This window comes from Castor canadensis, chromosome X, assembly GCF_047511655.1.
Source record: "Castor canadensis chromosome X, mCasCan1.hap1v2, whole genome shotgun sequence".
NCBI classification, from domain to species: Eukaryota; Metazoa; Chordata; class Mammalia; order Rodentia; family Castoridae; genus Castor; species Castor canadensis.
Genome location: NC_133405.1, coordinates 123,667,530 through 123,732,916, shown reverse-complemented (window position 1 = coordinate 123,732,916; position 65,387 = coordinate 123,667,530). Strand labels below are relative to the sequence as shown.

Here is a 65,387-nt window from a genome sequence, read left to right as displayed (position 1 = left end):
TATAAAGTAGTTCAATCAAATTTACCCCTGCCTTGTCATAGAAGATATTTGTTAAACTGTTTAAAGCTATGTTGGATGAAAATATATATCAACCTATTAAACTGCCTGTAGAGAAAATAGTTTCCTTACTGGAACCTGAGGAATAAGTAACAAAACCAATGTTTTCAGAGTGCAAGTATTTCTTACATGATAGCTGCTGAAGATTTTCTTAATTGCACTCCAGGAAGATGCCAATACTGGGTAAATGCAGTGCAGCTGAAATGTAAATGTAAGGACCAAGGTGATTGGTTTCTTGAAAGTTTCGAGGCATATTCTTCCCTACTTCTAGGTATACTGTGGATTATGCTCCCTCTGCCCTTAAATTAGGCACAGCTACTTGACTAGTTTGGTCTAATGAAACATGAGTAGAAATAATATTGTACATCTAGGCTATTGGCATTTCACTGCTAGTGAGTGGCAGACTCCCTAGTATGCTCTTTCTCTATCTTGGTGAACTCTAAGCCTCATCTTAAGTTTGTGGATGTTATAAAATGATAGTTTCCACTTATCTGCTACCTCCCCGCCTGCATATCCTGACAGCCCATAAGGATACATAGCAAAAACCCATGTAATTGTTGTTGCTGTTGTTTTAAGTCACAGGATGTAGGCATTTGTTTCCAAAGCACACCCTATCTCATCCTGATTGATGCAATTTAGTGTCATAAATGTATAGTATAATGACCCCAGAAGGAAACTATCAGCTTATTTTTTTAAAGTTCTTTATTCATTTATTTGTATGTGCAGACATTGTTTATATTAATGAGAAATAAATATTCCTGAATGTAATGTCAAATATTAAAAATTTGAATATTACTATTTTAATTGACAAATCAAATTATATATTTATAGTGTATAGCATGTTGTTTTAATAAATGTTCTATATAAAGTTTTAATTTTTATATTGCATGTATATTCTTTTATCTTCGAAGTTGATTATAAGATGCTGATATTCTGCTTCCAATGATATTGATTTTTAACATGCAGTTATTTTGTATTCAGGAAAAATATATATTTGGTGTCCCTCTAAAAATAATATATTAAATAAAAATGATACGAATAAAACTTTGACTTCATGTCCTTTATTTAAAATTGTTATTTGGCAGAACCTGAAATGATTTGTAAATTAAGTGACAAATTTATTCTATGGAAAGATACCTTGATCTTTTAGAATTCGGTGTTCTTTGTTGCCATTTTGCATCCTCTGTCATGTCTCTTCTGCTGCCACCAGCTGGCTTCTACTACTGCTAAATTCCAGCAACCAGCAGGATTCAATTCGGTGCTTTGTTTTGACTGCTGGGTTCCTGATGAGAACACCAACTCAGTTGAATAACTAAATTTTTAGGCTGGGAACAGAACAGCACAATCAACTCATTTTCTACACATTTGAGGTTAGCAGATAGCCACATGGTAGCTGGTACTTGTCCCAGCAAGTGGTCCAGACAAAGCTTCAGGCTAACAAAAGAGAAGCCATTTCAATTCTTATTAACACACTCCTCCCAGGGAAGAATACTGTTAAAAACTACAAACTATTTATATATGAGCAAACAAAGGTCAAATCAAACACAATAGTGTACAAATACTCTTAGATTAGAACTTCAGAAGTAAAAATTCTATGAACTTACAAAAAACATCATTTGAAAATAAAATTATTTCAATTTTGAGCATGCCATATTTGGTTTTGTGAATTTGTGAATAGCAAATGCATTTTATTTTTTGTTTCAATGCATCTTTGCCATCTTCTGTAAGGATTAAAAGATTTAAAATTCAAAATTATTTGAAATTTACAAAACTAAGTAAGTGTAAAAGAAATTTAAGTAATTCATGGTTTTTGCAAGTTTGTAGCCCTTACAGTTTAAAAGTTCTCAAAGCTTAAAACAGCACTAAGATTTTTGGGACACATGTACATAGAAAACTGTGGAGTGACAGGGTGCTTGAAGAAAAGTTTTATAATTTACACCCAACTATGTCTAAAGAAAACTTAAACCATTTATAGCAACATATTTACACATATATGTGCAAAGAGATAGAAAAGAGAGTTATTTCTTGAAGTTAGAAAGACATGTTGCTAAGTGATTAAAACTTTAGAAAATGTATGGGAGAAGGAGGCAAATTAGTAGCAATCTAACCTGTAATACAGGTTTCTGGTGTTACATTATAGTTTCACTTTGAAGGGGGTTGATGGTGCATTTATGTTTGGGATACTTGTTCTTAAGACAGTGAAACAGGTAGGGACTATGGCAATGGGACAGAAGGCTAATAAATTCTTGACCTTTAACCTGCCACCAGTTAGAAGCATGACGTCCATTTTCTTCTGCCTGCATCTTTGTACTCTCTCAAAGGCTTTGCCATAAAACCACCCATTAGTCCAAAAGGACAGAATATTTACAAACTAGGAACCCCTTATAAGTAAACCAAGCTAAAATTAATGGGGCACAAATGACAAACAAAAACAAGAGGAAATTATTATGGAAGAAAACCTAAATTATTCTTCCAGCTTCACTTAGTTAGTTGATTTGAAAAAATCACTAATTTTGAAGGTCACAGAGCCAAACAATACATCATTACTTTCCCATTAGCTGTTGATAACACCTTAACATATATGTTACAAAACAATTGTCTAGGTTACTTTACAGAAACATAAACAATGACTTTCCTAGAGTCTACCTGATATCTGATAGATAACTAAGATGGGATAAAAGGCTTGCCATCTCCATCTTCATAGCATGTCTGTCCCTTTTGTTGTCTTAACCTTTTAGTCAGATTCTATTCAGCTCTGCATGCAGACATGTTATCATTTGAGAAATGTTTTATATAAGACTATAATACAGGGTTAATTTTGCCTATTATCCATTAGAGCAGATATGAGTTTCTTCCACACCACCCTTCTGCTTTCTCAGTAGCTCAAGTACTTAAGGTCCTTCAGCCTTATTTTAAGGCCCAAACCAAACCATGAGGCCAGAATGCTTATGTAATCTAATGACATCAACAGGAGGGACTGGGCAGTTCCTGGGTTAAGTCACTGCTGGTTAGTCCATCAATTACAAGGCCAGGATGTTCAAACATACAGCCTTTGAAACCCTGCCCATGACTAATGGGCAATTACCCTACCTTATCCCACCTTAAAGAAAGAATTGATAAAAGCCTGCTGCTCCCTTTGCTCCCTTTGCTAAGGGAGCAGTCTGATCACTTCTTTGATTGGTGTTAGCTTTCTCTTGCTTGTTTATAATATGTGCCTTGATTTCATGTCTACTGTTTCTATGCCTTAAGAGACTGCCATGCAATATCAATAGTATTATGATCTTGACATTTGATGATAATTTGTTATTGTTATTGCTAATGATGCTTTTCTAGAAAAGTTGAAACAAATAACTTTCAAAGAAGAGCATTAACAGAATGCAACAAGACTGGGCATTGCAGAACCTGATGGATTCATGACCAAATTTTACCAAACCTTTAAAGAACTAACACCAATACTCCTCAAAGTTTTCCAAGAAATAGAAAGGGAAAGAACACTACCAAACTCACTCTATGAAGCCAGCATTATACTCATTCCAAAACCCAATAAAGACGAAACAGAAAAGAGAATTATAGCCCACTATCTTTAATGAATATAGATGCAAAGGTTCTCAACAAAATACTGGCAAACAGAGAGAGGGTGGGGGTGAGGGGCAGGGAGGAGAAATGACCCAAACAATGTATGCACATGTGAATAAATGAATAATAATAATAATAATAATAATATGCTTATGCCTCTCTACAGAGGATGAGTTCCCACATTAAAAAAAATACTGGCAAACAGAATTCAACAACACATCAAAAAGATCATACACCATGACCAAGTCAGTTTCATTCCAGAGATGCAAGGATGGTTCAACATAATAAATCCATAAATGTAATACAACATATAAACAGAAGCAAAGACAAAAACCACATGATCCTCTCAATAGACACAGAAAAAGCCTTTGACAAAGTCCAACACCCTTGTATGATAAAAGCTCTGAATAAACTAGGAATAGAAGGAATTTTCCTCAATATAATAAAGATTCTATATGACAAACCTAGAGCCAACATCATACTAAATGGAGAACAACTACAACTGTTCCCCTTAAAATCAGGAATGAGACAGGGCTGTCTGCTTTCTCCACTCCTATTCAATATAGTTTTGGAATTCCTAGCCAGAGCAATAAGACAGGAGCAAGAAATAAAAGGGATTAAATAGGGAAGGAAGAAGTCAAACTATTCCTATTTGCAGATGTCATGATTCTATACCTAAGAGACCCCAAAAACTCTACCAAAAAAACTATTAGAAATAATAAACTCTTTTGGCAAAGTAGCAGGATACAAAATTAACATACGGAAATCAGTGGCTTTTCTATAGATCAACAACGAACAGACTGAGAAAGAAATCAGGGAAACAATCCCATCTACAACAGCCTCAAAAACAATAAAGTACCTTGGAATAAATTCAATAACAGAAACCAAAGACCTTTTTAATGAAAACTATAAACCACCGAAGAGAGAAATCAAAGAAGACAACAGAAGATGGAAAGACCTTCCATGCTCGTGGATTGGTAGAATCAATATTGTGAAAATGGCCATACTACCAAAAGCAATCTACATGTTCAATGTAATCCCTGTCAAAATTCCAACGACATTAGAAAAAACAATTGTGAGATACATATGAAAACACAAAAGACCCCAAATAGCCAAAGCAATTCTGAGCAAAAAATCCAATGCTGGAGGCATCACAATACCCGACTTCAAACTATACTACAGATCCATAACAATAAAAACAGCATGGTATTGGCACGAAAACAGACAGGCAGACCAATGGATCAGAATAGAAGATCCAGACATAAACCCATGCATCTATAGTCAACTGATCTTCAACAAAAGAGCCCAAAACACACGGTGGAAAAAAGACAGCCTCTTCAACAAATGCTGCTGGGAAAACTGGATATCCACGTGTAGAAGACTGAAACTAGATCCCTGTCTTTCACCCTGTTCCAAAATCAACTCAAAGTAGATAAAAGACCTTAATATAAGGCTTGAAACAACTCCAGAAAGCAGTAGGAAATATACTAGAACAGACAGGCATAGGGAATGACTTCCTAAACAGAACTCAAAAGGCTCAGCATCTAAGAGAAACAATGAAGAACTGGGACTGCATCAAACTAAAGAGCTTCTGCACAGCAAAGGAAACAGTCACCAGATTCAAGAGACAGCCCACAAAATGGGAGAAAATCTTTGCCAGCTACTCATCTGATAAGGGACTAATATCCAGAATCTACAGGGAACTCAAAAAATGCAGCCCCCAAAAAATCAACACTCCCATGAAGAAATGGGCACATGAATTAAACAGGGAATTCTCAAAGGAAGAGGTACAAATAGCCAGTAAATACATTAAGAAGTGTTCAACTTCTCTGGTTATAAAAGAGATGCAAGTCAAAACAACACTTAGATTTCATCTCACCCCAGTTGGAATGGCCATAATCAAGGGCAATAACAACAAATGCTGGCGAGAATATGGCAAAACAGGAACCTTATACACTACTGGTGGGAATGCAAATTAGTACAACTACTATGGAAAGCAGTATGGAGATTCATCAAAAAACTAGAGATAAATCTGCTATTTGATCCAGTGATATCTCTCCTGGACATCTACCCAAAGGAACATAAGACAAGATACAGTAGAGACACCTGTACACCGATGTTCACTGCAGCACTATTCACAATAGCCAAGCTTTGGAAACAACCCAGGTGCCCTACAACTGATGAATGATCAAGAAATTGTGGTATATATACACAATGGAGTATTAGTCAGTCATAATGAATAACAACGTGGTTTGAAGGTAAATGGATGCAATTGGAGGACATCACGTTAAGTGACGTTAGCCAGGATCAGAAACACAAAAGCTGCATATTTTCTCTCACACATGGAAGACAGACACAAAGATAAACATATACACAAAACAAGCATGATCATATACAAACTCAGATGTAGAACATGGTTGTAACAGTAGAACTACTCTATGGAATTTAGGGAAAGTAACAGAGAATGATAGAGCATCAGTAATATCGCATAACATAAGATGTGAAGGTAGAGGATATAAGGATGTGTATTGAAAACTGTTGAAAAATGGGGAAGTGGGAGGCAAAAGGGTAAGGGAGAGTAATGGAAGGGGTTGAACAGACCAAAGTAAAGCACACCCACAGTGGGCATACATTGAGACACCCTTTTGAACATCAACTTAAATATTAATAACGAAAACCAGGACTGTAAAATAGGTACAGTGTGGGGGGGTGTGCTAGTGGGAGGGGGAGGGTGAAGGAAGGAGATTAAGATGATGGTATGTAGTGGATGGACTTCATACACCTATATAAAACAGAACTAAGAAACCTCTTGCAGTTGCTTTAAGTGGGGCAGGGAGGGGAGAGATGATGGGGGCAATGCAAATAATGTACAATACAAGTCTAATCGGAATTGTCACTATGCATTCCCCCACCCCCGTGTAATAAATATATCCTAACAAAAAATTTTTTAAAAAGACTGTGCACTGTAGCTCAGTGGTAGAGCACTTTCCTTGCTAGCTTGCTCCAGGTCCTGGGTCACGGCACTGTAAACAAAAAACGAAAAAAAAATTAAAAAGCAGGAAAACACTCAATAAATATATATATATTTTTCTTCCCATTAGATTATCTAGTTCCGTGGTTCTCAACCTTACCTGCACAGTGCAGTGACCTGGGGCTTTAAAAGTACATATGCATTGGGTCCCACTGAGCTGATTTAATTGGTCTAGGCTACAGAATGAGCATTGGGACTTTGAAAGCCTGTTGTTATCCTAATGTGTGACCAAAGATGAGAACCATTGCTCTAGTTCAATGTACATTCAGGTATAGGTCAACATAAAAATAGGTGCAAAAGTTCAGAGTTGCAATTTTTAACAAGTAGTACCAATCTCAAATTTTATAATGAAAGACATTGGGGAAAAAATTTAATCAACACGCACAAATCCCAAAGATACGTGAGGTGAAATAAGCCAGACATAAATGACATGGGAATCTTATGCAAATATTTCTATTTATACAAGTTAAAGAAAGAAGAACGGGACCGCGGCGGGGTTAGGGTGGGAGGAGCGGGGCTGGGGAGGGGAGCGGCAAGGGAGAAGAAAATTCCTGAGATGAAAATGTTCATTTTGATTAGGGTACACGGACATATTCGTTATCAAAACTCATCGAAATAGAAAATTGAGAACTGTATTATGATTTCCATGTATATAAACTATACTTCAGTAAAAATAAACGTCATTAACTTAAAAGGGATAGCTACGATAAGTACTTCAGATGACCCCAAATCCTTGTTAAATTAAAAGGAACAGTAAACCCCATATCAGAACCAGTCAGAAGGGAGAGCAGACAGCAGGGAGGGCCAAAGCCCAGGGAATCACTAGATGGTTTGCAGACAAAGCAAAACAGCACCTGCACGCCGGCACTCGAGCGTTACAAAAAATAAGCCCCTACACCATTTTCCGGTACTCGCAAGTCCACCCGGGTGTCCTCACCGGAAGGGTCCGGAGAGAAACGTCCGCCCCAGAGCAAAGGAACCGGTGGCAACTTGGTTCCTGCGCGGATGCTGGGGCTGTAAAGCGCCGCGCGGTCGGCTTTTTGCGTATCGCAGGGAGGAGGACGCCGGGGCTCGCCTTCTCTCCGCTGCCGCGATGATTCCTGTTTCGCTGCTGGTGGTGGTGGTGGGTGGTTGGACTGCCGTCTACCTGACCGACTTAGTGCTGAAGGTGAGGGCCTCGGGCCTAAGGCCCAAGCCGACGGTGCCCATGGCCGGAGCGCAAGGTCCTATGTCGCCCGAGGCCTTTTCTCTTCCTTTGCCAAGCGCCGCCGGGGCTGGACGCCGCACTGCCGGTTCCCACGTGCGGCCTTCCGCGTGGCGCATCTGCACCCGTGGAGTAAATAAAGCCGGGCTGGCTGCGGGAGGGGTGTGGCGGCCCGCGCGGCTGCCGCATTGCGGGCGATGTTACCCGAAGCCTTTGGAACGTGCCCGGGAGGTGCCGGTGATGGGCTCCTGAGACAGTGTATCAGGAAGGAAAGAAAGTAAGACGTCCGCTTAGGACTTGTTTCAAGATTACGACACTCTAGAGACTCTGGTATTGGAATGAATCAAAATCAAGTCGTGATTTAAACCACTGGTCTCAAACTCGAAAGTGGGTACGATTATGTGGGGTTCTGGTTAGAATGTAGATTTTTGTTCAGCAGATCTGGAGCGAAGCCTAAGATTCTGTATTTCTAACCATTTCCCAACTGCTGCCGATGCAGCTGATCCACAGACGTCATTCTCTGAAGTAAAGGATTTAGACTACTCGAATTCTGATTTGCACCCTGCGCTCCTTTCTTCACACTAGCCACACAAACCCTGGGTGCACAGTCCAGTTATTTGGGAAAGGTAGCAAGAAATGAGGAACAGTTGTCTGACCACATGCTTTAAGCAACCTTTTGGAATGGAATATTAAGAGGGGTGGGGGTAACAAGATGTGAGGAATAAGACCATATGTTCTCAATTCTTAATAAAAAATCCATTTATGAATAGTAAAACCTTAATGTTACGAATACTGTTTTAAATACAATGCTCTAGTGTTGTGTATCTTATCTATAATAATGAAATGAAACAGTAATGTGATTCTTTGTATTTAAACTTGCAAAGAACAAGATGGTGTACAATGTAATCCTCAAGAGGCCTGGGCTCCCCCACTTGCTAGCCTTTGTGACCTTGGGCAAATTACTACGTGTGCCTTGGCTTCTCATCTTTAAATAGGGATAATAATAGGAAGGGTCTCCTGAGATTATGAAGAGGATTATACAAGAGCATCTACATAAACCCTGAGGTTTGAGGACCAACATTTTCATGATTTGAGAGCTTGTCAGAAAGAGAATCTCAGGCTGCACCACTGACCTACAGAATCAGCATCTGCACCTTAATGAGATTCCCAAGTGATTCCTCTGCACATTTGTGTTTGAGAAGCACTTCTGTAAAGAACTTGGCACAAGGCTTAGTATGTCATAAGCAGTACAGGCCACAGTGATTTCATTGTTTATGTGAAAACATCCAAAATAAAAAAAACTCATCAAACCTGTACAGTTAGTCCCTAGTCAAGGGTGTGAGGTGATCACAAAGACACTTTAATTTCAGTGGCAGCACCAAGCTCCCTGTGAGAGTACTAATCCCTGAGCCAAAACACTAACACTTACACAGAGTTTCTGCCTGGGCAATGGAGATACCTTGACTTTTAGGAGCCTGTACCTCTAGCTTCTCACTTGCAGCTTAGTCTGCTGTTCCATCCTTGGTTTTCTAGCATTTCCACCATACACATCTGCAGGAGGGGTGTGTCACTCAGTCCTTTTCAAGTTCTGTAAAACAAGCAGGTTTTAAAAGATGGAGAGCAGAGACCAGTACAGATCCAAAAGCAAACAGATACCAGAGTTCAGCCTCAGGTCATTTTTTATGACGATACTAGGACTCAAATAGCCTTCTAGGAAAAACAAGTTTCGCACATAGGTGGACATGAATTGTAACAATACTTACAGTGTTTACTGTAACTGTCAGGTACATAACACTGCCTTATGTTATCCACAGACCTACATTAGCCAAGGACTTCCCTAAAGATAAAAACTCTTGCTGTGGCTGTGTTTAAGCAGCTATCCCCACAACTGCTGGGGAACTTGAGATATTATCAACACCAAGACGGCTTTATGTAAGTTTTGTACTTTTACGTGATCAAAGTTGACCTAACATAAGACTTGTTCACAAGAAGACAAAGCACTGATTCAAACTTCTGCTGAATTGGTTGGAGGGAGGGTCTTTAAAATGATAACACAAGACCCTTTTTCTTTCTGTGCCAACCAGATAATCTGTGCTATCCTGTATGGTAGTTATTAGCTAAATGGGGCTAATAAGCATTTGAAATAGAGCTAGTCTGAATAGACGTGCTGTAACACTGACACCAGATTTCAAAGAATTAAAACAAAAGTCTCTTAAATGGGGGGGGAGGGCTATACTTGGGTTTGCACTTAGGGTTTTGAGCTTGTTAGACAGGCACTCTATCCTATTTTAGACTTCAGACCTTCACTAGGATGATAGGTACACATCACTGCGCCCAGCTTTTGGTTGAGATGGGGTCTCACGAATTCTTTGCCCAGGCTGATCTCGAACCACAATCCTCCCAATCTCAGCCTCCCAAATAGCTAGTATTACAAGTGTGAGCCACTGTGCCCTATTAAGTATCGATTTTTTTTGGTGGCACTGGGGTTTGAACTCAGGACCTCACACTTGCTAAGCAGGAGCTCTATCACTTGAGCCACTCCACCAGCGTCAAGTATCTCAATTTTTTAATATTGATTACATGTTGAAATTATATTTTGGAAATTTGGGGTTAAAATATATGTAAACGAATGTTTGTGTTTCCTTTTTAAAATTTGGTTACTAACCAATTTAAAATTACATACGTGGCTTGCATTTGTGACTCATGTATTTCTATTGGACAACATGGTTCTAAGCAGAGGTCAGAAAGCTTTTTGTATAGTGCCAGAACAGTTGAGTATTTTAGACTTTATGGCCCATACAGGGTCTCTATTTCATATTCTTGTTTTTGTGCCTTTTGTTATAATCCCTTAAAAATGAAAAAAAAAACTATTGTTAGCTCACAAACAGCACAAACACAGGCTATAGTCCAGATTTGGCCTATAGGCTGTGGTTTACCAATCACTAACCCTAGCAGCCCAGCTAGTCTAGAGAACTTTAATACTTTGAAGAATGAAGGTGAAGCTTTAATTAAGAGTATAAACATTTGACCTTTGACCAATCAGCATTTGATTTCTTACAGAAAATACTTCTTAGCCAGGTGCCTGTGGCTCTTGCTGGTAATCCTAGCTACCCAGGAGGCAGAGAACAGGAGGATCGGAGTTTGAAGCAAATAGTTTGTGTGACCCTATCTCAAAAAAAAAAATCACAAAAAAGGGCTGGTGGAGTGGCTTGAGGTTTAGGCCCTGAGTTCAAACCCCATACTGCCCCCGCCCCCCAAAAAAAGAAGAAGAAAATGCTTCTTTTCTGTTTTCTTAGGTGTTATAAATTGTTCAAGTTTGAGTTATGTGAAACTTCTCTCTCTTTTAGTCGTCTGTCTATTTTAAGCATTCTTATGAAGACTGGCTGGAAAACAATGGATTGAGCATCTCCCCTTTTCACATAAGATGGCAAACTGCAGTCTTCAATCGTGCCTTTTACAGTTGGGGACGGCGGAAAGCAAGGATGCTTTACCAATGGTACTCTTCATTTTCCCTTTTTGACTTAAATTAGACATTGTAATCATCGGAGATAGCTTGTTAAATTAACCATTTCCATCATGTTTTGATATACTAAGTTCTTAAATATTGACACTAGAAAAGCTTTTTGGTTTTCTCATACAGCTTTTTGGTTTTTTATATCATTATGCTTTTCTTAGATTAAAAATCAAATGACTTAAGGTGTTTTATTTGTTTGGGGTTTACTATGATCTCTGGGATACCCAGCTACAGGTTCTGTAGTTGAGAGAATGTGGGGATGGTGGATTTCGTGGTCTAAATTCCTTCTTTGTTAAAAATATAGCTCCAAGCCAGATGCCAGTGGCTCACACCTATAATCCTAGATAGTCAGGAGGCAGAGATCAGGAGGATCATGGTTTGAGCCAGCCTCAGGCAAATAGTTTGTGAGACCCCCATTTCCAAAATATCCAACACAAAAAAGGGCTAGTGGAGTGGCTGAAGTGATAGAACAACTGCCTAGCAAGTGTGAGGCCCTAAGTTCAAACCCTAGTATTGAAAAAAGAAATGTACCCCCAAGCCAGGCATGATTGTTCATGCCTATAATTCCAGCACTAGAAGAGATGAGGCAGAGAGACTGTGAATTTGAGGACAGTCTGGGCTCCATAGTGAGAGTCAGTCTCTTTCTCTCTCTCTCTCTCTCTCTCTGTTTCTCTGTGTGTGTGTGTGTGTGTGTGTGTGTGTGTGTAAGTGTGTAAACAAAGCATCAAAGAGCAGAAAATGCAATAGGCAATCAAGGCATATAAAGTAAAAAAAGGAAATAATAAAGAACAGAAATCAGCAAAGTAAAAAGTATATAGTAATGAAAATCAACAAAGCCAAAAGTTGGTTCATTGAAAAGATTTAAAAAGAAAAAAAACATAGTAACTAAAAATCAGAATTGAAAAGAGGACATTATTACAGGTTCAATAGAGATTTTTTTTTCATTTTTCTTTTATTATTCATATGTGCATACAAGGCTTGGTTCATTTCTCCCCCCTGCCCCCACCCCCTCCCTTACCACCCACTCCGCCCCCTCCCGCTCCCACAACCACTGTGTTGGCGTTTATATATGCTTTTAGGTCTTTCAGGGTATGTTTGATGAAATTGGGTGCGTTGACATTGGGTGCGTACAGATTGATGATTATTATTTCCTTTTGGTCTATTTCCCCTTTTATTAGTATGGAATGTCCTTCTTTATCTCGTTTGATCAATGTAGGTTTGACGTCTACTTTGTCAGAGATAAGTATTGCTACTCCTGCTTGTTTTCGGGGGCCATTGGCTTGGTAAATCTTCTTCCAGCCTTTCATCCTAAGCATATGCTTATTTCTGTCGGTGAGATGAGTCTCCTGTAAGCAACAAATTGTTGGATCTTCTTTTTTAATCCATTTTGTCAAATGGTGTCTTTTGATGGGTGAATTAAGTCCATTAACATTAAGCGTTAGTACTGATAGGTATGTGGTGATTCCTGCCATTTAGTTGTCTTAGTTGTTTGAAGGTTTGATTGTGTGTACCTAACTTGATGTTACTCTCTATTGTCTTGCTTTTTCTTATCCTGTGGTTTGGTGCTGCCTGCCTTTTCATGGTTAAGTTGGGTGTCACTTTCTGTGTGCAGGATCCCTTGCAGAATCTTTTGTAATGGTGGCTTTGTGGTCACATATTGTTTTAGTTTCTGCTTATCGTGGAAGACTTTTATTGCTCCATCTATTTTGAATGATAGCTTTGCTGGGTAGAGTATCCTGGGGTTGAAGTTATTTTCATTCAGTGCCCGGAAGATCTCACCCCATGCTCTTCTTGCTTTTAATGTTTCTGTTGAGAAGTCTGCTGTGATTTTGATGGGTTTACCTTTGTATGTTACTTGTTTTTTCTCTCTTACAGCCTTCAATATTCTTTCCTTAGTTTCTGAACTTGTTGTTTTAATGATGATATGTCGTGGAGTAGTTCTATTTTGATCTGGTCTGTTTGGTGTCCTGGAGGCCTCTTGCATTTGTATGGGAATATCTTTCTCTAGATTTGGGAAATTTTCCGTTATTATTTTATTGAATATATTACGTATTCCCTTCACTTGCACCTCTTCTCCTTCTTCGATGCCCATGATTCTCAAGTTTGGTCTTTTGATGGAGTCAGTGAGTTCTTGCATTTTCTTTTCACAGGTCTTGAGTTGTTTAATTAATAGTTCTTCGGTTTTTCCTTTAATTACCATTTCATCTTCAAGTTCTGAGATTCTGTCTTCTGTTTGTTCTATTCTGCTGGATTGGCCTTTCGTTTTGTTTTGCAGTTCTGTTTCGTTCTTTTTTCTGAGGTTTTCCATATCCTGGCAGTTTTCTTCTTTATTTTTGTCTGTTTTTGTCCTGAGTTCATTTATCCATTTATTCATTGTGTTCTCTCTTTCACTTTGGTGTTTATACAGTGCTTCTATGGTTTCCTTTATTTCTTCTTTTGCTTTTTCAAATTCTCTATTTTTATTGTCTTGGAGTTTCTTGAGTGTCTCCTGTACATTTTGGTTGACCCTGTCCAGTATCATCTCTATAAAATTCTCATTGAGTACTTTTAGTATGTCTTCTTTTAAATTATTCTTGTGGGCTTCATTGGGTCCTTTGGAATAGTTTATCTTCATTTTGTTGGAGTCTGGATCTGAGTTTCTGCTCTCTTCATTCCCCTCTGGTTCCTGTACTAATTTTTTGCTGTGGGGAAACTGGTTTCCCTGTTTTTTCTGTCTTCCCGTCATTGTCCTTGGTGTTGTTACTGTCCCTGTACTGTGTGCAATTAAGTATTTTCTAGCTTGTAATAATAACAATGGTAATATTTAGAATGGAAGAGTGAGCTGAGATGGAAAGCAAGAAGTTAAAGAAAAGGGGAAAACAAATATACAGACAAGAGGGAGAAAGCAGAACAAGGTATCAGACAAGAGAGTTTCAAAGGTATAAACAGGGAGTGTTAGTGTACTAATCGACAGTAAGCTGAACAGACATTAGAGAGACAGAGAGGATTGAAAATCAAAGATAAAAAAATAAAAAATAAGTAAATGAAAGTAATATCTATATATAAAAATGAATTAAAATAAAATGGAAAATAGAAAATTAAAAAACAAAAAACAAAAAACTTCCAAGTTTATATGCAATGAAGTTTCAGTCTTAATAATTTGGATGTCCATCTCAATCTCCAGTCCTGGAGTTGGTGCCTCAGATGTTGTTCTGTAGTTGTCTCATCAAAGGGGATGCATAAAGTAGAACAAAACTACACACTCACACACACACACACACACACACACACACACACACACACACACACAAAAGCCCCACCAAGTGTCCCCAGTTCAAATGCAATACAGTTTCAGTAAGTTTTTCGGCTTGCAGGTGTAATTCGGTTGTTCTCTCATCAAAGGTAGGGAGAAAAAGAAAAAAAAAGCATCTGAAGGCAGTTCTGAGAGTGGTATCTGCAACTGTGGCTTGCCTGCCTGCTGCTCTCAGCCTGTAGCTGGCGGTGTTATTTATGCAGATCTCTGGGGTGAGCTAGCACTCACCTGGTCCCACAGGCTTTGTTTGCTCAGAGTTCTCCTGTGCGGGGGGCCTCTGCTACAGGCTTTCCCCTTTCCAAGCACTGGGAAAGGTGACACTGCCCCGCGTTGTCAGGCCTGCGTGTTTATTTACAGTTCATGTGGGAGGTGGGTCTTCCCCCCTCTCCTCTGAAGTTTTCTTCCCACTGCCACTTTCAGAAGCTTTCCTGCTCCTGCTTACTGGGCGGTGCTGCTGCTCCTGCTGGCCGCCATGTTTGTTTACAGTTCACGTGGGAAGTGGGTCTTCCCTCCTCTCACAAGCTTCCCTGCTCCTGGTTGCTGGGCAAGCGCCCAGCTCCTGCCAGAGCCTCTCTGGCCCGCCCAGCTTGTTTATTTACAGTCCCAGGAAGGATTCCCTTCCCCCAATCTTCAGCGCACAGGGGGCCCCATCCTCTTTCCGGCGTGTCTTAACTGTTCTTATTGCTTATTACTCAGTTTCTCTTTTTTTTTTCCCGGGTGGAGGTCAGTCTGTCCAGGGGGCTATGCTGCTCTGGCCCAGGCTTGTCTGTGGGGCTACCACGGTACCGCTAAGCTCACCTGGTCCGCGTCTTCCCAAGCCATATGGGCGCTGGCCACTGGCGGCCCCGGGGGCCCTCCTCGTTTCTCTGTTTAACGTGGAGTGGAGATTCTCTGCACCAGCTGGAGATGTGGAGGGGTCAAAGTTATGCCTTTTCTTGGTGATTATGCCTGCAAAGTGTGTCTCCAGCGTCTCTCCAAGATTTCACTATAGGAGGGTCGCTTTCTGCTTCCTACCTCTAGCCACCATCTTGGAATTCTCAATGGAGATTTAAAATAATGAGACTACTAGGAAAAATTCTATAACCATAAGTAGACAATTTAAATAAAATGTACAAGTTCCTTAAAAACACAACTTATTAAAAAGTTAGAATATGTAGCAGATTATTCCCAACTATAGAAGAGTAATTCTTCTATTTTTCTTGTTCTTTTTGGTGGTACTGAAGATTGAATTTAGGGCCTTATGCTTGTCAGGCAAGTTCTCTGCCACATGAACCATGCCCAGTCCTTTTGCTTTTAGTTTGTTTTTCAGAGAGGGTCTCACACTTTTGCCCCATACTCTGTTTGTTTTCGTGATAGGGTCTTGCTAACTCTTTGTCTTGGCTGGCCTTGAGTCATGTTCCTCCTGATCTCTGCCACCCCATGTAGCTGGGGTTACAGGTATGTACTACCACATTCAGCCTACAGAAAAGCAATTCTAATTATTAAAACAACTGAAGAAAGAAACTGCTATTAAATTTTACCATGTTAATATTTAAACTCATTCACACAATATAGCTAAAATAGGATGCAGATCGTACAACAGATAGATAAAAATGAATGTCTACAATGTCAAGAGCTTTCCTAACTGTATTAGAATAGGATGTTCTAGTAAGTGTTCTATAAATGAGAAAATACATGAGAAGAAACACACTTTTTAGTTGGGAATGATATTCAGCTTCTTTGGGTACCAAAGAATTATAATTTATTAGAACTGCTTAAAGAAACATGTCATGTTTCAGTCAAATATTTAATATTCAGATAGGAAAAAGAAACTTTTGGCCATTAAAGCTATGAAGTATATCTGGTCAATAAATTATTAGTCCAGTCATTATAAAGAATTACACATTTACAGGATTTTTTTCCTTTTGACAGGTTCAATTTTGGAATGGTGTTTGGCGTAATTGCCATGTTTAGCTCTTTCTTTCTCCTTGGGAAAACACTGATGCAGACTTTGGCACAGATGATGGCTGACTCTCCCTCTTATTCTTCCTCCTCTTCCTCCTCCTCTTCCTCTTCCTCTTCCTCTTCTTCTTCCTCTTCCTCTTCCTCCTCCTCCTCTCTTCACAATGAACAAGTGTTACAAGTTGTGGTAAGTACCTTCTTTTTGCTTTAAATGACTTTGTTGAAATGTAGATAAAACTTTTTTTCTGGCTAGTATAACTACTATACATAGTATAAACATGAAAATAAAAGTCTTACATTTTTTCAAAGTATTTGCTTGAAAAAAAATTAGCAGGTAATTAGCAGGAATTGTTGCAGTATTTGGTGTGATAGTGGTAGTACCAAAGAATAATCAGCCCCAAGATACTTCAGCATTAGTACTGATGTTCAGTTTAATTCCTATTGTCTTCATAAGATATGAAATGACTGTCACTTTTAAGAAGTAAGCATGCTGATTTAAATCTCTAAAATTTATAAATAAATTTCATTTTACGCATTGCTATTTTTATTTATTTATTTACTTTGGTAGTACTGGAGTTTGAACTCAAGGCCTCACACTTGCTAGGCAGGTGCTCTACAGCTTGAGCCACTCCACCAGCTCATACATTTCATTTTAATCCTATGCAGTGTTTCCCTGTCATTTTCATGGCTTTTAGAGTCTAACAATATCCTTTTAATTAAAGGTTAAAGACTGGGGACTAGAGGTGTAGATCAGCAGTAGATCATTTGCCTGTCATGTGCTAGGCCCTGGGTTCAATCCCTAGCACCACAAAAAAAAATAAGCATAAGACCTTTCTGAATGGTCACTATGACTTCTTTCTTAATTTTTTTTTTTTTTGGTGGGACTGAGGTTTGAATCCAGGGCTTTGTGCTTGCAAAGTGGGTGCTCTACCACTTGAGCCATACCTCCAGTCCATTTTGCTCTGCTTATTCCAGAGATGGGGTCTTGTGAATTGTGTCTCCAGGCTGGCCTCCAACCATGATCCTCCTGATCTCAGCCTCTCAAATAGCTAGGATTACAGACGTGAGCTACCAGTACCCAGCTTCATTTCTTAATGTAAAAAATAATATGCTGAGTTTGCTTCTTTGATTGTAAGCTATTTAAAATAATTTTCAATTTAAAGCATACATGTAGACCTATACTTTATCTTTTCATGTCACCAGAGTTTAGAAGGGGCCTTGACATTGTTTCACTTTTATTTCACATTTTTACATTTATAGTTCCCATTCCATGACTCATCAATGTTATGTTTTTAATCATATTCTTATTAATGGAATGGTCTGTTTAAGGATTAGGAACAGTTTAAAAGAAAAAAACTTGTGTCTTTGTGACTTCTGCTAGACTGGGTCATTATGGGAAGATTTAGAAGTCATTTATGGAGAGCAATATAGAATAGTCATACTTATTTCTTAGGTGTTAAAAAGATTCACCAAGTGAGGCTGCAGAAGAAATGACGTATTTCTTCAGCAAACATATACTGAATATATTCTGCCTACTGGCCTCATGCTGGGTCCTCCTTATGTGGGGAACAAAATCCATTCCTAGCACTTATGAGCCTTTTAGTCTAGAAGGAGAGCTGCTATGATTGTGCTACAATTGAACATCATACAGGGTGCTGCAGGAACATAGAGGAGTGCAAGGTGTGCCTAGCACTGGGAAGAGAATAAAGGGAGAGCTTCAACAGAAGAATGAGGAGACTCCACTTAACCTGGAAAAGGAAGATAGGAATTGAACAGCCCAGTAATAGAACAATATAACATTGAAAGGCAGAGGGAATGATCATAGTAGTAATACAATCTAATTAACAGCCACTGCTTCCTATGTCAGGTTTTTGTACCTGTTTTGTTTTATTCTTGCAAAAAAACAAAGTATTGGTGTTCTCTCTGACTTACAAATGAGAAAATCAAGGCATGAAGACATTAAGTCACTTGCTTGTGGTCACAGCTAGTAAATAGTGGATCCCTTGTTGCTAACCATAGAATCTACACGTTATGCTGCACTTCTCTTAAGAAAGACAAATAATTCTTCAAGGAGGTGTATGTAATCTCAACCTGTGCCTAGGAGATAAATGGTGAAATGATGAGTAGGAGTGTTGGCAAGTGAACTGGATGGTAGGTAGGAGAGAAGATGGGAGATAGAGGTTGGATCTAGGTTATAAAGAGTCATTCTAGGATGTTTTACCTGCAGATAACAGTAATGTGCAAAATGAGTCAGTGTTGACTAGACCAAAAATGAGAGGGCAGCTGGAATAATTCCCATTAGGAATGGTAAGGATCTAAACTAAATTAGTGGCAAGGAGAACGAAGGGGATGAATTTGAGTGATCTTTTGGAGTGAAGTTCTCAGGTCTAGTGATTAATTGAATGTGAGGCCAAAGAGAAAAGGAAGAATTTAGGGTGACTTTCAATTACACGACTAGTTATTGTTCACCAAGAAGAGGATAGGAGGGAAGATAACTGGTGTGAAGGAAATATGATAATTGAAATATCTGTCTGCTAGAAGAATGACAAAATGTTACGTAGACAAGTAATTATTTCTTCTCTTTGCTTTTCAGTTTCATTCATAGTGTTCACAAAAACACTAACTGTAGGGCAAACTGAGCTTTGGAACCATTAAAAATCAGTAGTCCCTCTAATAATTTTAAGAATGTTATATCTTCTGACTTTGATATAAACCCTTGTAGCTTAAAGGACATATTTTCTGTTTACTCTATAATTCCTTCCAGCCCTGTTCAGTATTAATTCCCACAACCCTGGCACTCTGTGTTGTTGAGAGTATTCTATGTTCAGTATTCTGGTACATTTAATACCCTGTGTGATCTTGGCAGAGACAGATGGACAATCTTGTACAGTTGCCAGCAAATAAGACCTACCATCTGTTGGTATAGTCACACAATGAAATTCTTACTTTATCTCACTCATTATTACATCCTGAAGATAATAAAAAGAAAGAACAAGTACCCTATTGGATCAGGCTTGTTGATTTATTTGAAGTAAAGGTAAGGTAATCAGGATATTTTGTGAGACAAAGGGAATATATGAGAATTAATCTTAAGTACACAAACTTAGAGCACAGTCAGACAGGAAAACTACTGAGCTGAACAGATGCCTGCTGTCACGGGAATGGAGCAGATATAAAGAAGAAGAGACACTGATATTTTTGAAAAAAAGTTGCTCAGTAGGGTCTGAGTAAAAAGAATTCCAGATAATGAGATACTATCTACACATTAAGAATGATGATTATGCTGGGTGCCAGTGGCGGCTCACACCTGTAATCCTAGCTACTCAGGAGGCAGAGTCAGAGGGATCGCAGTTTGAAGCCAGCCTGGGCAAATAGTTCATGACACCCTATCTCAAAAATACCCATCACAAAAAGGCTGGTGTAGTGGCTCAAGGTGAAGGCCCTGAGTTCAAGCCCCAGTGCCACAAAAAAAAAAAGAATGATTATGAAAACTAGTGTCATAACCAGAGAAAGAACATTTGTCATCACTGGAATTTAGAAAATGATCCAAGCAACATTTTATGAGTCTCCTCTTTGATTTCTAAAGTGAAACTCCTCTGCTTTACAGCCCCAAAATAAATTCTGATAGAGTTAGAATTAAAACTTTGAATCATAAAAGTCCTTGAAAAAGAAAAATAAGGTTATTGTTTATATGAACACAGAATGAGAAAGACATCAAACTAATGTCAGAACTATATTTTTATGGAACAGTACTTTTATTCTTATTTGTTTTTAACTTCTAAAGATGTTATTTTTTAGAGCAGTTTTGGGTTCATAGTTTATCAAAAGAAAAGTACAGAGATTTCCCGTACACTTCCCACCCCTACACAGGCACAGCCTCCACTGCCATCAACAGAGGTGCATTTGTTACGCCTATACTGGTAGGTCATCCTCATCCAGAGTGCATAGTTTACATTCAAGTTCACTTTTGGTGTTGCAGGAAATGATGACTGTTGTTAGATTTGACTGCCCAAAATTTTATATATCAAAAACTGAAAGCAAAATAAGATTACAAGGCAAACAAACTGGGGAGTACATTTGTGATGTGTACTACAAGGGACCAATACTGATATTTGAAGTGATTTTACAGATCAGTAAGGAAAAAACAAATATTTTAGGAGAAAAAAAGTGCATGTTATAAGTAGACAATTCACAAAGACCAAAAAACAGACCAAAGCAGAAGGAAAGTTTAGCTTTACTAATGATTGAAGAAAATTTAAGTTAAATTACAGATTTGAATAAAATGAACTTGCCTAAAATTAAAGAAGGATCTGTTTTTGAGGAATAGCTTTATTATTATGTGTCAAAATCCTTGAAATTTTCTGCAACAATAGAATTTATTACCTCTGTGAGACATAATTTAAGCATTACTTGCTCATTTAATTCTCAAAATTACCCTTTTACACAAATGTGTTTATTTCCATTTTAATGATAAGGAACTTGAAGTGTTGAACAAGCATGATCTGACAACTTCCTCAAAGTCATTTATCTAGTTAGAGATAGAACTGGGACCTTGAACCCAAAGCTTAGGCTTGTAACAACTATGCTCATTTAAGAATTTATTCCCCCAAATAGTTGGGTATGTGTATCCAAATAGCTATCATAAAAGCAGAAACTTTTAAATAATTAAATGCCCAGCAATCCATTCTGTAGAACACAATGCACAATGTGGCTATTAAAAATCATGTTGAGCCAGGTGGGGTGGCATATGCCTGTAATAGCAGCACTAGGGAGGTTGAGGCAGGAGAATCTCAAGATCCACTCTGCCCTGGGCTACATAGTGAGGTTGAGGCCAGCCTGGGCAACATAGCAAGACCCTGTCTCAAAAAAGAAAAAAAGCCAGAAAACCATTGTTGAACTAGGAAATACTCATGAAAAGTTTTTAAGTAAAAGTACATGACAGAGCATTGAGAATTTTTTGTTGTTTGCAGAGTAAGCAGGATTATAGATTTTGAGTTTTCCTGCTTTCAACACTTTAAATTAATATAAAATAATAATAAATGAGAGATGGAATTTTCCCCCAGAAGGATGTTTTGGATCCCAACTCCTGGACTATGAGAAATAGATGATTAGTATGTAAATTATAGAAATTTTTTATAATGGTACTGAGGTTTGAACTCAGGGCTTGTGAGTTTGCTAAGCAGGTGCTCTACCATTTGAGCCATGCCTAGACTCTCTTAACAGATGTTATAACTTGAGAGTGATTATTTACCTCATATGAAGACTCTTTTTTTCATTTCTATTAGGACATATTCATTGTACACGGGGGATTCATTGCAACAATTCTGAATAGGCTTACATTGTATGTTCATTAGGTCGCCTCCACCATCTCTCCCCATCAACCCCTTACCCTCCCCACTTAAATAAAGCAATTGCAAAAGGTTTCTTTGTTCTGTTTCATAAAAGTATAGGGAGTGAAGTCCACCAACCATACCCTCAACTTAATCTCCTATACTCTCCCCTCTCCCACAAGTACACCCCCATTGTATCTGTTTTACTGTCCTGCCTTTCTTATGCAGACTATTGACTATCTGAGAGAATTTTACTATGCAGCCTTTACAGTACCAAACTTCCCTTGTGTATGCATCGATTGATATTTACATACACACCATCTTAGAAGCACATGACTGCAAGACCTCTGCTGCTTCTTTATATGTCCATAATATGACTGTATGTTCCAAATGCCTTCATTTCTACATTAAATTTCAAATTTAATATGTGGCTCTTTGGTACTGTTTTTCTAACCAATGTGATAGACAAACTGATAGAATAAAAGGAATGAAGGGCATGGTGCTCCCACAACAATCAGGTGCTTTATTACAGTAGTTTTCCTTGCCAACTGTCCCTAGCTTGAGAATATTAAAATGAAATTTAGTGACTTGGGGTGCGTCCTCTATTACTCAACATAAGTTCTTGGAACCTTGCGGTAACAATTCAGAAGAAGGACTAAGAATTCTCAATTTGAGTACCCAGCCTTTAAGGATAGATCAGCTGCTGCATGCTTCATTGTCACCCTGCACTCCCTGGCACTCTGCTGGGCTTCCTCATTCTTTCCCATGGTGAAGACTTCTGAATGCCAAAGTTGTAACTTTTTAACCTAGAGTTTCCTAATCTCTTTAGATTGGTGTTGTGCTTGTTCATTCCAGAGAAACTGCCTCATTAAAAAAAAACTGGTGGTTTTGCTTTTTATGATAGAAATGGAGAAATGAATTATTAATGGTCATATTATTTTTGTTGTGTAAAATGTTGAGTTTAGAGGTTTAAATACAGAGTGAACATCATGTTTCTTGGTACCCAATGGGACACCCTTGCTACCACCACTGATAATTACTGCCATTTTGTGTCTATGAACAGGTTCCTGGTATAAATTTACCTGTCAATCAGCTGACCTACTTCTTCGCTGCAGTCCTCATTAGTGGTGTTGTACATGAAATTGGACATGGGATAGCAGCTATTAGGTAATGATATCTGCCTTTTTCTTTTCTGCTACATAGAGTTTCATTTAATAGTTTATTGTTAAAATTGATAACTATTTTCCTTTATGTGGCTACTGCCCAGTGTATACCCATCATCTATTACTTTCAGTTAGTTTCTATTTTATAGAAAAAAATATTATATTGACGAATATGCTCAATTAATCATATGCACATCTGTTCTCTGAGTCTTTCTGTCCTTTGCTTTTTGCCAGCATGGTCAGAGCCTTCTGGTGCTTCAAGCATTTTGATCCAGTTTTGAAAGCTGATCTTTTTTACTCATCATTGGGTTGGCCCTCCCTCCACTTTAGTACTTTCTTTTTATCAGGGGTGTGGAGGGCTCTTAGTATGTAGTCAAGGCTGGCCTCGAACTTACAATCTCCTGCCTCAGCCTCCCTAGTGCTGGGCTCACAGGTGTGTGCCACCACATCCACCTTAGTACTTTCTTTATACCTGCTACTTGTGATGGAAAGGGCACAAGGAATATCACAAGTTCCCAGCCACCCCACTGATAATTACTGCCATGATCAGAAACAGACTGACAAGAATGTATTTTATCATTTGGGTGCATGGGCCAGAGAAAAATCAAACCACTGTTTTAGAAGAGAGGATTTATTCTCTTACTGTTTTCCAGTTGCTTATGAACAAGGGTCTATTTACAGGCAGTAAGCTTTCATCTTGACGGCATATACTGTTACACAGGAGTGTGCATTACTGGTTTAAAAACGCAGCTACCCTTTTTTTTTTAAATCTTTCACTGTTGCTTTTATGTTTTTAGCCTTTACATATAGAAACATTTTATTAAGTTTAATTGTGAAATAACTTGGGTAACTTTTTAATAAAATCCATTTCCAACAAAAAGTGAATTATAACCAGTGGCCACACCTGTAATCCTAGCTATACAGGAGGCAGAGATCAGGAGGATTGTGGTTTGAAGCCAGCCAGGGCAAATAGTTCATGAGACCCTATTTTGAAAAAAACATATCACAAAAAAAGGCCAGTGGAATGGCTCAAAGTGTGGACCCTGAGTTCAAACCCCAGAACCAAAAAAAAGAATTATATAGTTGTCATATATATTTAGTATAAAGTGACAGCACAATATATTAATATGATAGCTTTTTTAGAGTAGCTGTTTTGTCTTATGAGACTATTAAATATAATGTCCATATTTTTTTAAATGACATTATTGGGCTGGCGGAGTGGCTCAAGCGGTAAGAGTGCCTGCCTAGCAAGCGTGAGGTCCTGACCTGATAAATAATTCTCTTGAGGACTATCTGACCATTACACGTTTTTAAACATACTTATCTTAATAATGACTCAATGGAAATACACTCAAGATAAATCTACATCATTATTTGTAATTGCTAAGACTAATAGAAGTATTTAGACAATTTACTTGAATTATATTTGCCTATATCCTCTGAAAATAGTTCATACTAAACTGTAAAAATGTTCACCATTACGTGCTAGGCAGGGAGTGTCTAACATGACTGGCTTACACATGGGCTTCGCTGCTCAGAAACATCCCAGACTTTGGTGCATTTTCATTGCTAGGAAGAATGAGCTCCTCGCAGGAGGCAGAGGGTAAGGAATCCTGTATATGGATTCCTCCACACTCTCCCTGTGTCTTCTTCTCTGGTGATCCAGCTGTGCCTCCTTACTACATTGCTGTAATAAGTCTTAGCCATGAGGCCAACTGCATGTTAAATCCTGTGAGTCCTTCTGTCAATGAAAGCAAGACTTTGGATCCTCATGGCTTAGGTTAGAATTGCATCTATACTCCACTTAAGGACAAGTTTCTGACCCTCCCTGTGTCTCAGTTTCTTCATCTGTAAAATGGGAGTAGCAATTATACCTATTTCGTATGATTATTTTGAAGATTGTATAAGCTAATACATGTAGAGCATTTAGAATGTGGTAAGCATCATGTATATGTTGTTCTATTTTTAATGTACTTCTTAATTTTCCCTTAACTAAAAGGACTGACTTCCCTACACATACTAAAAATTTCATCATTTAATATCTCATAGAATTTAGAATTATTAACCATTTCTTTATATGTGCCCAGTTCCAATTATTTGCTGAGCATTTTGCCTTCTAAAAATTTTGAAGTTGTAAGTCTACTTCAGAATGCTCTACATCCTACTTTACAAAATTTTATTTCACAGCTGGCCAAATCTGTACTACATTCTCATAAAATTAGGATGATATATAATATGTATACAACTTTTTAGCTATCTAGGGAGACTTCTTGTTTTTAAGCAAGAGTTTTACAGTGAACTTTAAGATTATATACATTCTTAATTTCACAAGTGCAATAGTATTAGTAAACTCCTTTTTCTTATGTGATTTCTTAGGGAACAAGTTCGATTTAATGGCTTTGGGATTTTTCTCTTCATTATTTATCCTGGAGCATTTGTTGATCTGTTCACCACCCATTTGCAACTTATATCACCAGTGCAGCAGCTACGAATATTTTGTGCAGGTAACAGACTTAATTTTTTTTAATGTGCATCTATGGTTTTAGTTTTGCTTTTTTGTGGTTACTGGTTTCATGGAAAGCACTCACATGAAAAATGGCATCTTATGTTTGGGTTAATATATTCACTTTATAAAACTCCCTCAAGTAGTATAGTGAAATAATTTATGTTCCAGTTTCTTTTAAAACAACATAAATTATTTAAAATATTGAGGCAGAAAACCTCATTTTTACTAAAGAAAAAACATGGCCAAAACCTGAAACTACAACTATGGAATGTGAACTTAGCTGAAATACAGAGAAATTTGCTGGACTGGCATAGTGGCTCAAGTGGCAGAGTTCCTGCCTAGCAAGCCTAAAGCCCTGAGTTCAAACCCCAGTGTTACAAAAAAAAAAAGATGAGAAATTTGCTCAAATCAAGAGAGAACATGAAGAGTCAACACAAGATAAAAGAATTCGGGAACGGAGATGAGATGGTATGCAAGGATGGGTGCTAAACTGTAGCACTGTCAGAGTTCAATCAGAGAAACTATATATACATATATATAACTATGTAGGGAAGAAATTCTGGGAAACACAGATCCATCTGATCTAAAGTAATAGGACAAATCCATCATAACCCTGCATCTCTTTAAATGAAGTAACTGAGGCTAAGCAAATGTGGAATTAGAATGCAGATTATGAAAAATTGGAGGTGGGAAAAGTAAAAACAGGTAGTCTAAGTACTAATTTCCTCACCTTCGTAATTGAGAGAGTCTATATCAGGTTAAGTCAGAAATAGATGTTAAGTATAACACTTAAATGTAAATACTACATGATCTAAAAACAACACATAGCTGGGTGCCTGGGGCTCATGCCTGTAATTCTAGCTACTTGGAAGGCTGAGATCAGGAGGATCACAGTTCAAGGCCAGCCCAAGCACATAGTTCTCCAGCCCCCATCTCCAAAATAGCCATAGAAGAACGGACTGGAGGTGTGGCTCAAGCAGTAGAGTGCCTACTCTGCAGTTGATGGAGTGGCTCAAATGGTAGAGCACCTGCCTAGCAAGCGTAAGGCCCTGAGTTCAAACCCCAGTATCCACCCCCCCAAAACCTTTCATGTTTTCAAAGTGTAAGCATGAAACAGACCAAAGAAAACAGACCTTATATCAAAGATAACTTAAAAGCCCAAAACACATTTATTTAGTCAATAAATACTAATGAGATAAGTTATCTAGTTAAAGCATCAGGCTGGGGACGTAGCTCAGTAGTAAAACACTTGCCCGTTACACAAAAGACCCTCAGGTCTGTCCCCAGCACTGCATAAATAAATAATTAAATATATTTGATATAAGTATAATATCAATAAGTATATATATGTGTGTGTAGATATATATATGTATGTATGTATGTATGCCTATATATATAAATGCCCTCAGTTTGGATTAAAAACATATCTTAGGGCCAGAAAAAACCTATCACAAAAAAGGGATGGTGGAGTGGCTCAAGGTGTAGGCCCTGAGTTCAAACCTCAGTACGCAAAAACAAAAAAAAAAATTGCTCAAGTTGTAAAGCATTCACCTAACAAACATAAAGCCTCAAGTTGCAACCCTAGTACTGCCCAAAAAAATCCCTCAAATTTGTTACATATAAAAGAAATCCACTTAAAAACTAGAAGATTGACATGGGAGGGGGAGGGGGACAAGGAAAAAATGGCACAATGTATGCACATATGAACAAATTGAAAAATAAAATTAAATTAAAAAAAGATTTTTAAAAAATTAGGAAGATTGAAAATACAATGATGAGCAGAATGTACCATGCGCATGTGAATATTAATAAGACTAAAAGCATGAAGTTAGGCATAGAGGGATCACTGAATAATAATGTGGAATATAATCCACCCTGAAAATTAATAGCTGTGACTCTTACTGAATCAAGTAATGAATCATCAAAACACAAAACAAAAATGGAAAAAGTACAAGGAGAAACAGAAATATAATAAAAATACTCAGCTCTCAACACATGAAAGGTAACTAAAAAAGGCTCTGGAATCTCTAAGGGTAAGAATAGTTCAAGTCAAACTCTATACCATGAACACAGAAGACAATTCCTTTTCAAGTGCCATCTATGAAACAAATGTCCATGTATTAGTTCACAAAGAAGGCCTCAATAAGTCCCTAAGAGTAATAATAGTAACAAGTTAAAACTATCTAAACTTTAGAAATTTATCTTAAATCACACCTTTGATCAGTTTTTTTTGGCAGTACTAGGGTTTGAACTCAGGGCCTTGTGCTTGTTAAGCAAGTGAGCCACACCTCTATCCCTAATCAATTTAATTTAAAACTATAATTGCAATATATCTAAAAATTATAGTAATGAAATAATTTTACCAGAATAATTTGCATTGTTTTTTTAAAAGAAAAACACACCGGGCACCAATGGCTCACGCCTGTAGCCCTAATTACTCAGGTGGCAGAGATCAGAAGGATGGTGGTTTGAAGCCAACCTGGGCAAATAGTTCATGAAACCCTATCTCCAAAAACCCATCAAAAAAAGGGCTAGTGGAGTGGCTCAAGGTGGAGGCCCTGAATTCAAGTCCCAGTGCTGCCAAAAAAAAAAAAACCCTCACTGCTTTAGGCACTTATTATGGAGTTAGAAATGGATATAAGTCAATTAACCAATAAACAAGAAGTATGAAAACTATAAAATAGTTAAGAAATGATATAGCCCTGGCTGGCCTCGAATTTTCAATTCTCTTGCTTCAGTCTCCCAAATGCTGAGATTACAAGCAGGGTGGAAACTAATATTTTTTTTCTTTTATTATTCATATGTGCATACAAGGCTTGGTTCATTTCTCCCCCCTGCACCCACCCCCTCCCTTACCACCCACTCACCCCCCTCCCTCTCACCCCCACCCCCTCACTACCCAGCAGAAACTATTTTGCCCTTATTTCTAATTTTGTTGTAGAGAGAGTATAAGCCATAATAGGAAGGAACAAGGGTTTTTGCTGGTTGAGATAAGGATAGCAATACAGGGCATTGACTCACATTGATTTCCTGTGCGTGGGTGTTACCTTCTAGGTTAATTCTTTTTGATCTAACCTTTTCTCTAGTTCCTGTTCCCCTTTTCCTATTGGCCTCAGTTGCTTTTAAGGTATCTGCTTTAGTTTCTCTGCATTAAGGGCAACAAATGCTAGCTAATTTTTTAGGTGTCTTACCTATCCTCACCCCTCCCTTGTGTGCTCTCGCTTTTATCATGTGCTCAAAGTCCAATCCCATTGTTGTGTTTGCCCTTGATCTAATGTCCACGTATGAGGGAAACTAATATTTTTTAAGCTGGTATAACACTGGTACATCTTTTGTGGTAAAGCACCAAAAACCTACAGACATGGTATAGGTCAGGAATGCAAGGATGGTTCGACGTTAGTAAATATATTTGAATATGGTGAATATTTACCATTAAGGAAACATTTTCTTATGTAAGACAATGTTGAGACAGTATTTAACAAAATTAACATCCAATGATGGTCTTAAAAATATGCTTATTGAAAGTAGTAATTGCTGGATATTTCATAATGTTATATTTAGAACAACTCGTATTAAAGGACAAGGCAAGCAACCCCACAGTCAACATTAAGTGTTGGTTTGTAAATGTCAGAGCAATTAAGAAGAATTAAATGATGAAGGAGTAGGTGTATAACTCAGTGTAAACCACTTGCAACATGTGCAAGGCCGAGTTCAATCCACAGCACCACAAAAAAATTTAGAAAGGAGTAGACTTTTTCTGGCTTTTTTTTTTTGAACTGGGGTTTACACTCACGATTTGGAGCTTGCAAAGCAGCTGCTCTATAGCTTGAGCCATGCCTCCCGTCCATCTTGCTCTGGTTGTATTAGAGATGGGGTCTCGCAAACTATTTACGGGGAGATCCCCCTGATCCTCAGCCTCACAAGTAGCTAGGATTATGGGCGAGGGCTCTGATTTTTTTCCAGGTACTATTATAATCCGGGGGGGGGGTAGACAAAATCAACCAAAATAAAATGTAGGAAAAAATCAATAAAGAACCTGATTGTGAAATTGTTAGTCAATCGACAATAGCCGCACGCGGCAGCAGGAGTTCTACAGCAAGCACGAAGGACGACAGCAATGAGCGAAGGACGAGAGCGATGAGTGTGTAGGCGGGGCCTGAGTGCATACTTGGTGGGCGGTGCAAAGCATTTGTGCAAAGTGCCTAGGCGCATGTGCTGTGCTCCCAGAAGCACCTGCGGCGATCCCAGAAGCACCCGCGGCGATCCCAGAAGGACCTGCTTCTTCCGCTTCTGCACCTCATTCTACTTCAGCACGCGTTTCTCCACAGACGTGCATTTCTTCGGACTTGTGCTTTCCTCCTCTCAGCTTTTCTCTTGCAGCCTCTGGTCACCTATCAGCTACCTAGTAGCCAAGAGCACTGCAATTGAGACAGCCATGTCCTCCGAGGAAATTATCTATATCAGCACAGAAAATTCGGAGGTTCCTGCAGATGCTTTGGAGCTGCAGCAGGTCAGTTTGGAGACTGTACCTGTAGAAACCACAGCGATGCACAGCGTGGAGGTGTGCAGGGATAACAGCGGCAGCTGGGTGCAGGGCCTCCACTGTGACCCGCCTTTCATCTCGCTGCAGCCACTTGGCATCAGCAACCTGAGCCATGGAGATCACGACCCGGATATGTTCATGCTGCACACTGGAGAGGAGCTGGTGGACTGCCAAGACATCGATAGCCTGCTAGCCATCAATGACTTTGAGGGCCAGCTGGCCATCCCAGGCGTCCCCGAAGATGACTTCTTCCAGCAGACCCTGGCCTCACTGTCAGCCCCCACAGCATTTGCAACTTTCGACCAAGACCCCAGTCTTCTCAATGATAGCACCCATAGTGGGAAGCTTAGTGGCAGTGGTGCTGAGGTCAAGTTCGAAGCCGAAGTGGAGGCAGGAAGCAGCAGTTCCAGCCTGAATCCCAAGACGTGGGAGCAGAAACAGGTGCAGATCAAAACCCTGGAGGGTGAGTTCTCTGTTACCGTGTGGGCTGAATGCGGGAAGAAAGAGGCGGAGGTGCAGTGCCAAGAACAGGCGAGAAGTTCGTCTCCCGACTACTCTGAGTACCTGAAAGGGAAGAAACTTCCTCCTGGAGGAATACCTGGAATTGACCTCTCCGATCCCAAACAGCTGGCCGAATTTACTAGAATGAAACAAAAACCCAAAGAAGATGGTCCAAGAACCATTGCGTGCCCTCAAGCTGGCTGTGAGAAGATGTTCAAGGATAACTCGGCAATGAAGAAGCACCTGCACATCCATGGCCCCAGGGTGCACATGTGTGCCGAGTGCGGCAAAGCCTTCCTGGAAAGTTCCAAGCTGAAACGCCACCAGCTGGTGCACACCGGTGAGAAGCCCTACCAGTGCGTCTTTGAGGGCTGCGGGAAGCGCTTCTCGCTGGATTTCAACCTACGCACCCACGTACGGATCCACACCGGAGACCGGCCCTTCGTGTGTCCTTTTGATGAGTGCACCAAGCGCTTCACCCAGTCGACCAACCTGAAGTCGCACATGCTGACCCACACCAAGAACAAGGGCCGCAGCAGCGAAGGGAAGAAGGGAGGCCCTTCCCGCACCTGGCAGAAGTAAATGTGACTCTCCTACATGGTGCCTGGGAAAGGCTTCGAAAATGAATTCTGTGAGTCTAAGTGTCAGTCAGGGAAGCTGAAAGTTAAACGTTAAAAAGAAAGTAAACCTTTATATGGGAGAATGTTGCTTAGGTAGCCTGTGGGGTTGGGTAATGGTGTTTTGTGTGAAATTTAGTTTCAACAGGACAGTAATTGACAAACTTCACATCAAAAGACGGTTCTTTACACAACTAGGTTAAAAATGGGACTTTTCGCGTTCTTACAAAGTTCACTTAGTGCTTTATAGTTTTTTTTAAATTTGTATTTTCCAAATGCTCATGGTTATACTTTTAAGATTATGCTTATGGATTCTATGTGTGGATTTTTTGGAAGTCATGAAGTGTGATTATAAGTTTAAAAGAACAAACAGTTTTATGCATACATACTTTTCTGCTAAAAACGAGTTGGATAGGTTTCATTTGCTGTCTTAATTTTGGTTGTGTTACCTGGTACAGACACATTTTGCCTAACTCTGTTTTAGTTGTATTGAATTGTGTAGTATTAAATGTTAGATGACTTAGTATTAATAAGGTGATTTAAACCTGTGTTAGTCACTTTATGTCCCCAGATACTACCAGATGCTATTGTTGAAGGTAACTTCTTTGCCTGCTGTTGTTGAGAGCAATTTCTTGGCCTAATGGATTAGAGATAACTGGTCAGTTCTAGAATATTTTCTCTCTCTTTTGATGTAACACCTGATACGTACATCTTTGTAATGTGTAATAGATAAAGCAAAAAACAAATAGCCATACTAAAGAAAAAGAACCAGTAGGTTGTCTGTATATAGTAGCTAGAAAATATAGGAAAGGGGTGAATAGAGGCCAGCGGTGCTACTGAACATCCATAGTGCCCAGGATAGTCCCCCACAACAAAGAGTTATCTGGCCAAAATGCGGATAGTGCAGTGTTAAGATACCCTGCTCTAGAGAAAGTAAAAGTTGTAACAGATTCCAGAGGTGTGCTTATAAACAAAGCACTAATGCACAAGAGGTTGTTTAGATAAAAGGAAAGGTGTGTACTCCACCCACCCCTATTGGCACTTAGCCATAATGGGTAGATTCAGAATCTGGGAAGGGGGGGAATCTTGCAAGAAATAGGAAACTACCCATAACAGTGCTGCTGTGTGCCCCCACCTGTATATTTTTTTTCATGCCTCTTTTTGTTACTAGCAATACGGTGGGAGGGCAGTATTCTGCATTAGTTTGCCCAAATTATAATGCATAGGCTTTTTTTCGCTTTTTGTTAATGAAGCTATGAAAGCAGTATAAGAAATTGCATGTGAGTATCTTTTGTATTTTTTTTCTTTGTGTGTGTGTGTGTTGTGTCTTTTGTAATCTTAAGGTGGAAAGATTACAAATAAACCAATTGGCCATACCAATTTTGAGATTTTGGGGTGGGAGAGTGGGGGACAGGGTCTCATTATGTACCCAGGCTGGCCTCAGACTCAGAATTCTACTCTCTCTACCTCCTGAGTGCCAGGATTACAGACAAGCAACACCACACCCAGCCTGGCCATACCAAAATTTAAAATTCCTGTATATGAAAAACAACAAACCAAGTGAAACAAACTGAAGAAGAAATTGTAATACCTGTTACAGAGGACCAAATTCCTCAATATATACTATAAATAATAATACATGCAGATTAGTTTTTTAAAAAGATAACATAGTCAAAAACTAACGAAAGATGTAAATAGGTAATGGATAGAAATAGGCAGCTCTGAGACAAAAGAAAAAAAATAGCCTTGTAAAATGTGTAGGCTCACTCATAAGTAAACAAGTAGAAATCAAGACAATTGTAGCCAGACACAGTGATGCACACCTATAATCACCTGTAATCCTAGTAACTCAGGAGACTGAGGCAGGAGGGGGATCTCAAAGTCAAGAACAGTCTGGCTACATAGTGAGACCTAGTTTGAAATAAAATGAGATTTCAATTTCCACCCACTAAACTTATTCAAGGGGAAGGGAAACGTCAGTTATGAGAACATAATATAAACTTTTTGGAGGTCAATTTTAATGCACATATCCTTCTGACCTCAAAATTCCATTTTGGTAATTTCCCATCCCCTTGCAGATGCAGACTTAGATGTATGACAGTAAAAGCCTACTTGTCTACTGTAGTGTTGTATGAAAATGTTAAAATTCCCTAGGTGATCATTAGTAAGAAACCTTATAAATAGATTTATAATAGTGCATTGCTCTATAATAAATATTAAAAATGGAATAGATTATGACTGCAAATATGAAAAGTTCAAAATCAAAATACCGTATGATAATTAGTTCCCATTGGTTTTATCTAAATATAGTAGAAAGATTGTTTACCCAATAAGCTCTGGACCAGACTTGCTCTGGATATTTCAGGAATTTAACTTAGAACATTAAAGAAAAACATTTTAAATATGAATATTGTACCTAGCCGCTCTGATAACTAAAAATAACAGTAGACTAAATTGTCATAAAATATCCCAAATATGTAAATGGTTCAGTGTGTTGATATAATTTTGTGATTTGGGGTACTCTTGGACTCCTTCTATCTTGTTGGCTTTGCTATTTCCAACACGCAGCTTCTATGGTCATGGACTCTACTCAGCTCCATCACAGCCATATTCCAGCTGGTAGGACAGGGTTGTCTCCATCACTTCCACTCACATCCTGGTGCTAATAGGACACCCACCCTGCCACATGGGAAAAACCACAATACAGAAAGGGAAGGCTTGGTATTGGAGGAGGAGTAATCTAGTGTGCTACTAAGACCTGGCTCTGGAGGGTAGGATGTCATTTGCTGGTTTCTGCCATGGTCAGTTTCAAGCTGCCAACCTGCAAGCCTTGAAGGAGGAATTGGAAAAAGATTCACACAATTGACTCTTAAATATCATTAAAGAATTGTTAAAAAAAAACTTGTTTTGTATTCCTGAATATCATTAGTTATTAGAAAACTTACTGTATTGTACTCTTGAATATCATTAAAGAGTTATTAGAAAACTTGTTTTGTTCTCTTGAATAAGTACATTTATTATATATTTACATATATTTGTATATCTATCAGCTAGTGTATAAATATGTATTCAAGTATATGAATAAATGAATATATGTATTCATACACTAGCTGATACAGGATGAGAAAAATTAACTTCCAGAGGATTAAACAGAAAGTAGTAACAGGTGTATTAAGAGTCATGGTGTAGATGGTTGAGAAATCATATTTAGGGAGATGTTTGAATTTTTTAATCATGTATTTTTTAGAAATTTTATAAGAAGCCAATTAAACACGTTTTAAATTTGCTTCAAGTCTTCGCTTAAAACATACTAAGTGGGCTTTATGGGGTTTTGTCCCTTAGAATTGGCACTTAATGTCCAAAACTGGGAACAAAGAAAGCTATATGTCCCCACCAATAATTGGGCCCACACATCTCCTCAGAGTTTAGTAATTGGCAGTAACCTAACTAGTCTGCTATGTAAACACGTAGTCCTAGTCTGTCACCTTCCCGGGCACAGTTGTAAATTATAACAGTCTTTCAGGGAGAGGTTGGGGTGATGCTTGTCATGCCCCAAAATCAATAGGGGGCAAATTCAAAGATTTGAAATTATCTATAGGAAGAAGATATTAATATTTCATTCTTTGCTAGATGTTTGCTGATTTGTGAGCTCACCCTGATGCTGCCATCAAAGCGGAAGTGATCATGGGAAACGTATGTTCCCTGAAGCTTGGAGATACATACACATAAATTACCTATTTAGGGGAAAGGTGCAGATACACATGTGCTACCTAATTTACTGGTTTTAAACTTGGAAACATAAAATGTCATTGCTTCTAAAATCTCCCACTTCCATTTAAAAAGTCCAGGGTGTCATTTATGTTAATCTACTGGAGAACTTAATTCTAGTTTTACAATGGTACTCTTGAAGAATTATATATATAATAGCTTTTTTAAACTTTTTCTTTTTTTTTTTTTTTGATGGTAGTGGGGTTTGGACTCAGGGTCTGGCAGTTACTAAGCCAGTGCTCTACCACTTCAGCCATGCCCCGATCCCATATAATACCTATTTTTAAGCAACGAAATATATACTGATTTTGAAAAGGAAAGTCCAGTATCCATACATCTGCATTTGGTGAGCATGGGAGACAGAAGAGATGGGACAGTTTCTGAAGCACATTGTAATAAAAGTATTTAAATTTTAGATTAAAGTAGAAGTTTAAAAAGGGGGAGTAAACAGCAACTGCTGTCCAATCCCAAGTGAAAAGGAAATTGCGTTTAAAAATTCTTGGAAAGAGGGCTGGTGGGGGTGGTTCATGCTGCCTAGCAAGCATGAGGCCCTGAGTTCAAACCTCAGTACCACCAAAAAGAAAAAATTATTGGAAAGACTGGGGATGTAGCTCAGTGGTTCAGTGTTTGCCTCGCATGTACAAGGCCCTGGGTTCAATCCCCAGAACCCAAAACAATAAACACAAATCCTCCATGTTTGTTACTAAAAATCCCTTTAAATAGTGAAGATAAAATTTGACTATTTTTTAAATCCTTCTTACATCTTGAAAACCTTATTTATATCAGTATATTTGAGGGGTAAAGTAAAAATGTTAGTGACTCTAGAAAGAACACTGTAATTAATGTAAGCTATAGCTAACTACTGTGGGTGATTCTAGGAATGAGGATGTGAATTATTTTACCTATTATGTCATCTGGTGGCCTGAAAATCACTTCTGTGTATTTGAGAACGTGCTTTCTTTATTTTCAAAATACACTGAGCATAGTAGGACTTGATGAGGTAATCGTAGCCCTCTTTAATAATAATTACCAGCTTTAAGATTATAGGTACCTTGTTTCCTTGATCACTCATAGATTTCTTCTCCTTAGCCCACAATCTGGTTCTTTTTTTTCTTTTGGCAGTACTCATATTGAACTCAGGGCCTCATGCTTGCTAGGCCACTGCTTTACCACTTGAGCCACACCCTTTTTGCTTTCATTTGTTTTTAGATAGGGTCTCATATTTTGTCCAGGCCGACCTCAAGACCATGGTCTTCCTACCTCCACCTCTCAAATACCTGGGATTATAGGTGTGTACTATCGTGCCTAGTTTGTTGAGATAGGGTCTCACTAACTTTTTTTTTTTTTTTTTTTGCTTGTGCTGACCTTGAACTATGCTCCTCCTATTTCTGCCTCAAAGAGTAGCTGGGAATATAGGCATGTACCACCCACATCCAGCCCCACAATCTAATTCTTTTTTTTGCCTTTTTTTTGGTGGAATAGGTTTAGACTCAAGGCTTTGTGCTTGCTAAGCAGGCGCTCTACTACTTGAGCCACTCCACCAGCCCTTTTTTGTGTTGGGTATTTTGGAGATGGGGGTCTCTCACACTACTTGCCCATGCTGGTTTTAAATTGTGATCCTCTTGAACTCTGCCCCCTGAGTAGTTAGGATTACAGGCCTGAGCCGCCAGTGTCCAGCTCACGATCTAATTCTTTTTTTATATTTTGATTTTTTTTTGCACAATCTAATTCTTAAAGCATTGATCACTCATACTCAGATTTTTCTGCTCTTTCCCTGGTCTTATTACTTAGTATATAAATAAGAATAAAATTGGTCCTCCATTCTATCTAAGCCCTGTATTGCTTCTCTATTCTCTTATTAAAATTGTGAACAAAGCAAAAGAAGGCATGCATCATAACTATTTAACATCGTCCTGGAAGTTTTAGCCACTGCTGAAGCAAGGGGGGGAGGTTGTAGTATGAATGTTGGAGGAGATAAATAATAGTTATTAGCAATCCTAAATGAAAAATTCAGTTTGGTGGTTCATGGCAAAGTAAATGTACAAAATGGAATGTAGTGTTCCTATGTTTAAAATAACCAGATAGTATAATAAGAAGAGAAGATCCCATTCAGAAAGTAATGTGACATTAAAGAAATCAGAAATTGACATTTGAAGGGCCAGAGGAGTGGCTCAAGTAGTAGAGCACCTTGCTAGGATTTCCTAGCAAGTATGAAATCCTGAGTTCAAACACCAGTACCACCAAAAAATAATTTTAAAAAAACAACAGAAATTAACATTTTAAGAAACTTATAGTTCCTATATAGAGAAAACTACAAATATTTAGTGAGAGATGTAAAAGAGGATTTGAGTAGATGAAGTAATGCCTTGATCCTAACTCAGAAATGTAAAAGTCTGGGCTAGGGATGGTAGCTCTAGTGTAGAATGATTGCCTAGTGTGCAAGGCCCGAGTAAGGCCATGAATTTGGTCCCCAGAATCACAGAAAGAAAAATAAATGTAAAATTATGGATTCACCCTTAATTATAATATTGTAGTAGTGTTAGAAATACTAATTTGAGGACTGGAAGCATGGCTCAAGCGGTAGAGCACATGCTTAAAAAGCACAAGGCCCTGAGTTCAAAACCCAGTACCACAAAAAAAATTTTAGAAATTTGAGTAATAGTTGAGTGGTTTTCAAAATGATTCTCAAATTTGCCAGAAAGAATTAACTGCTTTTTTTTCTCTGTACTAGAGTTTGAACTCAGGGGCTATACCTTGAGCCACTCCACTAGCCCTTTTTTGTGAGGGGTTTTTTGAGATAGGATCTCTTGAACTATTTGCGTAGGCCGCTTCCAACCACGATCCTCTTGATCTCCACCTCCTGAGTAGCTAGGATTACAGGCATGAGCCACTGTCACTCAGCTACAACTGCTTTGTGACTGAAATAGTCTGGAAAACAATGGAATAGTCACTGGAAAACAATGGAAAATCTAGAAGCAGGCCAATGAAAATATACTGTACATTAGAAATAGCATTTAATTGATGAGGAAAGAAAGCATTGATCATTAATAACTGGCTATACATTTGAATAAAATTAGGTACATTTATAAATCACACCATACACAAAAATAAATTACAAATGGTAAAGACTTAAATGTAAAAACAAAACTATTTAAAAACACCTTCTCAGGGGCTGGTGGAGTGACTCAAGCGGTAGATTGTGTGCCTAGCAAGCACAAGGCTCTGAATTTAATCCACAGGACTGCCAAAAAACCTTCTCCCACAGAAAGAGTAATTGCGTACATAATTACTCTTTTGCATAGCTGCAAAGATTGAATATATGAAGGCAAAGATTAGTGGATTCGGCCACATAAATTTTAGCTTTTCTTAAAAAGAAAGACACGGGAGTGGCAGAGTGGCTCAAGTGCAAGAGGGCCTACCTAGCAATGTGATGCCCTAAGTTCAAACTTCAGTATCTCATAAGTAAATAAATAAATCCCACTTCCTTTATGGTTTGTTGCTTTATAACCTGTGACATGACATAACATGCATAACTATTTGTTCCACCAGTATTACTCTCCCTAATAAAAGTCTCTTTCCAAAAATGCCATGTGGGCTTCCATATCCCAGTTCAGCAAGAATCTTTTTTTTGTTTCTCCTTAACTTTCATCTGAAATTTTTGAGGCTTCTTTCAATGATCCCAAGCATGTTTAAATTTTGTATATATTTTCTGAGTAAAAGATATACTGAGCAGAAGATACTAGTTGTTTATATTAAATTATAATGTTTAATGCAATGTTAACATGTGCATTTTAGATTTTTGTACCTGAAATGAAGGCGTGCTCTCACTGAGTATCTCTAAGTCTTCTGTACTATCAAGTAAATCCCCGTGCCTCACGGCTTTTTCTGCTCATTTTACTAATTTGTCAGAATGGAAGTCCAGCTACCCATATCATTCTTGCCCCTGTTGAACAAACTGCTATTTTTTCTCTCCTTTCAGGTATCTGGCATAATTTTGTCCTTGCTCTCTTGGGTATTTTAGCTCTTGTTCTCCTCCCAGTAATTCTCTTGCCATTTTACTATACTGGAGTTGGGGTGCTTATCACTGAAGTTGCTGAGGTAAGTAAAGGTTTGTTTGGAACATTCTTTTACCAGATGTCAGGCACTTTTATTAAAATTCTCCTACACAGAATGCTTGTTTTTTTGTGAAAACATCACTGTAATACTTTCAAGTGTAAATATAATGTTGGGAAACACATTGGCTTTATAAAAATGCCCTGAAAACTGGTTTTGTTGTGAGATAAAAAAAGTAGCGTCAAGATTTTTTACCTATAGTTTGTTGATAATGTTTCACTTAATGTTTATCTTCATATCTTTGCTTTTGAGTCAAATGTCTTCATTTCTAGGACATAAGAAAGATGAAATCTAGGCTAGCTAGCCAAAACATTGCGTAGGAGTTTAAGTTAATGTCTTCAACTCTGTATTTCATTCTTCTAGACATTAACTACTATGATAACATCAAGTCTTCTATTCACATTTTGAAGAGGAAAGTTACCTTTGCTGTGAGTTAGAATCATTGTGCTGATGGTATTATCTCTATATTTGGGACTACGATTAGTATATAAGGATTTATGTTATAGCATTATCCACTTAAAATATAGGGAAATCTCCCCAAAATTTTAACCAATTTGGAAAATGTTTTGGGTTTTTTTGTTGTTGTTGTTCATTTGTTTTGGTTTTTTGTGGTACTGGGGCTTGAATTCAGGACCTCACACTTGCAAGGCAAGTGCTCTACCATTACACTGGCTCTTTTCTGTGATTTTTTTTTTTGAGATAGGATCTCATGAACTATTTGGCCGGGCTGGCTTCCAACCACAATCCTCCTGATCTCTGCCTCCTGAGTAGCTAGGATTACAGGTGTGAGTCTCTGGTGCCTGGCCAGGGAAAATTTTTATCTGTTTTTTTTTTTAATTCTTTCACAGTGCTAGGGATCAAGCCCACAACTTTGTACAGGCTAAGCATGTGATTTACTTACACTGATCTATACCTCTAACTCTTTGTTATTTCATCTTAATAGTCAGCAAATGAATTTTTTTTTAATTGTAAAAAATTCAAAATCTTGGTGAATTTGCTGGATTTTATTTTGTTAACTTTCTAGGGCTTTAGATCTTAGATTCAAAGTCGAATTATTTATTTAAAATATTCTACTTAGTTGACTCAGTTTCTATTGTATTATTTGCTTAGGTTAATCATAAGTTGTCTTCACACATTGTCTGTTTTGGTTTTTCTCTCTTCCCAAGGACTCACCTGCCATTGGACCCAGAGGCCTTTTTGTGGGAGACCTTGTCACTCATCTACAGGATTGTCCTGTTACTAATGTGCAAGATTGGAATGAATGTCTAGATACCATTGCCTATGAGCCCCAAATTGGTTACTGTATAAGTACATCAACTTTACAACAGTTAAGCTTCCCAGTTAGAGGTGTGTATATTTCCTCAGTGTAATATAATGCTTCAAACACCAGACCCTTCTACTTGCTAACCTTTAGACTGTATCTGTAGATTTATTTCATTCTAAGTTTTTAAAGCAAATCGGTAAAATAAATAGACCCAAACTAATATTCTTTTTGCTACTTTGGATACTAATAATTTCCTTTATTGTATATTGTTGTTGAACTTCTAACTTACTTTATAATATCATATTCAACTTCCAGTATTTAGTTCCTTCTGCTTTCAAAAAACTTGTATTGAGGCTGGGGGTGTAACACAGTGGTAGAACACTTGCCTAGCATGCATGAGGCCCTGGGTTCCATTCCCAGCATCATAGAAAATTAAAAACAGAAACTTGTGTTAATTTAGCAGCATTCAACCTCAAACATAACCAGTTAACTAAATTTCAGTAACTAAATACCCCAATATAATATTATTTTATGCATATGTGTAGATATTCAAATTTTTAAGTGAGTATAAGTAACAAGAAGTTCTTTAGCTGGGCACCAGTGGCTCAAGCCTGTAATCTAGTTACTCAGGAGGCAGAGATTAGGAGGATCGCAATTCAAAGCCAGCCCAGTCAAATAGTTTGCAATACCCTATCATAAAAATACCCAACACAAAACAGGGATGGCAGAGTGGCTCACGTGGTAGAGTGCCTGCCTAGCAAATGTGAGGCCCTGAGTTCAAACCCCAGTACCAACAAGAAAAGGTAGTTCTTTGCATAAGCTTTTTTTCCCCCTTTGGTGCTAGAGATAGAACCCAGAACTTCCCTCATGATTTCTGGGCTATACCTCTAGTCCTCTGTATAAGCTTTTGTCACAACAGATGAACAACTGATAGGTAACAACCAAGTAGAAAAGATCAAAGCATAAGCATTCTATACCAATAGTGTTAGCCCAACACAAGTACAATAAGGAATGATTAAAAGAAATGAAAGGAAATTGGTGAACACCAAGCCTACCTGACAGAAAAGATTCCCTTATGTTTTCTGACTGAAATATACCTAAATTTACATGCTGCTGACGGTAGCTGCGTATGGATGGTAGCATGTCCTAAACTATTAGGGGTACAGTTATTTTATATGGCAGATATCCAGGGGAAGTTATCTTGGCTTCCAAAAATAACTGGGAAGTCAGATATGTTGTCCATTGCAAAAAGTGACAGAGCTGAAGCAAATTTCTTCTCAGAACCTGCTGAACTTAGAGTTCTTTCAGCTCTGACAAATCAGTCTCCTGACTTTTTATACAAAATTTTAGGGACTGAAATTTTTAAAAGTGTCGAAAAATACAAATTATGCTTACACACTATGTCTTTAAATCAAGAAGTGCCCTAGAGGCTGGACACTGGTAGCTCACACCTGGAATCTTAGCTTCTTGGGTGGCATAGATCAGGAGGATCAAGGTTCAAACCCAGCCAGGGCAAATAATGTAGGAGACCCTATCTTGAAAAAAATCCAATACAAAACAGGACTGGCAGGATGGGTCAAGTGGTAAAGCACCTGCATAGCAAGCATGAGGCCTTGAGTTCAAATTCAAGGCCCAGTATCAAAAAAAAAAAAAGGAGGGCTAGGGATGTACCTCTCAGTGGTTAAGTGTTTGCCTAATATGTATGAGGCCCTGGATTTGATCCCAGCATCAAGAAAGAAAAGACAAAAAAAGAAATTAATTAAAAAAGTAAGTTCCCCTAGATACTTGTCCAATGCAAATGCAATTAATTATTAAGAGTAATTATACTAAGGCAAAGCAGTAATAACTGATTTTAAATTTTTTCAAATGTAGTCTTCCATATTTAAGAGGGTTTTATTTCTCTTCAAACTGTATTTTAACTTTTTTTTATTTTTTGGCAATACTAGGGTTTGAATCAGGGCTTCACACTTGCTAATAGGCACTCTACCATTTGACTCATTCTATCAGCTCTTCAAATTGTATTTTAAAAAGAGCCTTTTATTATAAGAAAAAAGTTCAAACAGAACATAAACATCAGGAAAGTAGTGTGAACGAACTCTTAAATATCCTTCTCACAGCATTAGCAATTATCAACAGTTTGCCAGTGTTTTCATCTAAGCAACCCACTTTTCAGGGGAATATTTAATGCACATCGCAGGCATGCGGTCATTTCACCCATAAACTTCAGCTTGACTTTAACAGATCATGACTCTTTAAACATGGCCACAGTACACCTAACAAAATTAATACCAGGTTGGTATTCCCTTTTCCCTAACTTTTTCTGTTCTTGGTTTGTGTTAAGTTAGATGGTACGTCTGCTAAATCTCTTTTAATTTGTAATAATTCCCCCTGGTTTTTGAAATGTCATTTGTTTGTTGAAGAAACATAAGTCATTTGTTTTGTCAAATTTTAGCATATTCTGGATTTTTCTGATCAGGTCTTATGTGACTAGCGTGTTCAGATGCCCTTATTTCCTATAAACCACTAATTAGGTATAGAGGCTTGATTCAGCATTCTCTCTCTCTCTCCCTCTCTCTGTCTCTCTCTCTCTCTCTCTCTCTCTGTCTTCAGCAAAATAGTTCACAGGCAATGCTTGGTACTTCCTATTGTAGCATATCAGGAGGCACCTGGTGTCTAGTGTTCTCCCATTTAATGACATTAACATTTTCAGTAGGCCAACCTGATTCTTTAAGGTTGAAATATTCGTCAAATCTCCCTGTTCTCAAGAGCCACTTACCATCTTACCAAAACTTTTCAGAACTAGACAGGCTCTTCACTATCTACTTCAGAAAGGGCCCTGGAATTACTATCACAAAATCTCCTGAGACCCTGGAGCTCCCAACTTTTTATGGGTGGGTAAGTCAAGAAGTATAACGAAGCTAGGGTAAATGCGGCTTCTTGATTTCAAATCAGTCAGATCTTGTTTTGTAATGTTAAATCAAACTGCAGCCATTAACTGTCAGCTGAATACTGAATTATACAGCTGCTTCCAGATTTATGTGCCATTTACTTATTCTTTTTGTCTTAAGAAAGCAAAATGTTGATTATAAATACACTTCGTATAAGATTCTAATAAGAACCATGTTTCTTTTAGCATACAAACGGCTAGATGGTTCCACTGAATGCTGTAACAATCACAGCCTCACAGATGTGTGCTTCTCTTACAGAAATAATTTTAATAAGCGTTTGGTAAGTTGTTCCTGAGGCAGTCTTGCTTGCCGGATTAATTATTACAAAATAAGCATACAAGGCTAAAGTGGATCTCTGAAAACTGCTTACTTTTGCTGTATTTACTTTGTGTCATTTTCTTAAAATTTCTGCATTTCAGGTGTCACATTTTATCTGAGAATCTTTAAAAATTTATAGTGATGTAATATCTGATGACCAAAGTGGGAGATTTGAAGCTAATTTGTAGTAGGGCCACATAGATGGCATTTCTTTGATGTGAACTTAATTCCTAATATTCTAGGTGACATGAAAAATATTGAAGTAATATAACTTGGATTTTTCTTGCATTTTTCATATTTACTAACTAATATTTATTTATAGCATACATGTCTACCTGCCCGGAAAGCAGTTGAAGCTACTCAAGTTTGTAGAACCAATAAAGACTGTAAAAAAGGCTCTGGTTCAAGTTTCTGTATAATACCTTCTTTGGAAACTCACACTCGCTTGATAAAAGTGAAACATCCACCTCAAATTGACATGTTGTATGTAGGACATCCACTGCATCTTCACTACACAGGTAGGTATTATTGTGCTGGAACCTTAGAAAATCATTAAGAAAATGAGAAAAAAACGTTTTTAAAGAAAACCATTGAGATCACATGTATTCTTAGTAGTAAAAACTCAGTACAAATCCTTATATTAATTTTATTTATTATAACTTTGATCACTTATCAAAGTCATTAAAGCAAAATATTTATTACAAATACACATCTGTATATTAAATGTGCTTGTACACTTGTGCTTATAATTAAATGAAATTTGAGCAGAAGAAGATAATCTGAGTTTATGAAGCAAGATAAAGCCTACCCATGGAAAATGATGCATTTTTCCTTCCCCGCTAGTAATGCCTAAGTCAAATAGAACTAAAGAACTCAAATGGGGCAGAATTTATCATCTCAGTAGTAACTGAAGCTTTTCTTTTTTTGGCAAATCTGGCATTTGAACTCAGGGCCTCACACTTGCTAGGCAGGCGCTCTGCCACTTCAGCCACTTCAGCCTCTCCACCAGCCCTATATTACTCTTTAATAGGGCTTTCTCCTTGCTTTGTAGTCATACGCTGAGAGACAACCTGACTCATTTTTCTTATTTTTTGGTTTGACACTAAGTGACTCTAGGTTATATTAAATATAACCTCAACAAATGAAGAAATGCTCCTAGTTGGGATACTTCAGAAATGTGTACTCTGGGTTCTGTTCAATTATAGGGTGGAATTTAAATATTTTGGACAAAAACAGGATTATGGAGTCCACAGAGTAGGAGAGACTTTAAAGAGTCCCTCATCTTAATCTTTGTTTTAGCAGTGAAGAAAAGAACCGATACCAAAAAGATGTTAAATAGTATAGTAGTTGAAGCAAATGTGATTTTATGATTATACCTCTTTAAGCTGCATATGTTTAGGAAGGTCTTTCTCAGCCAGTTTATTAGGCTAGCCCAATGTTTGACCATATGGTAAAATTCATAATGCTGTTGGTTATCTGGTATGAATAGTATTCATTACTATTTTTCTTTTTTATTTTAGTGAGCATCACCAGTTTTATCCCACGTTTCAACTTCCTAAGCATAGATCTGCCAGTGATTATGGAGACGTTTGTCAAGTATCCTTTCTGGTGTGAAAATTTCATTTAAAAAGTATATTACTTGGAGCTTGATCAGTTTTACCTTGAATACAGCATGACAAATATAGACCTTACTAAAAGTATCACTTAATTGCTAACAACTAAAAAAGAGGCCTTAAAAGCTGAAAGAGATGAGGTTTTTATATAGCAGGGAAAAAGTCACAGGAGAAAGATTGATCAGGAAGGGAGAAAGGTTAAGAATGCTGAAGGGAAGGAACCCAAAATACAAACTGAGAGTTGAAATTATAGGAAGTTTATAAAGAATGAAAGATTAAGTTATAGCCTGGCACCAGTGATTCATACCTGTAATCCTAACTACTTGGGAGGCCGAGATGGGAAGGATTGAGGTTCAAGGCCAGCCCCGGCAAATAGTTCAAAGGACCCCATCTTCAAATAACAAGAGCAAAATAGACTGGAAATGTGGCTCAAGTGATAGAGTGCCTGCGTAGCGAGTGTGAAGCCCTGAGTTCAAACCCCAGTACCAAAAAAAGAAAAGCTTCAGTTACTACTACTGAAGATAAATTCTGCCCCATTTGAGTTCTTTAGTTCTGACCAAGTGGAAGATAACCCTTATATGCATAACCAGAATATGTAAATCCATTCCACTGATCTGTGGAAAGAATGCCTAAGGAAGAGCAAGTTGGTTTCCATTGCTGAAATAGCAACTCGGGACAAAATTTTATGTGGTCGTTAGCATGTTAGATTTATATACAAAAGATGAAAAAGTTTTAAAAATTGATTATTATATAAAATTGAATTTATGGAAAGTTTGGGAAATAGTTTTATTTTTATCATTATTAATTCTTTTTAATTTCTTTCCTGGATGATTTACAACAAATAGAAAACAAATTAGTAGTTCCTAAAAATGTGTATAATCAAGACTGAGACTCTGTGGCTTTGTCACAGACAGATTTGTGCTATAACTGCATAGATGATGGTAAAATAAAGCAGGGCTTAAGGGCCAAAATTCTTCATTTTCTAATATAAACAAAGATTTTGTGAGGATCAAAAAGTAATTTGGGGGATGGGGAATGTGGGTCAGTGGTAACGCATTTCCTAATGTGCAGAAGCCCCTGAGTTCGATCCCCAGCACCAGAAAAAAAAAAAGCAATTTTTCCCTTATTCCTTATTCCATCCACATTCCTTTCCCTTTGTTATTTAAAGGATTAGAAGCACAGTCATTCTAGGAGTTCATTATGGATTAATTAGTCTGTAAGTACTTTGCCTTTATTTTTCTAGTTCAGGGTTTTGAACTTCAAAATAATACAAATTCACCTGAGCATGGTGACTGAAGCCTGTAATCCTAGCTACTTGGGAGACTGAGATTGGAAAGGTTTTGGCTTGAGGCAAGCCCAGTCCAAAAAAAAAAGAAAAAGTGCAGGAGACCCCTATCTCAAGTATTTGTAGGAGGCCAAGATTGGGAGCATCACGGTTGCAGTCCAGCCCAGGCAAAAAAGTTTGAGGGACCCCATCTCAACAGAAAAAGTTAGGCTTGGTGGGGCACCCTGGTCATCCCATCACAGTCTAAGCTGGCCTAGGCAAAAAGTGAGACCCTTTCTCCAAAATAATGAGTTGGCGGTGTGGCTCAAATGGTAGAGTGCCTGCCTAGTAAGTATGAAGCCCTGAGTTCAAATTCCAGTATCACAAAAATAAAGTAAATAAATCTATTATAATCTCAAATTCAGTCCCAGTATACTGTCTTTCCACTTCTGAAAGACGGTTTCTATTTGAACCTCACTGCTAGATCCTTAACTGATTTTAACCCAGGTACCTGATTTCCCTCTCTGGAGCTCTGGCTATTGTTAATGCAGTGCCCTGCTTTGCCTTGGATGGACAATGGATTTTAAACTCTTTCCTGGATGCCACTCTTACCTCAGTGATTGGAGACAATGATGTCAAAGATCTCATAGGATTTTTCATCTTGCTTGGTGGCAGTGTACTTTTGGCTGCCAATGTGACCCTGGGACTCTGGATGGTTACGGCACGGTAATATTTGCTCTCTGACAGAATCTCTAAGTTACAATATATGGCTATGTGGTAATATCCATTGCCTTTAACATCCTTACTTCATGTGAAATGTGTTTCTTTAAAATTCCATCTTGGCCAACATCCTTCAGCTCCTCCTGTATCCAAAATATCCACACTCTGTGGTGGAGGATGAGCAGAAGAAATGAAAGGCATGGTCCCCAATTGCATTCTTGTTTTAAAGGCTGAATGTGCAAACTTCACATGTTTGTGGAACAATTCCTAAATATGTACAAATTTCTTCACGTAATACCATTTGGTGTGACTACATAGCATGTTGAAATAACTCAAAGGAGAGCAGAATTGGATGAAAATAATTAGGAAAAAACCTCTTTTGTGGTGCTGGGAATCAAACCCAGGGCTTCACGCATATTAGTCAAGTGCTTTACCACTGGGCTACAGCCCCAGCCCCGGAAAAAAACTTGAAAAAGCAACATTAAGCTGGGCATGGTGGTACATGCCTGTAATCCCAGCACCCAGGAGGCTGAGGCAAGAAGATTGCAAGTTTAAGTCCAGCCTGGACTGCATAGCAAGTTCCAGGCCAGCAAGACCTTGTCTCAAAGACCAAACAAACAAACAAAAAACCCTACCCTATCATTAATAAAAACGTAAAAGAGACTGACTTTGGCCAAGTAGAAGGGTGAGCATGTTCTTGACCTGTATTTCTCGTCCTTTATCTTGTCTGAAAAGTATTTTATAGTTTGATGTGTATTATTTTGTACACTGAAAACCAAGGTCTGATCACAATTAAATTACTAAAATTCCTGAAAAAAAACCTGCTGACATGAAAGGGAAAATTTTTGTCAAATGATACCAAGTAAATGGACAAAGTTGGAAGTAGGGCCTGTGATATCACGAGATAGTTTGCACCACAAGCATTGCCTCTGATAATGTGTGCTGCAAGAAGCATCTCACACTACAGCATGTGTGCTTTTAAGCAATTAGAGCTGAATCTCAGAACTAAGCTGGGTCTTCTGACCAATCACAAGACAGAATGCAGGATCTTCAGCAGACCTGGTTACCATCTCTAGATCTTTGAAGTTTGGAATCCTTCCAGGGTAGACATTGCCCCTTGTGCTGCTGAGGCCACCTGAGGCCTATCTCCAAGAAGCAACAACCTTAAGCCCTGAGCCACGCTCTGTCCTCACCAGCAGCCCCCATATTTCTCTCTGTTAGGTGATTAATCACCTAGTCCTTGCTTTCTTTCTCCGCTAAGCTACCTCCGTGGATCCACAGAAGACTTGGTGGTATGGTGAGAACAGCTGCACATGAGAGGGTACAAATGTGAATTTGCCAGAGCCTGGGAAAGGACTCTCGAACCTGAAAGAGTCACACCTAGTCTTGTGCAATGTAGATGCAGCCCTAGGAAATTTGGGAAGTCAACAGGCCAGTATGAAGCCATTGATCTTAGAAGTATATGAGCATGCTGTTTTTTGGATGCAAAACACACACTTCTCTCATATACTCAAGAGGTGAAAAAAGCAATAATTCATCAATAGCCAGGTATCCACTTTCTTCATGAAGAGAGATACTCCATGGGGTTACTGTTTTCAAATCATTAATTGCTCTTAAGCACTATAACTTTTAAACCATTTTTTAAAAACTTTTCAGATTGTATTACAAATTTGCCTTCTTTTTTAAACAGAAATTATGTATTGAATATCATTTTAACATTTTGTTAATGACTCAAGTTACCACTTAACACCAGTACTAAAATCATGCAAATTACTGGTTTATTTCCCCCTACCCCCAATATACGGTATTTGTTCTATTCTTAGGTAGACAGCCCTTTGGGACCAAAATGTATTAGCATGCTCAGACCTGTTCAGGTAGTAGAGCTTGGGAAATGCCATGAAATACTCATGTAATTAATTCAATTACATGAATTAAGCAGTTTACTAAGGAAAATGTACATGTGCAAATTGTTTTTTTCAAAACAGAAAAAAAATATTTTTGCAGTGCTGGAGATGGAACACAAGGCTTCATACATGCTAGGCTAGCACTCTACCGCAAAGGTACACACCCCTAGCCCAAGAAAACAAATTTAGTGAGAAGAAGTAGTATCCATTAACATTTTTTGTGAGTTAAAAAAAGCTCATTTTATTTTAGCCATTAAACACTACTGCTGTTCAGTAGGGTCAGGGTTTGGGAGTGACTCTCCTAGGAAATTAAACAGACCAGTACCATTTGTATAGAAATGGCCTCATTGCATAAGAAAAGATATGTGTTGTCTTTTCAGCTTGATCATGGGCTTTTCTGAAGCAAGGACCATGTCATTCGGCTTTGCCTCCCTGGCACAGTGCATGGGACATCATAAGTACTTAATTAATGTGGTTGAATGGATGGTGATTAGTGTTATTTATGGATTAGAAAAGCATGTTTCTATTTAAGCTGTAAAAAGGATTGTTGAATATTTACTGTAAATAGATGTTAACATGCAAAGGCTTGGAAGGTCTTTATGTCCCCGGTGTATTATCTTTATGAAAAGAATTCATTTTGGTTTCTGTAGAGCAATTAGAAAAGTGAATTATTGTAGAGATTTGGAGAAGGTGTTCCTTCTGTGTTGTCACTTTGTTCAGTGGTGAAACTTTATTCTTGGTGTTCCTATTCTACATTGTTTACATTTTTGAGTTTTTTTAATCACCTACAATCTGTAAAGAATATATATACAAATATAAATATATATTCTTTACAGTATCTCAGTTTGAAGAGAAGTGCAGTTAAACTTGACCTTTTGATAATTGCTCTTCTAGGTCATTGTTCTAACAGCCAATCGTAAACATACTTCATTGTTATGTGGCTCTCAGTCATCTTTTTGTCCTATGGTATTTATTGAATATCCACATCCTAGTGGCGCACAGGTGTTTTTTCTATAAATCTTTTGACTGTGCTGCAATTCTTTCTTAAGCTTTTACTTGATGTTGTCATAATTGCCGGCATTTAATGTTTAGCAATAAAAGAATAAATGTATACCAGCATTTTATGTTTATCATCATCTATTCTGTTGTCTTTTTTTAAATTGTACTTTTTTTCTATCAAAATAGTTTACATAGAGTAAGGTCTTCTTTTAAAATTCTTGACGGTAAAAGTGCTCTTCGTATAATCTATTTAAGAAAGTTGTTACAGGCCTATGTTCTCCTATTTTAGAAATGGTTGGCTTATAAGTGAAGTTACAGAATTCTTCTGTGGTTTTAGGAATCCTTGAAAAACATGTTTTAACTGTAACATTTGGTTTCTTCTTGACCTTTTGCCCCAGTGCTTCCTTCCTTGTTTCCAGGGTCAACCTCCCCTGTTTCCCACCTTTATCTACTAAAAGTCAGGTAAGAATAGGCTGGGAATTTAGCCGAGTTCCTGATTGCATAGCCTCATTCCACTTGTCACCTCTGATGTCCTTATACTTCAGTGAAGAGCCACAAGACTAAGTGATTATTTAGATCACTTCTTAACAGCTTTATTGGGAGAAATACCATAAAATTCACCCAAAGTATGAAATTCAATGTAAACCATTCTTTGAATATCAAATCAAACAAATAGTATACATGTGCTTTAATGTATTCTTACTTTCTTAGTACATGTACTTGTGATAAAAGACTGGAAGAAGGAAAATGTGTCCAGTTATCTTACAACTGTATTGACTCTGGAATGATTTTCAGCACTAAAATAGAGTTGAATAACACATTTGTTTTTAGGCTAAAGCATGTGGATATACTTTCTTTGAGACAAACCTTTTTAATCAATGCACTTGCAAGCTCCTCTTGTTGTTTAGGCCATACTAACTTGAATTATACATTGCATATTTTATCAGATCATGGCAGATGAATTCAATAAAAGGAAAGCCTCTTTCAGAGCCTAATGCTACAATAGGTTATCCTCGGGGCAAGCGCAAAAACTGGCTAGAGGAAATTGTAATTCTGATTACAAATAGCAGGTTATATTGTGTAATTTAACTTTCCTTCTTAGCTTTATTTAGCTAAGATTGATGTGTAGCCAATAATTGTCCCTTATTAACTGAATGCGTCTCAGACTTTTTTAGTACTGACAGTGTAGTTGGGGAAAACCCAGAAGAATCTAAGAGTAGAATACAGTAATTGGCTCTCTGTGGTCTAAAATTAAAGTGTCACTTCATCTTAAATTCATGAGAATTTTGCATTCCATTAATCAGAAATCATAAAGCCACTTCTCTTAAAGATATGAAACTTTAAGCTTGGCTCCTGTGACTCACACCTGTGATCCTAGCTACTTGGGAGGCTAAGATCAGAGGATCAAGTTCAAGGCCAGTCGCAACAAATAGTTCAAGAGACCCCCATCTCCAAAATAACCAGAGCAAAATGGACTGGAGGTGTCGCTTGAGCAGTAGAGCACCGATAGTGATTTACTGAAAAAAATAGGGTTATGCTATACATAAACTACTAAGCTGCTGTTTAAACAAACTTTTTTTATTTTGGTGGTGGTGGTCCTTTTTTTGGCAGCACTGGGGTTTTGAACTCAGGGCCTCACGCTTGCTAGGCAGGCGCTCTACCACTTGAGCCACTTCCCCATCCCTATTTTGTGTTGGGTATTTTCAAGATAGGGTCTTGTGAACTATTTACCCAGGCTGGCTTTGAATTGTGATCCTCCTGATCTCTGCTTCCTGAGTAGCTGGGATTATAGGCATGAGCCACTGGCACTCAGCACATTTTTCTTTTTCCTTTTCTTTTTATTTTTTGAGACATTGTCTTGCTATGTAGCTCACACTGACCTTGAACTTGCTGAGTAACCCAGTCTAGCCTCAAACTTTCTATCCTGGCTCCACCTCCTGAGTGCTAGAAATACAGGCATGTACCACCCCACCTGGTTACAAATATCTTTCCATATTATTAATCTTCTAGTGTTATTTCAATGAGCATTTTATTTTGCTGTGATAAATATGACATAATTTGAGCAACTCCTATTATTTCCAGTTTTCCAATATAAATAAAGTCATTAAGAATATCCCTATAACTCATTTTTCATATCTGTGATTATATATAATTCTAGAAACTCTTTGGAAAATTGTAGGGGAAAGATTGCTTGCTATCTTGAAGTGTGAACAAAATTTTATATATACATATTGCCTTGTATTTCATTTTCCTGTTAATTAGGTATGCACAAATGGTATCTTGCTTTAATTTGCATTGCTTTGATTAGGAAAAAGTCAAACATTTTGAAATGTGTTTATTAGCTGTTGTATTTTGTTGTTTAGCTATATCCTTTGCCCATTTTTCATAGGAGTGATTATCTTCTTACTACTTTTCCTCATAAACTCAGCTGCACCATTTGATTTGTTACATGGGAATATATTAAAATGTCATTTAAGTATAATGCTTATCTTTATATTTTTATATATCATGGTGAGTCAGTCTTTTGAAAGTCTTACCCACTCTAAGGTTTTCTAAATATTCACAAACATTTCCTTTAATAACTATGAATTAATTGTTCAAACATTTAACTCTTAACCTACACATAACATATTTTGATGTTGGTGCAAAGGAGGGTTGTAACCTTATGTTTTATTTTCCGTAAATAATTGACTCAACCAAGGAGAGATATTAATTTACTTCTTTCAGAGAGAATAAATGTAATTAGTGAAATTGCCTCTCATTTGAAAAATAGTTCTTATTTACATGAAAGCCAACTATTATTTTATTTTTTAATTCAGTAATAAAATAAAGTGAGTGTATATCTCATGTTTTGATTGAATTGAGAGCCTAAATCATTGTTTCTTTAAGGTGTTTTTATTGTTTATGGAAATACTGTTTCTCATTCCTAAACAATATAGTTTAACAATTTGGAGATTATCCTTATCATATGTCATTATTGAAAGGCACTTTTGTTTGAGGTACTGGGATTTGAATTCAGGGCTTCACACTTGGCTAGGCAGGTGCTCTACCACTTGAGCCATGCCTCCAGTCATTGTTCTCATCAAGTTCTTAGTTGAAATGTGTTTTTTGCGTCATAGATTTTAAAGCTTTGATTCCTCTATCTGTAAATTAACATTGGTTTTTAAGGGTTAAAAAAATCTATCTTTGAAACAGATACCCAGATTTCAAAATAAGTTATTTTATCTTCATCTCTTTTAGTTATATAATGATTATGTATACACTACATTCCTTGATCACTTGTTCAAATACAATGCATTAATTTTTGTGATAATTAAATCATGAAAATAGGGGATGAGACTGCTATGAATTTGTATTTTATTTCTTATAAAATTAATGTTTTTTTCTATTCATAATAAATAATCAGTTTAAAAGAAATTGATTAAATGTGCTTTTTTTCACACTTAAATGGTGTCTTCTGAGTTCACCTTAATTGTTTTCGTAACTTGGCAAATTTTATAATATGACCCTTGTAATTATGTTATACTAATGTTGCTGGAAAAACACCTGATTCTTGCTTCTGGCAAGAAAATAATTCAAGCAACATGCCAAAAGAGTAAGATTTAGCAAAGCTTGTAGACCTCTTTTAAGAAGACAGTATTAATGCCCCCAGATAGAATTAGTTTGTTTTTTTTTAATTGATCAAGTGTTGGTCATTTTAAACCCCATAAACTTTTGTATAGCATCTAAATGAAATTTAGACACATAGCCCACATATTTTTAGCATGATGAGTGTATTAAAACCACTGAAAAGACTTTTAGTTAGGAGTCAGTTTCCTAAAGAGTCAAAACCCTGACGAGTTCCACAAGCAGTATTTTGACTTTAGGAAATCCCTTAGATAACTTTTAAATTATAGTCAACTTAATTACACACATAAACTTTTATAAACTCCACTATCATACACTTTTAAGACTTACTCAGGACCTTAATATGACATTCCAAACCTTTTCATGGTTTGTCCTTATCCCTTTTTATTTGGAACAATCTTTAGGACAAACCTTTCTTTATAAAATTCTTTCTCATGCAAAAGCACTCTTTCTCCCTTTAACTTTTTCCCAAACACATAACTAAATACCTTTTTATATCCTTTCTACTTGTTGACTTTCGAACTTGTATTTTAAAATAACTTTTATAAGAATTTTAAATGTAAATAAAATCATCTTTTCAGTTAGCCCATTTTACTACGTAGACCCATGAAGAAAGGCAATTTTAAACTGTTTGTCTACTCAAGTAACTTAAAGATGCATCCAATTATAAAAGAGTTGACTGTAAGACAGGATGAAACAGATCAAGATTGCTGCCCATAAAATAATGCCTGTATTTTAGTTAGACCTAGTTGAAATAAAACCTTGAAAACCTGGTTTTTCTAAAAAGTAGTAGCAGAAGAGGTGAGGGAGAAAAGAGAACAGAATCAGCAGTTCCTTCACATTAACTCTATAATAAGAATCATTTGAAAGTTGTTTAAACACACACATATGCAAAAAAAGTTTTAAATTAGCCATGCCATAAATGTCAACTTAAGCACACATAGATGACCTGGAATTCTAGAACAATCATAAATGCAAGAGTAATGGACATACACACAAAGACACATAAAAACAACCAGAGTGCACTCAGAAAAACCTTTTAAACCATGTGTAAGTTAGAATTTTCCTTAGGGTTGCAATAAGATATATTCAGGGCCTTTAATTTTGTATGTAAATCACAACAGATCTCTTTAAACCACATGTTTTAATATTTACCATCCCTTCCCTGTAAAAGACCAAAATAGAATACAAATTTTCCTATTATACAAACTGCAGAAACTCAAAATCAGTTTAAAAGTAACACAAATGGCTCAAAATACCAAAGTTGCAATTAGTCTTTTTTTTATCGTTTTTGCATTTACTTACATGTGCATACATTATTTGGGGCATCTCTCCCCACCCCCACTTCCAGGCAGAACATGTTCCACCCTCTTTTTCTCCATTTGTTGAAAAGAAAACATAAGAGATAATAAGAAAGACGTAGCATTGTTGCTAGTTTGAGATAAAGATAGTTATACAGAGAGATCCCTAGCATTGCTTCCATGCACATGTGTATTGCAACCCACACTGGTTCATCTCTACCAGACCTCTTCATTACTTCCAGGTTACCTTCCCACAGTGGCTTCTGCCAGTTTAAGATTACTATATTCATTCCTCAACAGGGAGCACATCAACCACATTCAAGTTTTAGATTTCCTTTCCTTTCCCTATTTATTCCTCCCGTGCTCACTCTCCCCTTAGTGTGTGACCCTTGTCTTTTAAGGCCCAATTCTGAGGCATCTTAATGTTAGGTTTGGCCATATGTTATTATTATTATTAATCTTTCCTTTTTAAAATTTTACCCATTTAGTAGTACCCTTAGTGTAGTAAGCAATGCTCATAAAATCCTAAGGGAGAATCGTCAGGACTGTTTTCTCCTATGCTGTCTCAATTTGTGCCTGGAGAAGAAAGACAGAAGGAAGAAAAGACAGAAATAGAGCCATGCATATCTGCATCTATTCCCTTTATTTGGAACAATTAATCTATACCCTTAAGGACAGACATCTCCTTACACCTTAACGAGCATGATTAATTACACCTGCAATGATTTTTATGGCGACATCCCTTTTTAATCATTGCACCACCCCAGTCCTTATTGCTGGTCCCTGGACTGCCCCATCCTCTAGGGGGTCCCCTTACTAGGCATATTGAAGAACATGACTAGGATCAAAGAGCAGGATCTTAACTTGAAATGGCCTCTTTTAAGACTTTAGATTTACCCCTAGAGGGTGCTTTTTAAATAACCTCAAATAATAGTTCACCTTGTGCTACCACAACTTTGTTATTAGTCAAACCTTTTAAAGAAGATTTAGGGAGCCTAGTTTTGGGTAGGAAGCTGGCATCCTATAGCCTCCTCTGGAAAAAGGATACAGGATGCGTGAGTCCAGCCTCTTAATTTGCACCAAAAATTATTTTTCTTTAAATCAGAATCTGCATATCAGGCAAGGAAAAAGGGATTACATCTCCAATGGAACTGGTGATATCTGACTATCTTAGTAAGCATGGAAAAGGTAGAATGAATTAGCCCTTCAAGAGTTAATTTCAGAGAAGGAGTCCCTTATAATAATAAAAAATACCCAAATGCCTTTTTGAATCCATAACAGAACCCAAGAAGGGGGCTGTCTTGTTGCCTTTTAGCTAATGTAACAACCTGGAATACTAAGGTCCCAATTTTAAACACATGGGCATTTGTAGGAGATAAAGAAAAGCTTAGACAGGGAATTGAAATATCTTCTCTGGTCCCTCCAGCCTGTGCACACATTAGGCCGAGGGCATGGGTCCATAATCCTGACAACTTGGTATCTTGGCCAGAACAGTGAACGGGCCAGCCCATGGTTGCTGCCAGCAGGGACCTGGACATGACCTGTTCCCGCTCCTGGTCTTGACATGTCTGTGATGTGAAGTTTCCCATCTTAAAAGCAAGACGTAAGGTGGTTAACCACTAGTGGAGAGCTCGACAGATTTAGAGACTTAGAATTAGGTGGACAACAATCCAGGAGAGAAGCAGCTCCAACCCTCAGCCACATGCCATTTAGATTAATTTCACCCTCCTTAGAGCTCTTTTCACTTGTGATCCCCATCCCGGTCTACCTGGCTGGTGAGAATAACCAATAGATGCTCAACCTCCCTGATTTCCTGGAGGTGTCTTGCACATTACCCCATGCACTTTGAAAGTCTCCAACCAACTCACTCATGGGACAGTATCTAGTTGGTGGCGCTACCTGGCATAAGCAGGTCGGTATAAAGCGCCAACTAGGTCCACATGGACTGCCATTAAGCCATATGTAGTCTCTTGGATATCTGAGGAACTGTGGATTGGGACTCCACATTCACCCCATGTCTCAGACATGTTTCATTCACTCTCACGCAACATCTAAGATCTTCCCCAACCACCAAGGAATACTTTGCCAGTCAATGGTGTTTCTTACTTTAGCCCGTGCACAGAATTGCTTGGTTGCTGCAGTGCTTACTAAGGCCCTTTTTCCCTACATTGCTGAGATAATTCAGGCCCAGAATGGATTTCCAGTCCAAGAGAGCTGGTCACTCAATACCCAAGCTCACCGCAACAAGGCAGAGGGACGCATCTCCCTTGGGGGAAGGGATTTCCAACCTCTTCAGGATGGAATTATCCCAGGCGAACTCCCAAATTATTAGAAATAAGACCCCTGAAGACAACCAGGGTCTCAATTGAAGACAAAGAAACAGAGAATTGTCTTGGCAAGGCTAAATTTACTTCTGCAGAAGGGTGCACAGACACACAGGCACAGCATGCACAAAGGGGCAGGCCGTCTGTCCCTCCTTATATTTCTGACACGATTGACCCTGCCTCTTGACCTGGATTGGTCCAGATCAAAAGTTCACAATCTTCTCAATTGGCTGAAATTCTATACTAACTCAAGGGAGGGATTAATATACACAGCATGGTGGGCAATTTTCACAGGCAAAGAGGCTTAGCAAGAATCTGGGAGAAGAAATCAGAACTATAGACAATGCAGGTAATTAAAATGGCAACACACATTTTGATAGAAAAGACTGCTTTCTCACATGGGAAAAGAATTTAATATAACAAGATAAGAGTGGAGAGAAATGAAAAAAAGGAAAACATTTCCTACCCCCCATATAGGAAATGGGAGTAGAGACTCAAAATGGTGCCCCCCCCCCATCTGTTAGTCTTATTCTTTCTCAGAGAGCTGGAGGAATACATGTGGTCAAGATCATGGCTACTAAAACAGGGAGGGGTCATCCTGGCCCTCCCAAAGCACAGGGACAGTAAGTGTGCTTTAGAATTTCCCTTTGCTAGACATGATATGCTCCACCAATACAAGGAGCTAACATCTCAGAGACAGGCATACATAAGTAACCCGATAAGGCAGCCCCATTCCTGTATCTTAATCATCTAAAAGGAGAAAGGAGGGAGTGGCCAGATACTCTGGCTTTTTTTTTTATTTCAATGTCTGAGTCTGGCCCTTTAAATATTTACTAAAACAATATAAGTTCCCTGTCTCCTCATCTCTCTATCCTGCTAGTGGCTAATTGCTACCTAATACTAAGAAGTGCTTATGTGATAGAAAAGTTTCCACTTTTTCCTGCTTGTCCCCTCCTTCAATCACTAGAATAAATACATAGTCTTTTATTCATTTACTAACCATGTATTGCATACCTATATGCCAGGTATTGTTCTGGTCTCTTAGAATACAGCAGTAAATCAGACATTTTTTCTCTTTTGTATTTGTAAGAAAAACATACTGAGGCAGGCTAAAAATAGGGAAAGATGCTATGGACTCTTCAGACCTCATTCTAGACTTCTTATCTCAGCCCAAAGCTTCAAAAATGTTTAGAGTGATTCCCCCCTTTATTATCCCTCAGATAGAAACATGAGTAATGGTCACACTGTCATGGGCGTGAGATGTCACAGGGGAATCCACAGATGCCCTAAAGGGTTCTTGCTCTCAAAACACTCTTAAGAATAAGAAGCTGGAGCACTAGAGTTACAGGCAGGAAAGAAACTTTATTGATGAAGACTGAACAGAGAGATGCACAGCAGGGTCCAGAAACTGGGTGCTCCCTGAGCACTGGAGTGGGGATATATATATAGATATAGATAGATAGATAGATAAATAGATAGATAGATATAGATATAGATATAGATATCACTTCTGCTGTAACCTAAAGAACAGTTTGTAGTGGAATCCTATAGTTCCATTCTTGTCATGTGCAGGCCTCCTGTACTTCCTGGTCCTCTGACTGAGCTGGTTCCTTCACTCTCCCAGGTCAGGGAGGCGTCTGCATTCCTAAGATGCCATGGGGCTGATTTATGTTATTGGACTGCTACACATTCACCTATGGGTTGGAGCCCCTGACATTAGGGAGTTGGGACGTTGAGATCCAGTCTTTAGCTACTTCCTGCTGAGACAGGGTGAAGAAGGGCCCCAGCAGGAGTCAGGGATACAAACACGAGGGGGTGTCCAAAAGTTCACAATAGTAAGAGTGTGTGAAGAGTAACATTTGGAGTTTGGTGGAGTGTAGGTGAGAAGAAATGGAGCACACTAGAAGGTTAAGGAGGCATGGACCAAAGCACAGGATAGCTCCGATAACAGCAATGGGTCCCAGGAGAAGGAAAAGCCATGAGAACCAGCTGCCAAGCCAATTGTTAGGTTTCCACCCATTCCAAGCTTGTAGGGGACATGGGTGATTTTTCTGATGTTAATGACAATGTTTGTTACTATTTGTCCATTGTCATCAATTTGAAGCCTGAATGGTTGAATTTGCCACATACGTCCCCTTCCTCAGCTTGAAGATAGTCTAGGGCCAGACAGTTTTGATATAGAGTGGCACACATTTGGGTCTGTTGTCTGGTCACTAATTCTAAGGCAGAAGTAGTCTGGTTGGTGATAATTTCTAACTTAATGATTCGATTGAGCATGGAAATGGAAGTCTGGTAACCCCACCTCCCATCTTGTGCTCAGAGATCCTTGGGACAAATCCAGCAGTTGGTAAGATTAGTAATTTTGGCCAGGTAATTGATGGTGGGGGTCCATGGGTGGTGGTGAAGACCTGTCCCATTAAAATGGGGGAAAAGAAGTATAAATCTCATAACATAAGGAGGATTATGGATGGGAGAGAGCACAGAAAGAGGAAACTGAAAATTAGAGCCCCTCAGTGTAGGCAGGTCCACTCTTGGGGAGAAGTCACCAATAGGCCTGTGCTTAGAACTATGGCTAGAGTGAGATAGAGTGTGATGGAGAGGTAGGGGAGGAGATCTGACATAAGTTGCTTTCCTGATGGAATCTTCTTAAAGAGAAATTTAAGATCCTAAATGGGTTTGCATGAGTAGTGAGTCTCCTCAGGAGCAGGTTTAACAGTGGCCATGTTGATAGGGGAAATCCAGCATTTGGAGATGTGGATCCAAGATTCCAATTCAGCCACTTGGACTCCTGTTGGGTGGAAAGAAGCACAAGTTATGGCCTCTCTCATAGGGGCTCCAAAGGCTCCCTGGATATGTGAGGAATTTTAATAAGACTGGGGAAAAGGGTGGAGGAGAAGAATAGGGGGCATGAGAGATGCCTTGGTGTAACTTGGTTAGGATTTGGTGGAACTTAGCTAGCTGGGTGATATAGAAGGTAAGTCTGGCTGTTTCACTACCCAGAATGAGGTCATTAGTGAGAAATGGACAGCCATAAAGAGACTCAAAAGGGGTAATACCCACGTTGCCTGGGGTGTTTCTAAGGTGGAAGAGGGCCAAGGGCAGAAGTTTGGGCCAGGGAAGATGTGTTTCCTGGACCAGTTTGGCTAGGTGTCACTTGAGTGACCCATTGGCCTTCCCCGAGGACTGGGGCCTCCAGGAACAGTGGAGGTGATCTTTTAGGTGAACTTGAATAGGAGGGGCTATCCTTGCCCTCCCAATGGTGGAGCCATCTGTCCAGACTGTTGGGTCCACTTGTTCCTCAGTTAGGGGCATGCAGAAATACTCTCTGGGGGAGGAGTACTATTTGGACTTTTAGTTTGGATGGGGTGGGGGGGTCCTCCCTTTCCAACAAGAGGATAAGGGTCTCAGGGACTAGTAGAAATGAGTGGCAGAAGTGGAGATTCCCCCAAGAGCATACCAAATGCTGGGTAAAATATTGTTCTAGGGGCTGGCCTGATATGCCCCAAATGCTGACCTTCCTATTAGACCTGGGACCTAGAGAGAAAGGAATGACAGAGAAGTGGGCTCCACTATCCAAAAGGAAGAGTACCTTGTGTTTCTCAACCGTCAGTACTACCTGGGGATCCTCAGTCTGGATGTCAAGAACCAGACCCTGGACAGGAGGCCCCGGGACCCACCATTCAAGGGAACCATCTGGCCTCTTCTCCGAGTGGAGATGGGGACAGTGTGACTTCCAGTGGTTGCCCTTACATATAGGGCAGGGTCCTGGGGGGGCCAGGGCTATCTCCCAGGCTGCCCCCATTGTGGACACTCCTGTCTGAAGTGTCCCTCCTGCCCACAATGGTAGCAAGTCCTAACATTTGGTCCCCATTGAAAGGGGATTTCTCTAAGAGCCACCACTAGGTTGTGGTGCCTTCTGTGTTTTTCTCTCTTTCTAGTAAGGGCCCAATTACAGTATTCAGAAGTAGCCATCTGTACCAGCTGGTCTAATGTTTTGTCACCCTCAGCCACCAGCTTTTGAAGTTTTCTATGAATATCTGGGGCAGATTGGGTACGGAATTTATCTCTTAGGAGGACCTCCCCAACCTGTGACTCAGAATCCACTGTGGTGTGTTTTGTAATGGTCTCTTTTAGATGCTGTAAGAAAGCCATGTGGAATTTATTGGGTCCTTGGCTTCCTCTTCTGGAGGTGCAGCTTTAACAGAGGACTTTTGTAGGTGATAATCATTGACCACCTGAGTGGCCTGATCAAGGACTCTTTGCCACTCCAGGGAAGTGAGGGTTTGATCTAGGAGCAGCATGACATCTTTCCAAGCCAGTTCAAAAGTTTGGATAACAGTAATAAAGGCTTGAATGTACTTGTCTTGGTCATCGGTAAAGCTGCCCAAGTCCCACTTAATTTCCTTAAGGTTGCTTAATCTGAAGGGCACATGGATTCTTTCCGAGAAGCAGCCCCTCCCCCAGGGAACTGACTGGAGGGGGTAGCAGCTGATGGCCTCTGAGTAAGGAGGCAAGGGAGCTGTGGGGGTTGGGCAGCCATTCTTTTCACTCCCCTTGGGTAGAGGAGAGGAAGTGGCTCCCTTAGGAGCAGTTGGGGGTGTCTCAGAAGGATCCCCTTCTTTAAGTATGTTTTTACAAACCATGGTCAGGGTTTGAGTACTTCCCTTACACTGTTTCACCCACTGGGGATGTTCTTTAAGTAAAAAGAACAGCTGCACATAGGGGATTTCTGTCCGCTTGCCCTCCCTCTTACAAAACAAGTCTAACTGGAGAATAGTGTTGTAGTGAAAAGTCCCACCCTCAGGTCATTTTCCTGATCTCCAAGGGGATATTGGGGCCAGGTCTGAGTGCAAAAGAAAATTAAAGCCTTTTTATGAAGGTTGTCAGGATCGATGCCCTTTCAGCGTCTTAGCAGGCAGGAAAAGGGAGACCTCTCTGGAACTTGAGAGGAGGAAGTTCCCATCTAGAAAAAGAACATGTGGTCTACAATGGAGGGGGCATTCCTATTTATCAGCATCCTGAAAAGGAAATTCTTCCCTAGGGAGACCATCCTCTCCCCTCCATTTTGTTCCTTCTCCTGTCTGTGACCAAGACTGAGGGAAAAATTGAAAGGGCCTTCTGGGTTGTGGTCACCCCACCAGCATCGTCCCAACCACATGTGACCCTGCCAGCCTTAAAGTCCAAATGCTTATAATGTCTCCAGTTAGTGAAGGTGTCCAGTTCAAAGAGAACTTGCCAGAGGAAGGGCTCAATGAGAGACATAAGGGAACAGAAGGCCAGAGGGGTGTTGGGTGGGCCTGGGTTTAGTCATGTCTTCTGGAGAAGACTGTGAGGAAAGGGTGTGTTTTTGGAAAATATCATCTCCCATGCGTTCTGGGGGCAGCCATGGGAGAAAACCCAAGTGGCATGTGCTATAACAACAGTGCAAACACATTCCCTGGGGCAGTCCTGAAGGATAAAGATGGGGCCATGGGGGTGTAAGTGAGGACAGTGCTTGGAGAAGTGTCATAAAAGCCCCTAAAATTGGCATTCAGTCAGGGGGGCATGCATCATCCAAGGAAAAGTGTTGAATGAAAAGGGCAGGGAACCTCCTGAGAGCAAAGACGCTCTTAGGCATGGTATCTTCACATATGTCCCTGAAGAAGTATTGTTGGAGGCAAAAGGGTCATTGGCTCATAGTGTAGAAATGAGAGAGGGAGACAAAGCCTGGCAGTCAGAGGGATTCAGACTCGCCCACATGGCAGTAGGGCAGTCCTTTATAAACCCCGGGACAGGCTCAGTACATTGCACTACGAGGAGAGATGCAATGGATTCTGGCAGAAGCCTTAGTGGGCTCGAGAAACTCCCCCTCCACTTTTAGGAGAAATCTTCCTACTGACAGAAGGAGAAGGTGGCCAGAGAGTTCTGCTTTTGGCTAGTCCACAGCAGAGGGGGCTTTCCCAGTAGGCAGAATCCATAGGAGTGCCAGACGATCATGGTCACTTCCCAGGCAGGCTGTCTCCGGTTAGGCGCAGCTGATACCAACCTTACACCCTAGAGAGATGAGGATCCCTTCATGGTTGCCAAGATTCACAGGCACAAGATGTCACGGGGGAATCCACGGATGCCCTAAAGGGTTCTTGCTCTCAAAACGCTCTTAAGAAAGAGGCTGGAGCACTGGAGTTGCAGGCAGGAAAGAAACTATTGATAGAGAAAAGCTGAGTGGAGAGACGCACAGCGGGGTCCAGAAACCCGTGCCCCCTTAGGGTTGGAGTGAGGGGATATCTATATCTATATAGATCTATATCTACATCTATATTTATATAGCATATATTATAGATGTAGATATAGATGTAGATATATATGGCTTCCGCCCTAACCTAAAGAACATTTTGTAGTGGAATCCTATAGGTCCATTCTTCATGCATGCAGGCTTCCTGTACCTCCTGGTCCTTTGCCCAGCTGGTTCCTCCACTTCTCCCAGGCTGCCGGGGCTTCCGCATTCCCAAGATGCCATGGGGCTGATTTATGTTATGGGACTGCTACAACATCGTCACCCGAACCACCACTGTAGCCCAGAGACCAGGCCCAAATCCTTCCCCACCTGCAGGTTATCTGCAGTTTAAAATGCCTTGAACAGGAAGAGTTCTTTCTGCTTACTGCTTCTTCAACCCACCTGGCCCATTAGCCAGATGAGGCTACCATTATTTTTTGTAATGCCTTTCCTTTACATTTAATAAGCTCTATTTCCTTCCTTACTACATTCACGTGTTCTGGATCCTTCCATGTGGGGGACAAAGAATTTGGGAATCTTCTGATCAGAGACTACATAAGCCTACAACAATACCATGTATTTTTAAACAAGTAAATACATAATGAGAACTTCTAAGTGTTACAAGCATGGAATAGCAAAAAAAGAGACTAGGCTAAGAAGGTTAGGAGAGGCCAAGTCTTAAAAATACCTGAAGGACAAGGTAGACTTTGGTTTCATCACAAGCAGGAAATCATTGAAAATTTCAAGCAAGAGAATGTCATAATCAGATTTGCATTTTGGATGGGCCACCTTGGCCAAGGGTAAAGCTCGATGAGAAGGAAGTGAGGCTGGCACCAAAGAAATTGGTTGGGAAACTGTTTCATTAATCTCTGGCAAGAGATGGTGGTACCTGGTGGCAGTGGAGATAACAGGAGAGAAGAGGACAAACTCGAAGTGGAATCCACTGTATCTGATGGTTAGGTACAGATTTGATTGAAGAAGGGGTCAGGAAAGCAATTAAATGATGATCATGCCTTTAACAAAGGTAGCAGACCACAAGAAAAGGAGCAGTTCAATTTAGAACTCCTGGGCTGGGGATACAGGAGCACTTGACTAGCAAGCATGAGGCCCTGGTTTCCATCCCCAGCACCAAAAATACAAAACAAAATAATTTGTAACTCCTGAATTTGAATGCCAGAAAGACTCTCGAGTGGAAATGGTAAATAGGCAACTGCATGTACAGGCCTGGAACTGAGGGAGAAATGAATTGGAAACACAGTGCATGAGCTGATGGACTCCAAACACATGATTGAGCCATGGAAGTGGATGTGAGGCAGGCTAGTAAATAGGGAAAGAAGCTGCGGGAGTTTCAGGCACCATGAAATTTTTCCCAGCGCGTTTCATGTTAAACCCCTTCTCTCTCAACTCCATGCTATCTTTCACAGTTGTAAATTTCTTTTCAAGTGTCAAGTCTTAGCAGTTTTTCAGGGTCCTTTTCAATTGTAAATCCTTTGCAGTTGCAAGTTTTAAGTTGTAAGACAGGGAAGCTTTGGGGAAATTCTACCCTCGATTACCTCTCAGGTAATCCGAGGCTTAGAACATGAATATTGATCACACCTCATGCATGTAATTAAAATACCTGAAAGTTAGCATAAGTGCTTGTGCAGAGTGCCCCTCATGATATGACAAGATCTTATCAATCAAGCCTGTCAATCAC

General features: G+C 38.8%; 2 protein-coding genes across 3 annotated transcripts; both read left to right on the top strand.

Annotated features, from left to right (window-relative positions):
- The first annotated feature begins 7,623 nt into the window (after positions 1 to 7,623).
- Mbtps2 (membrane bound transcription factor peptidase, site 2) lies at positions 7,624 to 52,668 on the top strand. 2 transcript variants are annotated; one of them, XM_074064081.1, is made up of 11 exons: positions 7,624 to 7,832; positions 11,216 to 11,364; positions 16,586 to 16,802; positions 23,009 to 23,112; positions 25,485 to 25,612; positions 39,520 to 39,584; positions 40,323 to 40,503; positions 43,554 to 43,648; positions 44,009 to 44,204; positions 45,207 to 45,282; positions 47,071 to 52,668. In XM_074064081.1, exons 1-11 carry the CDS (start codon positions 7,758 to 7,760, stop codon positions 47,291 to 47,293), a joined length of 1,509 nt encoding a protein of 502 aa, XP_073920182.1. In that variant the 5' UTR covers positions 7,624 to 7,757; the 3' UTR covers positions 47,294 to 52,668. The 2 variants fall into 2 exon arrangements, with proteins under 2 accessions (XP_073920182.1, XP_020031573.2); XM_020175984.2 differs by lacking the exon at positions 39,520 to 39,584 and adding an exon at positions 39,023 to 39,141.
- On the top strand, positions 28,511 to 34,134 carry Yy2 (YY2 transcription factor). Its single transcript, XM_074064083.1, has one exon. The coding sequence runs from the start codon at positions 29,825 to 29,827 to the stop codon at positions 31,238 to 31,240; it is 1,416 nt and encodes a 471-aa protein (XP_073920184.1). The 5' UTR covers positions 28,511 to 29,824; the 3' UTR covers positions 31,241 to 34,134.
- Positions 52,669 to 65,387: the final 12,719 nt, after the last annotated feature.

Bases quoted from the DNA above. Each gene is read 5' to 3' on its own strand.
- Mbtps2 (XM_020175984.2), top strand. From the start codon at position 7,758: ATGATTCCTGTTTCGCTGCTGGTGGTGGTGGTGGGTGGTTGGACTGCC. The intron at 23,113-25,484 runs GTAATGATATCT...GTGATTTCTTAG, and splicing joins CATGGGATAGCAGCTATTAG to GGAACAAGTTCGATTTAATG. The intron at 44,205-45,206 runs GTAGGTATTATT...TTTTTATTTTAG, and splicing joins ACTGCATCTTCACTACACAG to TGAGCATCACCAGTTTTATC.
- Yy2 (XM_074064083.1), top strand. From the start codon at position 29,825: ATGTGCTGTGCTCCCAGAAGCACCTGCGGCGATCCCAGAAGCACCCGC.